General features: G+C 44.5%; 1 protein-coding gene and 1 pseudogene across 7 annotated transcripts; one reads left to right on the top strand and one right to left on the bottom strand.

Annotated features, from left to right (window-relative positions):
• Nucleotides 1-24,405: 24,405 nt before the first annotated feature.
• ZNF496 (zinc finger protein 496) lies at nt 24,406-68,762 on the bottom strand. 7 transcript variants are annotated; one of them, XM_088798875.1, is made up of 10 exons: nt 65,330-68,762; nt 64,895-65,116; nt 63,365-63,515; nt 62,607-62,986; nt 62,043-62,226; nt 59,295-59,371; nt 35,403-35,535; nt 34,904-35,011; nt 34,290-34,403; nt 24,406-30,012 (listed from the first exon to the last, which is right to left on the bottom strand). In XM_088798875.1, the coding sequence occupies exons 2-10, from the start codon at nt 65,060-65,062 to the stop codon at nt 29,267-29,269; spliced, it is 2,061 nt and encodes a 686-aa protein (XP_088655001.1). In that variant the 5' UTR covers nt 65,063-65,116; nt 65,330-68,762; the 3' UTR covers nt 24,406-29,266. The 7 variants fall into 7 exon arrangements, 5 of the variants coding, with proteins under 5 accessions (XP_088655001.1, XP_088654998.1, XP_088654999.1 ...); XR_016021426.1 differs by lacking the exons at nt 64,895-65,116; nt 65,330-68,762 and having other exon boundaries at nt 24,406-25,349; nt 26,352-30,012; nt 62,607-63,033; nt 63,365-63,481; XR_002136450.3 differs by lacking the exons at nt 64,895-65,116; nt 65,330-68,762 and having other exon boundaries at nt 24,406-26,574; nt 29,193-30,012; nt 62,607-63,033; nt 63,365-63,481.
• On the top strand, nt 41,274-41,724 carry LOC141567087 (riboflavin kinase pseudogene; annotated as a pseudogene).
• Nucleotides 68,763-72,089: the final 3,327 nt, after the last annotated feature.

Raw genomic sequence — 72,089 nt, 5'->3', positions numbered from 1 at the left:
ATCTGTGGAGAAAAACGAGATCTGGTAAGAATAGCATCATTTCTGCCATATTAGCAACTATCACCACTGTGTTTAACAACCTCTGTGATCTGGTATCAGTAGTTTCTAGACCTGAAATATAGACTGAATCCAACTAGTTTATTAGTCATCATTCAAGATTCAACTCAATCATGCCATTCTCAGTATGCTGCTTGTCTGTTTTCCACCCCCACCCCTACGGTGCTCTGAATGTGACCTGTTCTAGGCTCCCACAGAAACGGTGCTTCTTTCCATAGTGACATTTACCCTGTGAATGGCAAGTATTTGTTTTTTTTCCCACCTTCCCTATAAGTAACTGAAGGACAGGAAGGAATTTGAACCCTATCATGCAGAAAAGCCTGCTTACGGATAATTGCTAAACAAAATTTAAACAAGTGAAAGCAGTAAAAGATCCAAACAAAAGCATATGCCCCATCAGCCTTCTCTAGATTTCCCTTTCTGGTGTACTTGTAGGGAACAAGAAATCTTAGCCAAGAATGATCTAGACATTTTCACTGAACAGTAATTATTGACGATAAGAGTGACTTCTCACACATAGCTTGACAGTTAGCCTATATGGATTCTGCAGAAAAACAACAAAACCGTAAGATCTGTAAACAACTAAAACTTTCCAATTCAGATTGAGGCATTTATTTTGGTGACTGAAGCCTGGACCCCATGGTGATGGTGAAGGTTGCAAGAGTATGCCCTAGTGAGCATCAAGGTCCCACCTTGACGGGAGCAGGAGCCTGTTTCCATGGCAGACCATTTGCTCAGTGTTGAGTACCAAAGCTAATCCTAAATTGTGTCCAATCATGTGATTCATGCCACAATCCTGAGAAGCTCACTGAAAGGCTGTCAGAATATAAGGAAGTAAAAGTGAATCATATCAACCACATATTAAGTATCAGATTGGTTTGTCATTCTCATTTTGGTCTATATTATCATTATTTTTGTTATTTACTCTATTATCATATGGAAAAGATCTGTTCAACAAAATAATGAGTATAAAGATATAAAGAATATTGGGGAGGTAAGAGTAACACTGTGAGAAGGGGGTTTTGGTGGCTCAGGGAGACAGTGGGTGGTTTGTATATCCCCAAAACAGGAAAACCATAGAGAAAATTAGAAAAAAGCATCTGGAATATGTGAAGAAAGCAAAGGCGTGCAAATTTGTTTGTAAAATATTCAACTGTAAAGCACTACGAAAGAGATCACTAGGGAGCATTGAATAAATGATTGAAAGCTGATGCCCAAAACCACAGCACAGACTGTCACTTGTTCTTTGACAGACGACTGGAATATGAGGTTCTATCCTACTACTAGGATATTTACAATCCCTGCAGGTCTACAGCCTGGTGGAGAAATAAAGAAGCAGAGATAGGAAAACCCAGAGGAGTTCTGCCACAAGGAGAAAATCACTCTAACAGGAAACCCACATTTCAGCCTCCTTTTGTTTTCGTGATCATTACAGAAATTATGAGAGCAAAGTGTGATAACTTTGTCAAACAATTTGCATAGTCTTATGCTCTCATTTTCATTGTGTCAAGGGTGGCATAAAAGGGCATAGAATGCATTAAATTCCTCACAGTTAGGGCCTTGCAAGTGTCAGCTGAAGGAAACAAAATATTTTACATCTATAATTCAGGACCAAACTCAGCCTGTTCTCTCTTCTTCATGAGATCAGCTGGCATCACAGTAGCAGAGGAGAAAGGAATTTGGCACTTTTAATAAGTTTAAAAGCAACTGGAAATTTTCTCATTGTATGGCCATAAGTGAAGGTTTTCTTCTGGCCAAGAAGAAAAAACCCTGCCATCTTGGTTTTATCCTTTTATTCACCACGTTCATGGACCGGCCACAATTCTCTCCTTTGAAAGCAAAAAATTGTAAAAGACATGCAGAGTTTAGTTAGTAGTGGATTACTAACCTGACATTTGTGGTAAATCACATGATTTTATTAAAAAATATTTTGTTAAATAACAGTTCAAGTTTTGAGTAGAAACTGCATTAAAATTTCATTAATAGATAACATATTTTGAACTAGAGGAAGGAAATTTTCCTAATTATTTTGACTTACTTTTTTTCATTAAATATGAAAAGGAACTGGGACTAACATAAAGTACTTTGTTAATCATATCTCATAGCTTCAGGTAATTAAAATAGTAAAATTAAAATATTTCAACAAAATCTATAGTTGAAACTTTATGCTTTTTTCTAAATACATATGAATTACTTTCCTAAGTGTGAAATCAACTAAATCACTGGGAAGAAAATACCTCAAGTTACATGTTATATGAAATAAGAATTTGTTCACTAATTACAATGATTAAAAAGATAAAAATGTTGTCACCTGTTAAAATTATATCATCCTATGCATTTAAAAAAAACAAACAAAACCTAGCACTATTATGTCACAAAAGTAAAATAATTCTATCACTTTACTTACTCCCTCACAACATCCTTAGGACATATCAAATAGAATAGTATGCACAAAATTTTCAAAAAGGAAGTGAGAAGAAATACATAGGCCTTTAGAATTCATGACAAAATAAACATTTTAAAGAAATACAATGGCTTACATTTAGTATAACTATATTTCACAGAAGATACTAGAAATAAGTACTCAAAAAGAATAAAGTCAAATTTTCAGTCTGCTTAACATTCAGTGTCTGAACTGACATAACAAGAATATAGGTTTCACTCAGATAAATAAAAATTTAGAAATTGATGGTTTCTAGAAAATTTTTGCTGAAGTGAGCCTTTCATGTAAAGTCTACCACATTTGTTCTGAGCATTCTTATATGTTATTCTACACATTAAGATAAAGTGCACTTCCCACGTTTGCCTGGGTAGACCCTGGAAGGCAAATAGCTGAAACCAAGAACTTGGATCTAAGTTCCTTTTCCACTACCTTCTCACTATTGCTCAGACTGGAAAATAAAGTGACGTGGGGTGGTCCTTGAGGGTGTGTCTGTATATGAGAGAGTCAAGCTGCAGTTTTATGGAAGGGCGGTCATTACCTGGTCTGCCCAGATGAGTAATTCTCATGTTATCTTTAAAGCATAGTAATGTCTGGTTGTTTGTGAAAGAAGGAGTCTCCAAAGGGAAATAATAGTTATTTTCTTTTCAGAGTATAGCAGGGGAAACAGGGACACTTCAGTTGAAAACATTTTAATGTCTTAATTCACAATGCTCACACCTGGGTGTTCATGCAGTTACATCATGGCATGTAAAACAAAACTCCTACACTGTGATTCTACCTTCCATACAGATATAGCATAGGATCAACTCAAACACATCAACTGGAGATGGTAATAAGAACACATGACTTATATTACCTAGCTTTCCTCACCAAAATGGCTGAAGGTAAGGTGAAAGCAAGAACAGTGAGCATACCTTACAGTCAGGTTTTGATTTCTGAATATCTATGTCCCTGTAAGACTAACAGGATTCCTTGGTCTTGAGTAAGGAATACACAAAATGAACCCTTATCAAAAAACAACAACTTATTTCAACACTAGTGAGACTGTAGCAAAAAGACAGAGAAAACAGCATTTAGGGGCTTCCAAAGGCAAAGCTTAAAGAATTTGGACATCAAAATGAATAATGAATGGCATGGACTGAATGGTATTAAAAATATAAATGTTCCTGGTCCCATTTTCAGTGTTACTCAAAAAGGAGATATTGATATAATGCAAGTGTCATAAAACAAGTAAAAGTTTAGTGACAAACTCACTGTTTATTAATCAATCCTATGATCTCTAAAATAAACAATCCGACCTTGTGTGCTGTATTCATTTTATATTGTATAACAAATTACCATGAACTTCGCAGCTTAACATAACGCAAATTTAATAAGTCGTAGTTTGTGGTCAGGAGCCAAAATGTTTTAGTTGGGTTCTGAAACATCTGAAATCAAAGTATTGGCTAGTTGGATACTCAAGCTGCCACGGGTGTTTAGAAGCACGATTTTATGTTTTTTTGTTAGCTGTAGGACAGCACTGTTCTCAGTTCTAAGGATCCATTCTTGGGTCCTTAACATTTGGCCCCTGCATAACATGGTAGCTTCCTCTCTGGGGGCTGGCAGGACCTCTGAGGTCATCCCTAATTATAACACATAGGACGTGCTCTGTCTCTGTCTCTGTCTCTGTCTCTGTCTCTCTTTTTCTTTATGTAACATCAACAAATTAGATACCTTAATTAGATCTTCAAGGTTCATTTTTATATAACATAATATAATTACCACATCATAGTAACGGGTTCTACCCACACTCAAGATCAGTGGGTTGGTTTTATGAGCCATGTACATTACATGGTGAAATCTGTCTTAGAATTCTATCTTAGAATTCTGCTTAAAAAATGTGCTTTCTGATGTAATATAATCACATGAAGAATACAGCATCATTGCGAAGCCTTTCTTCCAAAGATATTTAACCTCAATTGAATTATATCCTTCAGATTTAAATTTAAATGTTCCTAGGAATCAGTGGTTATAGAGGGGGGAAAAATAACACCCTAAGGAAACAAGAGAAGTCTAGAACATAGAATATGCTAGAAGACACTGATATATGGTTTGTTTATAAATGAATTTTATCAAAATAACCTATGGTGTTATTCTTATAGAGTAAAAGAGAGCTAAATGAAATAACAACAGAAGTCAAAGAGAGGTCATTGAGTTGAGTCTGATCTGAACAACCAAAAAAAAAAAAAAAAAACCTATAAAAGAAAATTTGGGGAGTGACCATGAAAATGGATAAGTAAATTTCTCCAAGGGCACATCCCTATGCATAAACACCAAAAACTGAGCAAAAACAGTGAGAATTAACTGTCAGTATGGAAAAAGAGTCAAATATTTACAGAATTCAAGTGAACACTGTATCTAAAAAGACAAATTTAAAAGTGATAGGGAACTCTAGGTGTCCTGTTTACTCTTGCACACCAGTCTCCTGTTTGGCAGCGGTCCTGAAGATGGCAGCCCACACTCCCTCTGTGGGACCCTGGTCCTTGGATCAAGAGGAAGGAGAGATGTGATTCTGGAAGAATTGTGCTTGTCTGTTTTGAACTATCTTGGGTTTACTTGAAAGACTACTGTAAGGAGCTCACCTTTATTTTTCTCAGGGCTGAAAAACAGCTACATAGAGGACTCTCTTTAAAACATTGTAGACCATTTCAATTTTTATGAAGTTATTTTTCCATCCCTTTACTTTCAGTCTGTCTTTTGATCTGAAGTGGATCGCCACATAAGTTATATAAATGCTAATTACTATATTGTACACCTGAAACTAATATAATATTGTGTGTCAACTGTAATTGAAAAATAAAAAATATATTAAAAATAAAAAATAAAATACAGAAAAAAGTAAAATATGTTACTGATCATTTTATATTGATTTTTAAATATATTTTTATATTAAAGTTATATTTAGGTTATAGATATATAAAATAGATCATTAAAATTAAAAAAGAACATTGTAAAGCAAATGAATAAAACATTGCACTTTAGGGCAAAATTTTATAGTTGAGGCAAACAATAGACACACTAAAATCCTAATAGGAAAGCTGGGGAAAAAGTTGCTTTGAAAAATTAGGACACTGAAAAGAAGAGTACATGTGCCAGGAAATTCGGACAGGAGGGGCATTGACTTAGAGAGGACCTAAGAGGACTCCGATTTTTTGTCTGACTCATCTCCAGGACCAGCACAAGCAAGAAATAAACTCTAAGGCAGACTGGTCAATGGCTGTCGAAGCATGGATGCCATGCTTGAACCTAAGTGCGGAGACCAGCAGAGGGTGCTTTGGTTCTTTTTTTATCTTTTCCTCCAGGTATTTAAGGAAATCTCTGTCAAAACAGTAGCAGACCACAACTAAAACAGAGACTAGCATAATAATCCCAAGATCCCTCCATGTTGTTGCAAATGGCACTATTTCATCTTTTCTTATGGCAGAATAGTATTCCATTGTGTATATATACCACATCTTTATCGAATCATCTATCAAAGGACACTTTGGTTGTAAACAACAAAGGAACAAGGAAAACAAATGAAGAAATACAAACTCATAGACACAGACAATAGTTTAGTGATTTCCCTCTGGTAAGGGGGGTGTGGGGTGGTAGATGAGGGTAAAAGGGATCAAATATATGGTGGTGGAAGGAGAACTGACTCTGGGTGGTGAGCACACAATGGGATTTATAGATGATGTAATACAGAATTGTACACCTGAAATCTATGTAACTTTACTAACAGTTGTCACCCCGATAAACTTTAATTAAAAAAAGAAAAGATGAAATAGGAAAATAGGAGCATTTGTGACAACATGGATGGATCTTGAGAGTATAATGCTAAGCGAAATAAGTCAGACAGAAAAAGCAACGAACCATATGATTTCACTGATGTGTGGTATATAAACCAAAAACAACAAAAGAATAAGACAAACAAATGAGAAACAAAAACTCATAGACACAGACAACAGTTTAGTGGTTACCAGAGGGTAAGGGGGGTGGGGGGGTGGGAGATGAGGGTAAGGGGGATCAACTATATGGTGATAGGAGAACTGACTCTGGGTGGTGAACACACAATGGGATTTATAGATGATGTAATACAGAATTGTACACCTGAAACCTACGTAACTTTATTAACAATTGTCACCCCAATAAACTTTAATTAAAAACCAAAACCAAGGGGCCGGCCCGGTGGCTCAGGCGGTTGGAGCTCCGTGCTCCTAACTCCGAAGGCTGCCGGTTCGATTCCCACATGGGCCAGTGGGCTCTCAACTATAAGGTTGCCAGTTCAATTCCTCGAGTCCCGCAAGGGATGGTGGGCAGCGCCCCCTGCAACTAAAATTGAACACGGCACCTTGAGCTGAGCTGCTGCTGAGCTCCCGGATGGCTCAGTTGGTTGGAGCGTGTCCTCTCACAAGGTTGCCGGTTCGACTTCCAGCAAGGGATGGTGGGCTGTGCCCCCTGCAACTAGCGACGGCAACTGGTCCTGGAGCTGAGCTGCGCCCTCCACAACTAAGACTGAAAGAACAACAACTTGAAGCTGAACAGAACCCTCCACAACTAAGATTGAAAGGACAACAACTTGACTTGGAGAAAAGTCCTGGAAGTGCACACTGTTCCCCAATAAAGTCCTGTTCCCCTTCCCCAATAAAAATAAATAAATAAAGTAAAAACCAAAAAGACAAAATGACCTTTATTTTTTAACAAAAATAGCCAAATTAAGACTAACTTGTTTGCTAAGTAAATCTAATTAAGTGAAGCAAAAATAGTGACTGATCATATAGGCTCTTTTAAATCTGCTTTGCTAGAACTTTTCATAAGGAATCTCAGATTGAACTTTTTTTCAGTTATTTTTTATTGTGGTAAAATATACATAAATAACATTTATCATTTGAACCATACGTGTACAATTCAATGGCATTACAGATTGAACTTTTAAAGGCCTCTTGATACCAAGAAAGTTAAGCCAAGGACTTGCCATCAGACTTTGCCTGTATTACCTATAGACTTGGGTGAATTCCTTTCTTCTCAAGGTTCCCAAAATATCTTGAGGTTCTGGTGTCTGCCAAGAAGTGCCCTTTCTTATTCACCTGGTAAGATTGCTGGAAACTGTAAGCAAGGAACCACACCAGTTTTTCCAGGGCATGAGGTTCCATAAAGTCAACCTTAGTTTCTTAAGGCTTTCTGGTGAGATTTAAGTCTCTCCACCTCAAATATGAAATTCCAGTGAAAGCCTCCTTGGCAACAGAACCAATGTTTCCATTTATTAGAACAGATTTTTTAAATTAAACTTATGCAAATAACTATTGCCATGAAAATAAAAATACTCACTGAGAGTTTCTGAGTCTACATAGGGAGAAAAAGATAAATGTTTCAATATGGCCCACAAAGACATAATTTACCAAATCACTGTAAATCATAGATAGCTAAAAAATATTTCTTTATATTTTTTTTTGGGGGGGAGGAATAGAGCAATATTATAAATAAAAATTGTAAAAATTATAATCATTCTCAATTTATTCAATCCCATGTGATTAATTTTTGTTGACCTTAATCGTTTGTTAGAAGTTTTATGATGCCTTCAGTTTCTCCATTTGGTTCTATAAACTCAGTGGTATGATTTGAAAGTTATCAGAAACTTGTATTCTAGAATACTCACTAGATTCCTTTCCATGAATTTCTCTGGAGATGAAATACTTTTGCAAGAACAATAAGAGCATCAGAGTAAAACAATAACTGTCTGTAAATAATAAAAGACTTAAAATGGCCATTATGAAAAGAGCTGATGTAAGTATAATGGAATTGACAAGGAAATTTGGTTATTTTTGTGACATACAACATTTTAAGTTAATAACTGGGATTATGACACATAAATTTACACTAGGACATATCAGACTTTTTAAAATTTATATAATCTATAGAATATTTGTATTAGTAACATTTACTGATTCAATATAGCTGAAGAAGGTTTATCATCATTCATTTAGCAATGCTTTCCATGTAATTTAACATACCAAGTAAACCTAATTAGTTTAATATCTTCCCAATCTTTTGAGATTGGGAAGGGACCCTATAAAAAAATCTCAGTTATTTTCAAGTCAAAAAGACTTAATTTAGAACTTGATTTTTCAGGAAGGTTGTCAAAAGTATCAAAGGTTTGGACATTTGATTGAACAGGATTACAGACCACTAGTAAACAATATTTAATTATCTGTTTAACCAAAGAAAGATTTCAAAGGCAAATATAGAAGGTTACATACTCTCAAAAGCTTAGTTCTTTTAATATGTAGAAGACTCAGCCTTTTCGAATAATAGAAACTCTGATAACAAAACAAAACAACACAGAATATTTATTCTTAGACAGATTATATTAAAGGCAAAGAAGCTTTATCTTTTTAACAAAGAGAAAAAACAAATTCTAATTGTGCAAGTGTACTTTTGACATTAAAACTCATTCTTAGGGCCAGCCAAGGGGCTCAGGTGATTGGAGCGCCGTGCTCCTAATACCAAGGTCACTGGTTCCATTCCCACAAGGGCCAGTGAGCTGCACCCTCTACAGCTAAGATTGTGAACAATGGCTGTCCCTGGATCTGAGCAGCCAGGGGTTGGTGTGAGCTGCTGTATGCTGCCACAGGTTGCTGTGTGCTGTGAGTGGCCGGTGGCCAGCGTGAGTGGCCGGCAGCCAGCGTGAGCGGCCGGCAGCCAGCGTGAGCGGCCAGCAGCCAGCGTGAGCGGCCAGCTGGCGAGAGCTGCCATGAGCTGCTGTGAGTGGCCAACTGACTGGCGACCTACTGCCTCAGCCAGTGGGAGGGCAAGGCTCATAATACCAGCATGGGCCAGGGAGCTGTGTCTTATACAACTAGACTGAGAAACAAGGGCTTGAACTGGAGTGGGGGGTGGGCGGTGGAGGATGGTCGGTGGGCGGGGTCAGGGGCAACAACACATTCTTAAATAAATCCATCTCAATCTTAGCCAGCTTGACATGCATGAAATTCATTTAAGGATCCCGTTTCTATGAACCTTCTATAACTTTCTTTTTACATTCAGATTTTGTCATTTCCTCTCTCAAAACCAGATTTTTTTTTGGACAAACTTACTCTCCTTTCCCTTGCTAAAAACATCCCCATATCTCATATACATTTTACCCCAAAATACATTCTATTTTTCCTATATGTAGAGTACCTCATTATTTCTAGTTACTTTAACCACATGTTTTTTTAAATCCTCTGTACTCTGCCTATTCATTCTTCCCCTGTCCCCACCCCTTGCAACAAGTGATTCTTTTTTTTTTTTTTTAGATTTTATTGGGGAAGGGGAACAGGACTTTATTGGGGAACAGTGTGTACTTCCAGGACTTTTTCCAAGTCAAGTTGTTATCCTTTCAATCTTAGTTGTGGAGGGCGCAGCTCAGCTCCAGGTCCAGTTGCCATTGTTAGTTGCAGGGGGCACAGACCACCATCCCTTGCAGGAGTTGAGGAATTGAACTGGCAACCTTGTGGTTGAGAGCCCACTGGCCCATGTGGGAATCGAACCGGCAGCCTTCGGTGTTAGGAGCACGGAGCTCCAACAGCCTGAGCCACTGGGCTGGCCCCCACATTTTTAATTAGAATTCTTAACCCTTAGAATCCTTAATTTCTAAGCAATTAAAAATTGTGTTTTATATTAACATTCCATGGATTGACAGACATGTAAATACTTTTTAGAAATGTGCATTCTCATAAAAAATTTATTAGCATCACATTACTAAATTTTCAGATTTTTTTCTGGAATAGGAAGTCAAAAGTAGATAGAGCTATGTTCAGTTTTTTATTTGATAATGACCTAGATACTCAACGAATTTTTATCATTCAATTTAACTGAGCAAAACTCTAATGATTCAAGTTACCAAAAAAGATTTTGGAAGCTATTTTTATGTACATATACCATAAAATATCATTGTTGCACCTAAAAACTCTTATTTCATTTACATCAGAATCATTTGTTCTCAACAATTCTGTTTAGATTACTCATAAAATTTCATTAGACATTAGACAAAGCCAGCTATTATCCCAGGCTATTTTTGCAATAGAGACAACATAAACTTATTTGACTAATAAGCAGGCAGAATAAAAAGTTGTTTATCTGCATAACTCTAGAGACATGTTTTTATTAAACTAGCAACTTAAACTAGCTTTTATTTACCTAAGATTATTTTATATCATGTTAACTTAAAGACAAAACATTTGGATTAGTTATTATGACATTTTTGAGAATTTTATATTAAATTTATATAAGCTTTTGTATGTTTAGTCCATTAAATAGAGCTTTGACAAGTTAATTAGTAATACCACCCAGAGGTAGAAAAACACCATATCTATAATGTACATGCATAAAACATACAAATACAAACAGACATCTTATAGCTCTGTTTTAAAACAATATAAAACTTACTAGTTAATAAATACCAGTTGGAATAAATTTACTTTCTCAGATGGTTAAAGTTTTTATTATTTGTGGAAAAGACTTTTAAGACTTGTGTTTGTCCCTGGAAATAATTTTAAGTAGTCTAGAATTTGGGCAGGAGAGCCCTTTCAGCAGTTTGTATTTTTTTTAAAAGGCCTCTTTTTTTATTTTTTATTTTAATCTGGGAGATGGTGGGCTGTGTTTACATTTCAAGGACATGACAAGATTTAAAACAGCAAGTTTTTTCTTTGGAGTTTTGGGGTATATTTGTTTTGTTATCAGCAATTACTGATTAAACTTTCATTCTTTTCTTAAGTACAGGATAATTTTGTTTTTAATATCCTGATCTTTTGTCATATCTACAAACATTCTTGAGAGGAATAGATGAGGTTTGGGGATTGGTAAAGATAGATAGGCTTTGACTTGCTTGTAGAGTCACATTTCTGGTTTTGCAGAGATTTGTCAGACAAAGACAGTTGCTTCTACTAGCCCTTGAACATTGACTGGCCTCTGGCTGATTATTGGCGGGAGTGTATAGGGATTTGTTGAGAAGATGGGGCGGTTTTTAAGAAGGGGAATTTATGGAAAGGGAAAATTGAAATGGTGTTACAGTAAAAGGTGGGCAAGTTGGCAAAAGCACACGACAAAATTGGCATTTCATTTTAGTGTGATAACAGCAGATTAGTTTAACATTGAACATCCCACCAAAACAGTAATCCACTTCCAAGTGCATAATAATTTATTGTTGCCCTTCACCGTATATTAAATGTCACCCATCATTGTGACAGGAATATAAAAACTACTACACACTAGTCAGGGCTCAAGACAGAGCTGTGAATTATCTTGGCTCCTGATGAGTGTACAATTTAAAATTAAAGTGCTTTTTCTGTCATCTGTAATCAAATGCTTATTGGCATATTCCTTTAAAGAAATTGTGCTTGAGTATATTTTACAAGTTTCTACATCTATTTCCAAATTACTTTTTCACATAAAATATTTTTTACTGTTAGAACTAAATTAAGTATAAATTATAAGAAGCAGAAGTTTGATTTTAAAAAAAAAAAAAAGAAGGGAAATTTACATTGGATTTGTGTTTTAAGTATAATATCTGTTTCTTCACCTTGGCAGGGAGTTCCCAAGGATAGCATCTTTTATATCCATCTTTTAATTTGGTCTTACCGTAAGTACCAATAAGAAACTGTCAAAAAAGAAATTTCAGTTTAGATTTCCAATTTAAAGGATCCACCATCTGGTCATTGATGAGTAAGCTCTTAATAGTGATACAAACCAATATGCCTTTTATGGCTTAACCAAGGACGCAAGAGGTGTCCCATACGAGAGCATAAAACATGTAGCACTCACTAGATCCAGAAAGTTCATTACCAGAATTAGTCTAATATAGCAAAGTCTTTTTTTCGCACAGGGATAAGAATGGTGTAGTGAAGGTGGCACCTCTGGTCTCTCACAGCAACATCAAATGCCACGAAGCTGATCACAAACCCACCAATCTGTGACACTAACAAAGCAACAAAGGCTGAGGTGACAAGGGCCCCTGATGGACTGGGACCACTTATGATAAATTTCAGGGGTAAGTTGACATGGCTGAAGAACGAGTTGCTAGTGGCAGTGTCTCAGAATCCCAATCTATTTGGCTGGTCACCAGATGTACCATGTAAATGCACCTTCTGGCTGGCGGAGACCAGAGAAAATATTTGCACTGGTCATAAAACCAAGCTCTCAGGACATAGAACAAGGCAGAAGGGAAAAAAAACAAAAACCTCGTACAACGTTTTACATAGAGGACACACAGCAAATTTTGTCTACACATATGCTGGTCTGATCAAAGCCGTTCATTCATCAGTCTGTGAGGCTGGCTTGAACAGCAGGTTCATAGGCCTGCAGCCTTATCCTACGGTTTTTCCTCCTAATGACAAAGGACACAACAGAGACACCAGACCATCTGTGGGAGGAAATGGACCTATAAAAATGAAGAGTACTCATTTACCAAATACCAAAGTTCTTAGGCCCAAAGAATTAGTTCCATAAATATTTTCTCCTGGTAAACTAAATTTAGAAAAAGAGAAAAGGACTTTCACAACTTTTACCTCCAGACAGAGATGCAGGAAGCTGATGTGGTAAGGATGCTTACCCTTTGCTGGCTCTTGACACATGTCCCAGGACCTCCCAGCTGTGGCCATCTAGAGGAGGAAGCAGTTTCCAGCCAGTGATTCTCCTGGCTGGCTTGCCAAAACTGTTGGGAGGGAGGAATTCCCCCTTTAACCCTCTTGAGTTCTTGTGGCTGGACTGAAAATGAGAATTGACATGACCGATTAACAGAAAAAAGCAAATTCTTAATGATGTGTGCACAGAGGTTCGGTAGAAATAGGGCCTAAGAAGTGACCAAGGCATGCAGGTTTTTTATACTTTTTAGTCAAAGAAATAAGTGTTAGGCACAGCCAGAGGAATGAGTCGCAGGAGACCAAAATTGGTCTATTAGAATTTATTTGGCGTGTTTGAGCTGTGGGAGGTCAGGCTAGAGCAGAGGGAAAAGATCATAACCTGAGAGTAAAGAAGGGTATGGAGTTTTATAGGAGAGTGTAAACGAGACTGTTCCCCTTTCAATGTTTCAGGGGGTTTTCATGGACAAAGGGCTTCAGGGCATGACCAAGCCCTCCAGCTCCACACCTTGGTCCCAGGTCGCCATCCCACCACCCAGGCCCCCAGATCACAGGCCCCTAGGAGATAAAACAAGGCAGGATCAAGATAAGATGGCTTTTAAGATAAGGTTTCTGCTCCTGGCCTAAATATGGCTTAACAAATTCCCCCTCTGGGTTTGGTAACTATTCTTAGGAAAAGGGATGATGGTCAGTCTCCTGTAACTGCTTCCTGCTGAGCGGGGGCATTGATCAGGGTCCATAATTAGTGTTGGGTGCGGGGGCTATACCGGTGCTCTTATAAGAACATGGCAAGATAAAGTTACTAAGCAGCTGGAGCAAGAAGGGGCCAACAAGTAAGAGGAGCAACAAGGGGATCAAGGGGCCTGTGAGTGGGAGTAACCAGCGCTGCTCGGAGGTCCTGAGGATATAAGATGGAGGGGAGATACCAGGTTGGAAGAGGGGTTTTGGAGCCTATGTAGTAAGGGAGTTAGTCGGAAGCAAAAGGGTGGGTTATGTTCCCAAACAAACCCTCAAGGAAAAAGGGGGTGGGGGGCCTCTCGTCCTGGAGGGAGGAGATCAAAGCTCGGATTAGAGAGCAATTAGTCAGCTAAAATGCGAGAGATGTTAATTAAAAAAATTGTCTTCCCAGTCCCCGTGTCCAGGGAAGGGGAGATAGCAGAGAAGGGTGAGGTAAAGGATAGGGGGCAAATGGAGGTCAAGTCTAGACCCTCTTAATCACCCGGAGGACAAGGGAAAATGGCAGGCATCCCACTGTTGGTTTCCTCAGGTCCGGCAGGGGGGAAGAGTGCAGGCCAGGGCAGGTGTCCCTGCCCATGGCTGACCCAGGGGCCTGGCTCCAGGACGCAGTCAGGCCTAGCACTAGGTCTTGTATCGGATGGCAAATCTGACCAAATCTGAGGGTGAAAGAGGGAGGACTTACCTAAGTAAGGGTAGCAAAATGGACTGAAGAAAGTTGGAGCACGGGGGGTGAGGGGACGGCAGCACAGAGGTGGGAAAGGGCAATAGGGAGGAGGGACATGGATAGTAGGGGTAGTTTTCTGGCAGAGGTAAGACAAGGGCCCTTCCAAATGGCTCTAGGACTGGTAACAGGCTCTGGAGAGCCAAGGACGGCAGCCAGGTGTGCCTCCCTAACAGCCTTGTTGTTACCAATGGCAACAAGGCCAGAGCCCCTTTCGTGGCCCCTGCAGTGTATAACGCAAGGAGAAGAAGCGGGGTGGAGAATTTAAAAGGGTCTTCCTCTAGGGAACATAAAAGGAGTGGGGTAACCATGGGGTGAGAAAGTATCCCATCAACCTCCACAATTGAGACTGGAGAAGGAGAGAGCTTGCTGGATAATTCAGAGAGTGCTGAGTAAGTGGCCCCCATGTCTAGAAGGAAAGAAGTGGCCTTACCGGCAACTAGGAGAGTTACCCGTGGTTCCTCATGCTTATAGTGGAGGTGGAGGCCTGTGACGAGACCCGGCCCCTTCATTCTTCATCGGTGCCGAGGATCAGAGGATCCCCAGGAGGGAAAGTTTAGCTCCATCTGCTGGTGCTGTGGCAGGTGTGGTGTTTGGCCGGGGACAGGAAGTGGATGTTCCTGAGCCTTGAGGGGCCTGAGGGCCATCCGACCTAACCGCCACTTCCCTAAGAGGCATGTGGGTGGCTGGGGGTGCATAAGGCTGCCCAGATCAGGTATGAGGAGGGGAAGAAAGGTCAGGAACAGACGGGCAGCAGTGGAGGAAGTATCGGGTGGTGACATGGGAGCAGCGGGTTGATATGATGGGGGGAGTTGAACTAACAGAGGTCGGGGAGGAGAGGAAAAATCAGGGGGGTCAAAAGGATCCAGATCAGGATTGGGGGGTGAGGGCTCCGGAGCAGAGGGAGAAGAAGAGGCTGAAGCTAAACCTAAGAGGCGTGATTCGCCCATAGGTGGGAAATGGAACAAGTCCCATCGCAGCTCAAAGAAAGCCAGGAGGTAGGGGCCTCGCTCCATCTACCCTGCCTGCAGGGACAAGTGTCTAAATCTCGGAGAATATCAAGGTCAAGAGTTCTGGTAGGCGGCCAGGATTCGCCATTATCAAGCTTATGTTGTGGCCAGGCCACAGTTGAAAAGGAAATGAGGTGTTTGGCCTCTAAAATGGGGTAAAGTCCTCTCTTAATGTGGTCCAAAAGAATCTCCAAAGTGGAGTCCCTGGGATAAGAGGAGGAGCCGGAGCCCATAGTAATGAAGGAAGGGAATAGGGGGCAAAAGGAGGTAAAGTCTAGACCCTCGTAATCACCGGAAGGACGAGGGAAAACGGCAGGGCATCCTGCTATCTGTTTCCTCACATTCCGCGGAGGGCAAATCTGACAGAGTCGGAGGGTAAAGCAGGGAAGACCTACCTAAGTCGTCCTCTGAAGGGTAGACGAAGACGGCACCCGGTACAAGCCACCAAATTGTTAGGTACGGCTAGAGGAATGAGTTGTGGGAAACCCATATTGGTCTATTAGAATTTATTTGGCATGTTTGAGCTGCGGGAGGTCAGGCTAGAGCAGAGGGAAAAGATCATAACCTCTCCTAGCAAAGAGGGGTATGGAGTTTTATAAGAGGCGGTAATACTACAGTGGGTTTTCGTTGACAAAGGGTTTCAGGACATGACAAGCCCTCCAGCTCCACACCCTGGCCCCAGGTCGTTGTCCTGACTGCCCAAGCCCCTGATCACAGGTCCCTAGGAGATAAAGCAAGACAGGATCAAGATAAGATGGCTTTTAAGATAAGGTTTCTGGTCCTGGCCTGAATATGGCTTTACAATAAGTTTGTGAGAATTTGACAGAACAAAGAAACTTTAAGGAAGGCAAGCAGAATTCAGTTTAGGGTGATAAATTAGTGAAGGAGTGCAAGGCCTGTTTATACAAGCTTCCCAACCCTGGGTTCCTGGCTCTGCTGGTAAGGATGCTTCTCTCCTCCTGCTGCAGGCCCAACACCTCTCACCTGGGACATTTATGCCCTGCTTTCAGGGGGACAGAGGAGGAGCTGCATGCACTTTTTGCACTGGCTGCTTTCCAATAACTGTAATTTAAAATAATCAAATATACTATTGTGGCGTATCTTGGGGCAGCCTGCTCTGAGCCCCAACAACAGGGAAGATTTTATTCCAGAGGCCATTGCAACAGGTATACTGGGGGGCTGCTGCAGTGGGGCTCTGCTGTAGGGGTGAGAGATTGACTCAACTCTGAAAACAATAAGAAGAAATTTACAGCCACGGAGCAGGCTGGGGTTAATGGATGGAAAATGACTAAGTGGAAACATCAGGGTTAAGAGGGGTTCTGGCTAAACCAACCCAACAGGATTCTTGCTGAAGTCAGGCCAGGGTGATCAGACACCACCTGGGGAATGGTGGGACATGACGAACCCAAATCGATAGCAGATGTGATCAGATATCTTGAGGGTGGGGATTCTGGTCAAACTGACCTATCAGGATCCTTGCTAAAATTGGACAATGCAGAGATAAATGTGAAAGTCCAAAAAAAGTGCTCAGAAGAGTGTAAGTGGAGTTTGATTGAGGAGAGAATCTGTGTCACAATACAAGATCGCTTAGATCAGTTCATTAGACGTATTTATTAAATGCCTGCTCTACCCAGGTGCCTCAGGCCCTGGTGATGCAAAAGAGTGCAACAGAAACTTGAAGCTATTAAAGAATAAAATTTAACTGAAAAAATTTAAAAGATTTTATGGGCTTTATTTAGGAATTCATGAATCGAGCAGCCTCCAGTCCAGCAGATAGAAAGGAGCTCTGAGGAGCTGTACAAAATAAAAGCGTTTTCTAGACAGAGGGAGCAGAAACAGAAAGTCAAAGTCATACCAGGCAAAGCAGGTGGGTATTGCAAGGTTGCTTTCCTTCACGGGATAGAAGGAGTTTCTCATGCAGATACCTCACTAGTGCTGGGCAGGCCATCCTGACGGGCTGGTCTAAGATTCCATTCCTGAGAGAGCTGAAACTGAAATCAAGTTGTCTCAGTTTGGTGACCTGAGACTTGGCATAAGTGGCTCCATTTGGGGCCTGTTATCCTGTCTTTCATGGAATTCAGTCATTACAGCATGGAGGCAAGCAGAAAAGCTTCAAAACGAATGTGGGACATTCTGTCCTCAAACTGCAGCTGGTTTTGTTTCACGAGCACAGCACTTCTGATTCTTCACTTGTTCACAGGACACTTTTATAACACTGCCATTTTCTAACACCCTGCGTAACAAATAACACAAATCCGGACTTCGTTAGAAGAGGCTTTATTCAAAAGGATTGTGGGAAGAGGTGGGGGGTGGATTACTGCAATAGGAAGAATGCTCCCACCAGCATCTCACTACAGGGAGCCGTGAATAAAGGCTGGAAATAACCGGGTGTGGGGAAGTGCGGTGAAAGGGCAGCCCCAGCGGACCGCAGATCAGACAATGGTTTACCCTGAGGTTAGACCATTCTCAGGACGGGCCTCTACTGGTTCAGCCTGACGGGGGGTTGGGGGGGTCCAAATTCCAGGGAAGGAAGAATTTTAACCAAACCTTGATTTACAAGTATTTTGTTCTGATTGATCAGTGAGGGCAAGCATTTCAGCTAATCATATATGGGACAAAGCATGGCGATTTGGAATATCCACATCTGGCCTTATCCTAGGTAATGTTAACCTAAAAATGAAAGGCCAGAGTAAGAGGAATGAAAATTTACTTGAGATCCAAAAGAATAGCTATTCGGGAAGCACTGATTCAGGCAGAAACCCAGTGTTTAAATTGGGAGGCCAAGGCCATGGGTATTTATGAGAAAGGGAAGGGGGACAGTTATATCAACAGAAGAAACAAATTTCTATAGGTGTAGATAAGCTAACATAGGGACACAGATTCTAAAGAGTGTCTTCAATTCTCAGTCCAGTTCTCATAATATCTGTTTCTTGTTATCCTTGCAAATGTTCTCTGGGACAAGTGTTGAATCAGGCCCAGTCCAAAGGTTATTATACCCAGTTTGAACATTCCCAAGGTTTGAGGAGTAAGAGCTGCAAGGCATCTCCTCTGGGATGGCAGTTCTGACTCTATTTTAAAAGTAGCTCAGTTTATATTTTTATAGTAAATGAAGGGGTAGCCATATGTCTTCACAAATCATATGAAGAAGGGGGTTCTTTGCTAGAAGCTGTTTCTAGAACACAAAGTGTGGCAGGATTCCTTTAACTCACAGTCACAGGACTGTGGAAAGATTCAACATGCTCAACTAGTATACTTAATATTTTTCTTTCTAAAAATTTTAATCAAGGGGTGGCCGGATAGCTCAGTTGGTTAGAGCGCGAGCTCTTAACAACAAGGTTGCTGGTTCAATTCCCTCAGGGGATGGTTGGCTTCACCCCCTGAAACTAAGATTGAAAAAGGTGACTGGACTTGGAGCTTAGCTGTGCCTCCACAACTAGATTGAAGGACAACTACTTGGAGCTGATGGGCCCTAGAGAAGCACGCTGTTCCCCAATATTCCCCAATAAAAAAGTAAAAAAAAAGTTTAAGCAAGTTATTTAAAGAAAGCTTCATATGACTAGTGCAAAAAGACAACTAGTATCATTTGCCATAAAAAAAGTGCCTTAAAGAAAACAAAACAATGTTATTACATTTCAGATGATGTCTGCCTAGAACTAACTATGAGTGTATTTTTTCTAAATAATGAGAGATCACAAAGTATCAAAAGAGTGATGAAGATATCTTGTAATTACAGGGAGGTTTTCTCTGTGATATGATAAGGATTAATTTTTTTAAAAAAAGAATAATTTTCCAGTGTGTGATTTGAAGTTTTTAATGCTATGGCCTTTTGCCAGATGAAGGTGTCTCAACTACTCATAGATGTAGTTGTTTCTTGTTCTGGGAATCCCAGATGATATGGTGCTGGTGAAAATTTTTCACATCAATTTTTAAATAAAATTTATTATTTCAGAAGTTCTTAAAATTAATATATTTTAAATTAAAGTTTACATACAATAACACATTAGTTTCAGATGTAAAATATAGGGATTAGACATTTATATAACTTACAAGGTGACCCACCCATAAGTCTAGTACCCACCTGGTACCATACATAGGTACTACAACATTATTGGCTATATTCCCTATGCTGCACTTTACATCCCCGTGACTATTTTGTAACTGCCAATTTGTACTTCTTAATCCCTTCACCTTTCCCATCCAGCCCCCCAACCTCCCTCCCATCTGCCAACCATCAGTTTGTTCTCTGTATCTATGAGTCTGTTTTTTGTGGGGTTTTTTCCCATTTATTTTGTTTTTCAGATTCCATATGTAAGTGAAATCACTGGTTATTTGTCTCTCTCTGTCTAACTAATTTTATGTATCATAATTCCCTCTAGGTCCATCCATGTTCTTGCAAATAGTAAGATTTCATTCTTTTTTATGGCCAATTAATATTCCACTGTATATATGCACCACTTTTTCTTTATCCAATTGTCTATTGATGGGCACTTTGGTTTCTTCCATATCTTGGCTATTGTAAATAATGCTGCAGAGAATATAGGGGTGCGTATGTCTTTTTGAATTATTGTTTTGGATTTCTTTGGATAAATATCCAGAAGTGGGATTACTGGGTCATAAGGTAATTCTACTTTTAATTTTTTGAGAGACATCCATACTGTTTTCCATACTGGCTGCACCAATCTGCATTCCCACCAGCAGTGCACAAGGGTTCCCTTTTCTCCACATCCTCACCAACACTTATTGTTTGTTGATTTATTGATGATAATTTTTCTGACAAGTGTGAGGTGATATCACATTGTGGTTTTAATTTGCATTTCCCTGATGATTAATAACATTGAGCATCTTTTTATATATCTGTTGGCCATTTGTATGTCCTCTTTGGAGAAATGTCTATTCAAGTCTTCTACCTGTTTTTTAATCGGGTTGTTTTGGGTTTTGTTTTTGTTTTTATTTATTTATTTTTTTGGTGTTAAATTGTATGAGCTCCTTATATTTTTGGGGTATCAATTCCTTACTGGATGTATCATTGGTAAATATCTTTGCCCATTGAAGAGGTTGTCTTTTCATTTTGTTGATGATTTGCTGTACAAAAACTTTTTAGTTTGATGCAGTCCCATTTGTTTTTTTCTTTTGTTTCCCTTGCCTGAGAAGACATATCCAAAAAAATATTGCTGAAAGCAATTCAGAGACTTTACTGCCTATGTTTTCTCCTAGGAGTTTCATGGTTTTGGATCTTACATTTAAGTCTTTCAATCCATTATGAGTTTATTTTTGCATATGGTATAAGAAAGTGATCTAGTTTCTTTTTTTTTTTGCATGTATCTGTCCATTTTTCCCAACACCATTTATTGAATAGACTGTTTTTACCCCATTGTATTATATATTCTTGTCATCTTTGTCATAGATTAATTGATCATATAGGTGTGGGTTTATTTCTGGGCTCTCTACTCTGTTCCATTGATTGATGTGTCTGTTTTTATGCCAATACCATGCTGTTTTGATTACTGTTGCCTAGTAGTATAGATTGATATCAGGTAGCACGATACCTCCAACATTGTTTTTCTTCCAACATTGCTGTGGCTATTCCGGGTCTTTTGTGGTTCCATATAAATTTCGGGATTATTTTTTCTAGTTCTGTGAAAAATGCCATTCGTATTTTGATAGGGATTGCACTGAATCTGTAGATTGCTTTGGGTAGTATGGACATTTTAACAATGTTAATTCTTCCTATCCATGAGCATGGTATATGCTTCCATTTATTTGTGTCTTCTTCAATTTCTTTCTTCAGCGTCTTCTAGTTTTCCAAGTACAGGTCTTTGACCTCCTTGGCTAAATTTATTTCTAGGGTTTTTTTTTTGTTGTTGTTTGTTTGTTTTTTAATGCAATTGTAAATGAGAGTGTTTTCTTAATTACTCTTTAATGAACAACAGTTCATTATTGGTATATAAAAATGCAACAAATTTCTGAATATTAATTTTGTATCTGTCTACTTTATTGAATTCACTTATTAGTTCTAATAGATTTTTAGTGGAATCTTTAGGGTTTTCTCTCTATAGTATCATGTCATCTGCAAATAATGACAGTTTTATTTCCTCCTTTCCTATTTGCATGCCTTTTATTTCCTTTTCTTGTCTAATTGCTGTGGCTAGGACTTCCAATACTACATTGAATAAAAGTGGTACAAGGGGGCCGGCCCGGTGGCTCAGGTGGTTAGAGCTCCATGCTCCTAACTCCGAAGGCTGCTGGTTTGATTCCCACATGGGCCAGTGGGCTCTCAACCACAAGATTGCCAGTTCAATTCCTTGAGTCCCACAAGGGATGGTGGGCTCTGCCCCCTGCAAATAAGATTGAACACGGCACCTTGAGCTGAGCTGCCGCTGAGCTCCCGGATGGCTCAGTTGGTTGGAGCGTGGGCTCTTAACCACAAGATTGCCGGTTCAACTCCCACAAGGGATGGTGGGCTGTGCCCCCTGCAACTAGCAATGGCAACTGGACCTAGAGCTGAGCTGCGCCCTCCACAACTAAGACTAAAAGGACAACAACTTGAAGCTGAACAGCACCCTCCACAACTAAAATTGAAAGGACAACAACTTGACTTGGAAAAAAGTCCTGGAACTACACACTGTTCCCCAATAAAGTCCTGTTCCCCTTCCCCAATAAAATCTTTAAAAAAAAAAAAGTGGTACAAGTGGACATCCTTTTGTGTTCTTCCTGATCATTAAAGAAAATGCTTTCAGCTTTTCATTATTGAGTATGATGTTAGCTGTGGGTGTGTCATATGCCTTTATTAAGTTGCGATATGTTCACTCTATTCTCACTTTGCTGAGAGTTTTTATCATAAATGGATGCTGTATCTTCTCAAGTGCTTTTCCTGCATCTGTTGATATAATCATGATTCTTATGTTTTATTTTGTTTACGTGGTGTATCATGTAAATTGATTTGTAAATATTGAACCAACCTAGCATCCCAGGAATGAATCCCACTTGATCATGGTGTATGATCTTTTTTAATGTATTGTTGAATCCAGTTTGCTAATATTTTGTTGAGGATTTTTTTATCTATGTTCATCAGGGATATTGCCCATAATTTGTGTGTGTGTGTGTGTGTGTGTGTGTGTGTGTGTGATGTCTTTGTCTGGTTTTGGTATCAGGGTAATGTGACCTCGTAAAATAAGTTTGGAAGCCTTCTCTTCTCTTCAATTTGTGGGAATAGTTTGAGTAGGATAGGTATTCATTCTTCTTTGACTATTTAGTAGAATTCACCCAGAACAATTTTAGATATACCAAAAATAAAAAATAAATTGATAACATAGTATAGAGATTTCCCATAAAACCCGTGTCCATTTTCTCCTATTATTAACATCTTATTTAAGTGTGACACATTTGTTAAAATTAATGAACTGATATGGATACATTCTTATTAACTAAAGTCCTCACTTTATTTAGATTTGCTTAGTTTTCCCCTAATGTCCTCTTTCTGTCCCACCCAGGATCCTACATGACATTTAGTCATCAGTATGGACTCTCTCTGTCTTTTAGATATAGATGTATCTAAGACTCTCCATGAAGTTGTGGACCCTCTGAGAGAATTTATCTGCTGAGATGGCCTCCCCATGGTCAACCGAGAATCCAAGTTTTATGAATAATGAAAGCCCAGTGGCTATTTGCTGACAGGCTCCTCACATACTCTGTTCACAGAAAAAATCTCAGACTGAACTCTGGGCTTCCCTCACGTTTGCTGCCCCACTAGTTCACACTGTCTGAGTCAACCACTGCAGCAAAGCCTGGTTTCCTCTTTCCAATCAGCCCCGTCCAATCAGAACTGCATAATTTGGATACCTCATTTACATAAAACAGACTTAATTGGGAACCTGGGCAGGAGCTTTCCCTATAAAAGGTGGCCTCTCCTTTGTCTCAGTGGAACACACTAGGTTGCTACCTGAACCTGTGTCTCCCAGACTGCAGCTCCTTTTGCTCAAATAAATGCTTCTTTTTCTTTATTACAGTCTAAAATTAATTTTGGCTTACACTGGGTCTCTTGTCTTTCTCCCATGGCCATCTCATCTACCTCACTAATTACAGTGACAAGTGTTTCCCCTGCCGCCTGAAGCCCTCTCTGTTCTCCAGATAAACACATCCAGCTGCTCGTCCTCGTGACTCTCCTGAAACTCAGCAATCCCACACTGAACTCACCCTGAATTATCCGTTCCTCCCCTGGGATTTCACCCTTCTGTTCAAGTCAGAACCTGAAAGTTTTCTCCAGCTTCCCTTCCACATTTCTCAAATTTCTCTGCCACTCTGCACCTTTACTGCTGCCATGCAGCTCCCAGCTGGTGTCTCAGCTGTCCTAGGTCAACAGCCTTGAAGCTCACCTCCCCCAAATTTCCAGCACTGCCCCTGACCCATGAGCCCACTGCCCCTCCCCTGAGCCCCACTACCCTCCTCTGTATCCCACTGCTCCTCCTCTGTACCCCACTGCTCTCCCCTGAACCTCACTGCAGCAGTCATCTTTGAAAACACAAACCTGGTCACGCCAATGGACTCTCAAGGTAAATTGCAAGGTCTGGTGCCACTCTGGGCTTGCTCTCTTCTGTCCTCCCAGCTGTGGAAAGCCCTGCCCCCTCTGTTTATTCTGTTGCCCTTGTTTACCTACCCATCTCACTTTCAGAGTTACTTCTTATGGAAACCCCTCCTGGCCTCACAGACCAAGGGATGCCTCCCTGTTGTGGGGAGGAAGAAACTCCTCTTCCCCAAGGTTCTGTCAGCCAGACTAATAATCACATAGACATGAGACAGATCAGCAAGATAAAATAACCAAATTTAATGTACACATATGTATGGGGACCCCACATAATGAGAGTCAGAGACCCAACGTGCAGGAGAAGGTCAGAGACAGAAAGGGGGATTGAGGTACATAAGACACCTTGAGCTAGGGATGATGTAAGGTGGCTGGGGGGCTTCAGAGGGTCATCGAAGAATAAAAAGAGCAGATGCTCAATAACTAGAAGTTTGTCCTGCCCTACAGACAGGTCAAAAGAGGTCATCTCCGACACTCTGTTATTATGGGCAAGGCCAGTAATTCAGGATCTTCTAGGTAGTTAAGTGGGGCAGAAGGTTCCCTTGAGCCCATGGGATTGGTGGCCTCTAGCTCAAAATAATCCGCATAGCACAAAGGCACATCTTGGGGTGACTGACTGGTTCTGAATCCCCACACTGTTAGATTCTCTCTGCATTCCTAATCTGTAGCACTTATCACAATAGTATTTAAAAATCATTAGTGAGCAGCAGCCGCTCAGCACACTATGAAATGCCCACACTGCCCAGACAAGCTGCCTCAGTTGGAATCTTGGGTCTGCTGTGTGTTCCCAAGCAAATTCCTTAGCCACTCTGTGCCTGCTCTGTAAAATGAGGGTAATAATTGTGCCTACATTGCAAAATGATCGTGAAGATTAGGTGAGCTGATATGCCAAAGCCCTTCCAAGTTCTTTCAATTGACATGCAGCAGTTGCCCTGAGATGTAAACATCCAAGTTTCCTCCAGGCCATAGGAAGATTTCTGAGCCTCTTTTCTTGCTTCTGGGTTCATCTAACAAACGCAGGGGGGCATGATAAGGTTCACATAAACTCTGGCAGGATGCACATGTCTATCCTTGCTAGTGGCCTCTGATCCAGGGTTGAGCTCACTTCTGAGGCTCAGAGCGGTTCTGTGATTCCGGGAAAGTGCTCAGGGACCTGCAGACAGTGCTGAAACCAGAATCATCAGTTATCTCCGCTGTGCTGCTTCCCTTCTGGAAAACAGACGGACAGACAGACAGAGGCTGGGGAGGGGCAGGCGATTAGAGAGCTGGATACCCACGCTATCTGCAGTCAGTGCTTCCAGGACAAAAGTTGCATTAGGATACACGATACCCTGAAACGGAGCCACCATCACCACCGAGCTGCTGTTGCAGCCCTGTTGGCATAAACCATCCCAAAAGCAATGCTTTGGGCCCCAAAAAGAGCTGTCCATCTGAGAACAGGCCTTAATGTCCACCTATCGGCACATGGCAGCCAAGACAAGGCGTCCTGTCCTTGGTAAGTCCCTGACCAGAGTGCCACCACGGTGGCCAAGGAGGGATGAGCAGTAAGAGCAGCTCCTATGTGTTTCCAGGTAAAGCAAGTCCTCTTCCCAGTCTCCAGCGTCTTACTAAAAATGATGCTGTCTTTCCCAGTTTTATTCTGACCTCACCCTTGCTATCTAGAGCCTGAAGCTCAGCCAGGGCTGCAGTAGTCTTCAGCCACACCCTGCTGTCCTTGCTGGTGCACCCAGTTCTGCTTCTACAAACCTGGTAAGTGTACATCTGAGCAGAAGTTTGGCTTCTTGAGCACAGGTGATTAAAGGAAGTTGCTGGTGAAGGCTTCAGACAATGTCCACAGACTATCACCCTGACACCAGGCAAGCCATTTTAGAAAAATGGCCAAGAGGGAGACCAGGATAAATTTGGTGCAGCACCCCCTGTCCCTGTACAATTGCTGATGATGCAAAGTGCCGGCATGATTTCCACATGAGGTGATACTCTTTCCCACTCCAGATCTTCTTCTGGGAAAACATTTAAAACTATCCAGGAATCTCACTCTGAAATCACCATCAGTGTACTGGGGGCAGGCCCCAGCCCTTCTGAGAGCGCGCACGCACGCATGCACGCACACACACACACACACACACACACACACAGTTCCGAAGGGGTTCAGCTTGATTCAGCTTACCTGCAATGTCTTCAGGAAAGGTGTCCCAGCCTCTTCACATTTTGAGAAGATGTAGCAATGTAAGTATCCCCAAGTCCCCTACATTACACTGCAAGCATCTCCTGGGAGAGGAATGCCAGGGCCAGTCTCCAAGTCAGGTGTGCACTCGCGCCTTCTCTTCCATGTGTGCCACACAGTGACAGCAATGGCAAGGGACCTTCCCACCACTGGACACATCACCCAGCTGGGGAGAGAGGTCAGGAGACAGAGGATACATGAGAATGGCCGAGGTTGTGTTCACTAGCCGTGGTGTGACCAGGAGTGCCAGCTACCCCTGGTGTTGGGAAGCCGTGACATCCTCTCCTCAGGACAGGCATCAGACTGAATGACCAGAACGATCTACCTGAGGCCTAAAGTGTCACAAGGTGATGTCTGATGCCCAGAAGGCTATTTTCAGCATCCACACACCTCACACTCTCCTTGTCAGGCTCCCTGACCTTCTCTTCAGCTGTGCTACACACATTAACTAAAACAGCAAGTCTAATATGGATATTAATTCAGTGAGTTTCTATGTACCTGAGTTAGTGGGAACAATACCAAGGAACCTGAGGAACACAGGGCAGATGCTTCTCAGATGTGGGGTCTCTACTTTCATGGCTCGGGGAGGGAGCAAGTGGTCAGCTCCCGTGTCCTAAAACTTTCCCCAGTGCAGGTAACCCTACTGGCTTCTCCTGTAGGACAGAATTTGAGCTACAGCACCCAGGAGAGCTTCTGAATCCAGGGACGAAGTGACCTTTCGGTTAGGTAGGCGCTTTGGTGCGCTGAGTGAGTGGGGGTCTCTCCACAGCATTTGGGGGCGGGGGGCTCAAGACACATAGCCTCCTTGTGGGGTTCAGTTCCATTACACTGCCTTTGTGTCTTATTTAGGATCTGATTTCACAGGTAAGACAGTGGTAAGTAGAGCAATATTCCTCCTTTAGACCACATCTGAAGCAGGTGAGGGAACCTTCCCACTGCCGGGACCTCGGGCAAGAGCGCAAAGTGCAGGAGGATGGGGTAAATGTGCAGCCTGGTTTCTACTTAGAATTTTCCCCTCCTTGGCCTTACAGATTCGTATTTTCCCCTCTTCCTGACAGGTCAATATAAGAGGCAAACTATTTACAAACGAAGAGCCCCAATATTTATTTCTTGTGCAGGGTATGACCAAATGGTTTTATTGCATTTACTGCTCCTGAGTGTATAGGTGTCTACACTGGCACAGTAATCGGAATTATAAAACCTTGTGGCTCTTCCACTGGGTTTGTGGCAGTGACGTATTAATGTGGCAATGACATCTTAAGGTGACAAGGAGCCTTGCTGCCTGCCAGTGGACATAATATACAAATAACACCAAATGCCTACCTGGTGGCTTTGATCCAGCCACCACCACTCCACAGCCCGCACTTTCTTGTGGTTGAGCCTGGCTGACATTGCCAGTCTTCCAGGAACAAAAAGACCATAGTTTTCATTGCTTGAGGTTTCACTGCCAACCATCGCTCTCAGCCCAGAAATCCAGGCCACAAACTTCCAAGCTATTGTCCGGAGGACACCTGCCCTGGAAGCAGAGGCTTGGGTCTAAATGCTGCTTCCAGTGGAATGGACAGCAAGCCAACTTGAGTTTGCTGACTCATCTGTAAACCGGGGATGAGGGCAGTGTAGCCAGGCTATCTGGGGCTATGGGTTGAATTGTCTATCCCCCCCCCCCCCCCAAATTCATGCTTACATCCTAACCCCAGTGCACTAGGATGTGACCTTCCTTGGAAATACGGTCACCGCAGATGTACTAGTTACGATGGGGGCATACTGGAGTGGGGAGGGGGGGTGATCCAATGACTGTTATCCTCTGAAAAGGGGAAATTTGGAGGTAGACATGACCACCAGGGCACCCACCACATGAAGATGAAGGCAGAGATGGGGTGATTCTTCTACAAGGAACACCACTGACTGCCAGAACCACCAGAAGCTGGAGGTCAGGCGTGGCGCACACCTTCCCTCACAGGGACCCAGCCTGCCCTTGAACTTAGACTTCCCACCTTAGTCCCGGCAATAAGACTGTTGCCCTAAGCCACCCATTTTTAGTACTTTGTTAAGGCAGCTCTAGCAAACAAATACAACCAGCACGCTAAGTGAACGGACACTCACAGCTCGACCTCACAGGTTATCTGCGCTGCCCAGACACAACAGAATGGGAAGGGGGACTTAAGTGCCTTTCAAATGATGACAACTCTACTTCCACCCCACAACCATTTACCGGGACCTTCATGATACAAAGAAACATTTGGGCAGGGTGTGCAACATACAGTTTAAAATGTGGGCATTGCCCTTGGCGAGCTCACAATTCCTAAGCAGCAGCCACTGTCACAAATAAAAGGGTGACACAAGTCCCCTTGGCAAGGAGCTGCAACCCTGAAAGGGCTGCCTGATAATTGTGGGTGTTCCTTGGGCCAGATAGTGACGGGGACTGAGATTTCTGACGACATAGCAGACATGGTGTGCCTGGCTCTGCTGCCCACGTGCCCATCATCCCACCGCAGCTTCTTGATGTACGATGGGAAGTGTCATTACACTAGAACCCAGGATGGGGTGTGGGGATTCAGACAGGGCAGGATGGAGTGTAGTGAGTCAGTGGCAAGGGGCAGACCCCAAAGGGGCCCCTCCGTGGGGGCGGCCCAGTCCCTCTGCCTGCTTGGGAAGCACTGGATGGGGTTCTCTCGGACTGGAAAAACAGGGCAAGGCAAAGCTGGTGGTAACACGCCTCCCTCCCTGCTTTTTGGCACAGCAGAGACAGAAGAGATGCTTAGTTGGCTAGCATCTCATTTCTACCTGAGAGCAAAGGGCAGAAGGATGTGGTCTTTCCTGGGACAGATGTGTCCTGGGGTGGGGATGTCCGAAGCCACTCAGTAGGAGTTCAGCGCCTGCTTGGAGCGGCGCTTCATGTGGAGGCGCTGGTGGCGCAGGAGGTCGGAGTTGTGCAAGAAGCTTTTGACACAGTACCGGCACCGGAAGGGCCGCGCCTCGTCCTTCAGGTGCACGCTGCTGCGGTGCCGGGCCAGGTGTTCCGGCCGCTGGAACACCTTCCCGCAGTCACAGCACTGGACACTGAGCCGGGTCCGGCCCTCGGCCAGCAGCGCGTCAGGGTCAGGGACCCCACCTGCCGGCCCCGCCTCCTCCTGCTCACCACCTCCCAGCGGCAGGTGGACACGCCTATGGCAGAGCAGGTGAGAGTTGAGGCGGAAGCTCTTCCCGCACGAGCCGCACCGGAAAGGTTTCTGGGCCTCGTGGGCCTCCAGGTGCCCGTCCAGGTCCTCGCTGTCACTGAACAGCTCCCCACACACTGAGCACTCGTGCAGCTTCTCCTGCTCCCTGCGGCTGCGCAGGTGCCGGATGAAGTTGACCCTCCAGCGGAAGACCTTCCCGCAGTTCGGACACACATAGGTCTTCCCGGAGGTCTGTACTTCACTGCCCACGGGCGCGCCGCTCTCCTGGGCAGCCGGGAGGCTGTGCTGCTTCTCCACCGGACTCTGCCGCTCCTCTGTGCAGTAGGGGCCCAGCTGGGAGTCTTCGTCCCCAGAGCTGGACAAGACAATCTCAATGGTAACCTCCTCATCCAGGCCGTTCTGGGGGGTGGGTGCGTCACCTCCGGCTGGAGGAAAGCGATATGCAGGTCAGTGGTGCCGCCCAGGCCATACCCCACCCCTAAAACCCCTGCCCCTCCTGGGAGATGCTCTTGGTCCAGAAAGCCACATCTTGCAAGGCTGTAGCCTAGGAGCAAACACTGTACACTGCCAACCCCCCTGGGTAGGGCTATCCTGCCCCGACCCACTCTGCCCTGCCCTTTTCCTCAAAAGCTCCAGCCCCAATCCTTTTCTTTTCTGGACACTGAGACCCCTCCAAGCTCTAGGAATTTGTATTTATCTGTGTAGAGTCTCGACCATGTGCACATCAGTTGTTCCCAGATATAACCGATGATATATTATTTGCCATGTTATACACCTTGCAAACTTGGTGACACACACAAAGGCTGAGGGTTGAAGTGGCAGTTGAGTCTTGCTGGGCTGTCTGATGCCAAGGCTGTTCAACGGTGCTAGACCACCCAGGGTCATCTCTCCTCAGTGTCACATCTGAGGCCTGCCAGTGGCCACCAATGGCAATAGGAAGAAGAGACGTCCTGGACTTGACAACCAGGGCTAACTCGATGGACCCCTCGTCTGTGGTGTTCAGAGAAGGTACCATGGGGAGCAGGTGGGTGTTCAGCCGGGAGCCTGTGAGGTCCTGCCCTGCAGCCTAGAGCCCATCACAGGCTCCCCTAGAGCCTCTGTTCCTTACTTTTTGAAATGTGGGGCTCAGGTCTACACCAGGGGGCAGTGGTGCTACACCCTTCAAGACATCAGTAGGAACAAGGTTATTTTGGACTTAATTTCTACAGGGAGGAGGGTTCTGACAGGTTCAGGAACCTGAGGGCAGGTGGAGCTGGACAGAGGCAGAGATATCGGGCAGTGCCAGGGCCGAGGGGGTGTGTCCATCAGAAGACAGGGCAAGGGGGTTGGGAAGAATGCGAGTAGGGAGTGGGAGGGAGACCTGAAGACATGGGGAATCCTCAGTCTATCCATACTGCACAAAGTGGGAGAGCCCCAAGGGTCTGGCTGGACAACCACGGCTCTAATCAACTATGTGAGGAGAAGCCAGGAATGGAGGTGAGGTAATCAGGAGAGCTCTGTAGAGGACCATCTTGTCTGATGGTCTGGACCAGAGGCTGGAGTGTTAAGGGCTGAACTGCATCCCGTAAAAATTCCTATTATGTTTAAGTCCTAATCCCAAATACCTCAGGATGTGACTACATTTGGAGTTAGGCTCTTTCAAGAGGTAATTAAGTTAAAAAGAGATCATTAAGATGGGCCCTAATCCAACTGTCATCCTTACAAGAGATTAAGACACAGACACGCAGAGATGGCCTGTGAGAGTGCAGGGAGGAGACTGCCGTCTACACGCCAAGAACAGAGGTTGCAGGAGAAGCCCGCCCTGCTGACAGCCTGATCTCAGAATTCCCACCCCCAGGACTGTGAACTATCACTTCCTGCTGTTTGAGCCGCCCATTCTGTGGTACTAAGTTATGGCAGTCCTAGGAGAGTAACATAGTGCCTACAGGATGACATCCCCTCAAATCAGCTGAAGTGACCAAAAATAGATGCAGAGCTTCTAAAAGGGGAATGAACAACCAATAGTGCTGCTGTGGGCCAGCCACACAGCAGTATGAAGCATTCCTAGTAGATGAGCTGAGACCGACGTGTGACCAAAATGCCAGAGAGTCAAGCCAGAGAGTGCTCAGCTCAGCAGTGAGGAATACATAACGGGCTGTGTGGGGTGTGGGAGGACTTTTAGGATAACAGTAGGGAAATGGGCAAGAGTTGTGGGTCTGTGTGCTTTTACGTATATTAAATCATGCAGTCCTCCACAATAAGCCCACAAGACAGCTGATTCCTGTCTCTGTTACAGGGGAAAAAATTAAAGCAGAGTGAAAGTTGCCAAAGGTTTCTGGGGAATTGAGCCCAATCAGTGGAGTGGGGGCACTGCCCAGGCTGGCAAGTAACTCCCTAAGAGTATCTGTGGACTGGAGGGGCCGAGGGGGAAGCAGGGAGGACAGGAAGCCAGATGGGAAAAAGCAGAATGACAAATGCCGTATCAACATACATTCTTATAGTGTTAGGATGGGGAGGCTTTCTTGCAAGACAAAAACAAAAAGGAGACGAATAAACGTATCTACATTTCAAACATGTGAAAAGGAATTTATGTGCTGAAAGACTCATAAGGTTTAGAAAAAGGGGGGGGAAGGGATTATGTGCAAATAAGAGGTGATGGATTTGGACCCATAATTCTGATGTCATAGAAAAGGCAGGTGATGGCTTAGGGATGTGCCATGAAGAGCCTGGCCTGGGCCTGACCGCCCAGGGTCACTTCTGCAGTCTGACCCCACAGCCTGAGTGTGGGCCCTGTGCGAGCGACTTTAGATCACGTGCCTCAGCTGTAGGAATAAGATGTCACAGTGCCCAGTAGGGGCTGAGAGCCTGTGTCCCCCAAAATGCATATATTCAAGGCCTAATCCCCAGTGCGGTGATGTTAGGAGGGGGGGCCTTTGGGAGGTCATTAGGACTAGATGTGCCTTGAAGGTGGCCCTTGTTGGGAAGAGTGACCTCATAAGAGGAGACACCAGAGCTCCCCATCACGCACTGGGGAAAGGCCGTGAGCGCACAGCGGGCACATGGCCAGACAGCAGCCTCTACAAGCAGGAAGAGCCTGCACCATTCACAGGCTTCGCGGGCGCCTTAACCTCAGACCCGCCCACGTCCGTAACGGTGAGAAATAAATTCGTTGTTTCAGCCTCCCAGATCCGCCTGTTGCTGTATGAGTTGTGCCCACTGGCAGCACCTATCTCAGAAGGTCTGTCCAGACACAGTGCACAAGGTCGCGTGGGGACCTTACCCTGAGGCCTGGGACATACTGCCAGCTTGTCCAGCATGATGGGGGAAGGGCAAAAACAGAAACAAGGCCTAAACAACAGCAACTACCCGGTCCACAGGGGAAAACAAAAAAACACAAGCGAGTCCATCTCAGGGCAGTGTTAGAATGTGCTGCTCACACTGGTGCTGATGGGATGGGTGGGGGCATCCTGCACGAGTCCCCGCAGCAATGGGAACAGGGACCCCTCACCTGCTGTCAGAGAATGTGGACAGGAGCTATCCAGATAACAATGGTGCCTGCTCTCTGAAATCCGTCACCTGTCCTGTGCCGTGGGCACCTTGCCATATCAGAGCCCAGGAAAGGGAGAGTGAGGCTGGAAGCTCCCTGTGGCGTAGCCACGCACCCTCCAAAGCATGAGACAGGCGATGGGTGGGCAGAGGGCCGAAGGGCACGTGCAGCACAAGCACTGTCAAGCCCGGCTGAGACGGGCACCTATGCATGGCCACCCTCAGCCTGGGAGGAGTCATCCTCCTGGATCTGCTGTGGGTTTACATAAATGTGACACCCCTTTTGTCTACACACAATCGGGCGAACACAAGTGGTAGTGAGTCCTGCACGAAGCTAGGTGTAATTACCGGGTCTTATTTTTTGCTCCAAAAGACACATTAGGGCTTATGTTGAGGGGATGTCATCCTGAAAACTCATGCTAGGGCTTATTTTCTAGTTAGGTCTTATTTTGGGGGAAACATGGTACCACAATACCAGGCCAATCTTGCCTCTGAAACACATCTCAGGTAAAAGAGACGGTGCACGAGTCAGTCCCAACAGCTGTGGAAAATCTGTGTCACAGTGGGTTCAAATAAGAACCAGAGCCATAATATTGTATGCCAACTGGAATTGAAAAAAACATATTTTAACAGAGGAGAAAAAAGAACCAGAGAGCAGGGTTTAGTGCTTGGAAGAACACCTGAACCCTGAGGATATTGAAGATGGCCTTATGTTAGCCTCGGCCACTGGAAGCGGTGACTTTTGGCAAAATGAGTGCACATACTGGCTCCCCGTGAGGGCATGTGGGGCACACACTCTCCAGGATCCCTTTCGCTGTTCCATTCTGCAATGTTGCTCTTTAGTTCCAAGACTTTGCCCAGGACTCTAGCCTTCCGTGCTCAGGGAAAAAGCACACTCCTACATGGCTAGCCATGCTGCATCACACCTGCTTCACCTGCAACGGGACTAGGAGGGGACTGGGACTCAGCTGGAAGGCCCTAGCAAAAGGGAACCAGCACAAGCAGCTGACAAACCCCAGGAGCATCCGCAGGGACCTCAGGGAGTTCAATTCCGGACCTCTCACCAGCACACGGGCATGCACACACACCACACACATGCAGCACACCAGACACACACCTGTCGATGGCACCACATGCACACATAGGCGCACTCCCCACACCTCCAGGCCGTCCTTACTTGGGCAGGTGCTCTGAGTGAGCGCCATCTGCTCACAGGCCTGGAACTCTGGCACCTGCAGGTCATCCCTTTTTCTTCTTTCTTCGACCTGGAGTGGCTGGAGACTTGGAAAGTCTTTCCAGAGAAGAAAATGGAAAAGTTAGTTTGTCCTGCAGCTACAGCACCACCTGGGGAGGCATCTTAATAGACGTCTGGCTGGGATCTGAGGCAGCCCTGAGCTCCCTCTCGGGCGTCCACTCAGTGTTTGTAGAGCAAGTAAGTCAGCAGGCAACACGGGTTCTGAAGCTAGTTGGAACCCACGTGGGTCCTGGTTCCGCCCTATCACCTGACTGTGGACCAGCCACTGCCATCCCTGTGGTCATTTCCACTTGTGTGGTGGGACTCCCAGAGGCCCCCATGCCCCTCACAGATGCCACATAAATGAATGCAGCCTGCAGAGCCATCGTGTCCTAGAGCCTGGTTGAGAGAGTGTGACTCCACACCCTTTCTGCAAGGAGTTGGGGAGGAGGCAAGACATGTTCTACTAAGACAGAATCCAGGTGACATAGGGCTGCACAGAGGTGGCAGGCAGCAGCCCGCCTGCAGCTTCCTCCCATTTTGGAGTCGTGACTCACCCAAGCAGACGGGCTGGGTGGCCTCCTTCCCCTGGATGTCCTGGAGCTCTGGAACTCGTGGCTCGTTCTCTTCGCCCTGGGAGAAATCCAGCTGGGCAGCTGGGTCATCTGCACACAGAAAAGGGGAGGACACACATTCCTCAGTGATCTGAAGAGACATCTGACAGGCCATGGCAGTGACAGGGCCATGCAGAGAGGCCAGGAGGGAGCAGTGGGTGTGGGGCAGCTGTCAGACCACGAAGTTAGAGGGCCAGAAGTGAAGAGGCCACGGGAGAGGACAGAGAGAAGCAGATGCACGGGGGGGTGTTACATTTGGCTTTTTCCACAAAGCCACCTGGTAAGCCTGAATTACATGTGATAGTGGCCGGTGACAGCCCATCTGTTAAGTGCTGTTGGGGCCACTGTATGCAGGTGACCACCCATCAGGGTTGGGGGGTGGACTGCAAGATCAGATGTGGGCCCCCAGGTTCCTGGTCTCCGGGGTTGGAGGGAGCCTTACTGGGTGGCAGTGAGACCCCGCAGTCCTCTCCAATGATGAACTCCCCATAGAAGCCAGTCTGGGCGGGATCTAGAAGGGACCAGTCCTCTTCCGAGAAGCAGAAGATCATGTCTTTGAAGGGAGAAACTCGATTCTGAAACCACAGAACAGGGAAGCCTCAGTCTGGGGACCAGCTGGGGACAGAAACTACCAACAAGGGGAGTGAGCTGGGGCTGAGGGCAGAGCCCCCACAACACGTGCAGCCCGAAGTCAGCAGAGGGCTGCTCCCCAGCTCGTCTGACATCCACCTGGTTCCTATCCTGTCAGCTTTGGTCTAATCCAAACAGCGATGCCGAAGGGGTTGGCAGCGCGCATGCGCAGCCCAGCGATGAGGCGCACCCGCAGTGCCACCGTGCGCTCAGCCCTCAGGCATCCTGCACGCGTGCAGCGTGAGCGCCATATGGGCCGCTTCACGGCAGCACTGATGACCATATATAATATTATCAATAGAGATGATCACAGACAATAGTTAAAGACTGAAGACGAGCTCTGTGCCCATCAACAGAGCGCTGATTAATTCCAGGACATTCTGCCGGGCACGAGCTCACCTCCATTAGAGGGAACAAGGGCCTCCGTACTGAGGAGGAAGCCCTCGAGGTGTGTCACATGAAAAACACCTGTGTACAAGGTGGTCTAGGCCCCACATGTAGGGTGTCTAAACGTCTGTAATGGCAGCGACTTCGCGGGACCTGGGGTTATGCGTGGCAGGGACTTTCCTTACGAGTCACAGATCATGGGACTGTATCAAATTAATTTTGATTTTAAAAAATGATGGCATATCCATATAATACCAGAAGACCATAAAAATAAAGAAGTCTTTTACAAAATGGAAATATAGGTCTTTAACAGTTGGAAGCATGAAGCTAGGGTCTCAAACTTCCTGTAAATACATGTATTAATGTGACAAAAGGTTAATGGTAACAATAAATGACATCGAAAACTTATTCACTTCATAGTGAGCTGGAACTTTGATTACTTGATAGAATATTTGGGAGAAGATGTGAAAGATGGAAAACTACTGGTCTGGTTGACATTTCTGTTTGTACCTTTTAATCCCAGAAGAACAGAAACACACATCATATCTCTACCTAACATGTCAATTCTCTGAACATTGGCTTTAACAAGGCACATATTTTCTGCAGAGTGTTTCAATCAGAGCATTTAAAATAAAATTCTACTTTTGGTTTTTTTACAAAACATAATTCCTTTATATAGTCAACTGGAAAGGACTTCAAAATAAAATTTGGGGGGGAAAGTGCAACCCATATAATATTGTACAACAGTATCTGTTTAAAGAACGAATAAGTTCCTATTTTAAACGCATGCCCTCACATCTGTCTAGCTGTCTGGAAGATCACAGGTTACTTGTCTGGTTGCCCTGTGGGACGGGGACAGATGTTGGGGTACAGGGCTGGGAAAGGAGTTTTCAGTGTATGTCCTCTGCTGCCTTGTACTCCTCCTCCCCTACATATACACTTTGATTTTTCACATTAAACCTAGAGATAAGAGAGTAAAACAGTGAGCATGAAGGGTACAGAGCCCCTGGACTAGATGCGCCACATTAACATTTTGCCCATTTGTCATATTTCCCCCCTCACATGTGAGTGGGTGGGCATGTTTCCTTATCATCTGAATCGCTGCAGAACTGCAGGCACCATGATCCATTTAACACAACATGCATCTGCGTGAATCTTCTAAGAAAAAAGTTATTCACTCACATAAGCACAACTTCCTATGGCACCGTGGTTCTCATCCAAGGGGGACTAATTCTGCACCCAGAAGACATGTGGCAATGCCTGAGACATTTGTTTGTCACCACTGTGGGTGGACACTACAACATCAAGAGGCTGGAGGACAGAGATGCCGCTCAAGATCCCACAGCGCCCAGGACAGCCCCATGTGACAAAGACCTATCCAGCCAAAATGTCAAGAGCCATGGTCTAGAAACTGCTCTGCAATACCTGAAAATATTAACACCAGTTCAATGATATCATTGAGTGTCTTTTGAACTACCGTGTTTCCCAAAAAATAAGACCTAGTCAGACCATCAGCTCTAATGCATCTTTTGAAGCAAAAATTAATATAAGACCCGCTCTTATTTTTAATATAAGACTGGATATGATATAATAGAATAGAATATAAAATACCGGGTCTTATATAATGTAAGACCAGGTCTTATATAATTTTTACTCCAAAAGATGCGTTAGAGCTGATAGTCCGGCTAGGTCTTATTTTCGGGGAAACACAGTATGAAATAGTAATACCTTTTCAAGAAAAAAAATTATGACAGTTCCACAGGTGACTGTGAGAAGAAGACTGGGAATTGCCGGGTTAAAGCTTTCTAATGGGTCCTAGAAATCTTGCTAAACATAAATTGTGTCTTTAAATGTCAATCATCAGGTATACAAGTGAAATTCAACAGAACTATGTTTTCATGACAAAAGTCATATGCTTATAAATACTTGTTTGTTTGGCCTACGCCCATCTGATTAGAAAAGATGAGATTAAGTGTAATGCTCCCCTGGATCTTTGGGGATGTAGAAAGATAGGCCTGGGGAAATGCACATTTCTGGACAGTTCTGGGAGAATGTAACAGAAGCACACCCTGTAACCCAGTAATTCCATTTCCAGGACATTTTCAGAGGTACATGCACAGGTGTGTGTAAAAAAACGTAGAACACACCATTTGGTAGAATCTCGTGGGAGGTTTCTTTTCTTCTTTAAGCTTTTCTCTAGTGTCTGAAGACTTACCCTGAGCCTGGATAATTTATGTTTTATTAAAAATTGAAACAAAAAAACGTCCACACACCCATATAAAAATATAAAAACTATTCACAGGTTATAGTGTTTGCCTCAGGTTTTCTGTGAAAGGGTATGCGGGGTGGGTCACAGGTGGAATGTGGTCTCAGCTTCTTGCCCCCAGTCCCACCCCCAGACCTTCCCAGAGGGAGGTTGCAGTCGGGGTTTGGTGCTTACAGTTAGTGCAGGCCCTTTAAACTCCAACTGCATCTGAATATAGCTTGACATTATGTCCCAATACTGTATTGTAAGTTTTTAAATGTTGAACTTGCCTCACACTCCCGTTCTGTTTAAGGTTTATTCATACACATATATGTAGTTCTAGTTTATTGAGGTTACACCCCCTCTTCTATCAACAGTGTTGTAGGTTTTCCCAGTACAGATGCTAGATGCTCCTCGACCTAGATAGGGTTACATCCCGATAAGACCATCCAAAGTTGAAAATATCCTAAGTCGACAATGCGTTTGACAGCACGCTGCATGTTGCTGACCTAGGGACCACAGGCTGGTGGGGAGCTGCGCATGCCTAGCATGAGAGAGCACCTACTACGCATGCGCAAGGCAAGTCAGGAAAGGGTCCAAATTAAAAATCTAAGTACGGTTTCTAACCGCAACTCTGGGATCGTCTTTACTTTGCTATTACAAGCAACAAACAGTTCGATGAACCCTCTCATCTGTTTCCCCATCGGTACGCAAGTGTGAGTGCGAGATAGATTTGTAGGAGAGTTACTGGGCCACTGGGAACACATCTTCGCTGACACGAAATACTGACCATCGTTCAGGTGGAGCACCTGAACTACGCTCCCCACACGGCCACCAACACTGGGTACTGCCAGCCGGCCTCGGTTCCAGCTCTGCGGCGGGAGCCCAGCGATCACAACCATGGAAGAGCCCCCAGTGAGCACCCTGAATGTGTTTACTGGCTCGTAGGGTTTTTTTCTTCTTGGAGATCCTTGTTTATTTTCTTTGCCCATTTTTCTATTTTCTAATGGATTGCTTTTCCTATGTTTTAATCAGTTTGTTTTAAATTGTAGATATACTTCACTATTATAAAAGAAAACATTTCAATTTTAAAATTTAAAAAGATTCTAAATGTGTTGCAATGACTTTATGGTGGTATAAATAATCAGTAATATTCGTGGCATGGGATGAACTGCAAGAAAATGTTTAACAAATTAGTATGGTTATAATTTTGATAAAAGAGCTTCAAAATCAGAAATGTGGTTTTGGAACAAAAATATACCAACACAGAAGAGAAGAAAAAGTCCAGAAACAAAATTTGGTACACATAAAAATTTAATCTACAAGAAAAAAATAGAACCCTAATTAATGGAGAAAGAGAAAGATGATTTTTATCCAATGTACCTGATGTAGTTGGTTGACTATTTAGAAATGAAACTAGATTCTGATCCTTGATCATAACTAATATAAAAATAAAAACCTTGAAAGTACTAAAAGAAAAAATAGCTTTCAGAGACTAAAAACAGAAGACTGGGACAACGTTCACATAAAAATTATAAATACCTCCAGTAATTAAAACAACATGAATCAAATTAAAAGACCAGTGACAGAACAAATGTACACCATTTATGAGAGGCAAAGAAGACTTAAAATATACAGAGCCCTTATAACACAATTGAAGAGCCTTTCATCCCAATTTTAAAAAGGGAGAACAAAGAAAGTAAATATTTTAAAACATATGAAAAAAGTTACATTCACTAGTACATTAAAATACTATTATCAATCATTGCTTTTATGAAGATTCAAAACGAAAGGTAATAAAACTTCAACAATCATCTTGTCATTATACATAAAACTGTGAGTTAGAAACACTTTGAACACCTTGGCCTAGAGGCCAAAAATCCCACAACCCAATCGGAAAATCCTCTGGAATCTTCAGAAAAACTACCATACTAATAAAAATTAACAAGGTTACTGGATAGAAGGTCAATGTACCAAAATCAATTGTATTTCTATATTCTATATATGAACAATCAGAAGGTGAAATATATATATATATATACATACATATATACATATATATATACATATATACATGTATATACACATATACATATATATATATAAAGACCATTTACATGGCATCAAAAACCATGGGATTCTTAAGGAAAATGTTTATATGTGCCCCACCTGAACACTGAAGAACCAAAGAAATGAAGATTTAACATGTTAGGATATCAATTTGTCCCACAACACCCTGTAGATTCAGTGCAATCCCAAACAAAAACTCCAGGAAGATTCCAAAATTTATACAGACGTGTAAAGCATTTAGAAGCAGCCAAAACAATTTTGAAAATTGGAGGACTCACATTACCCCACTGCAAAACCTACTATAAAGTTACAGTGGTATTGGCACAAAGGTTCAAAACATAGCTCACTGAGGGTGAGCCCACATGCTCAGGAGTATGTGGATAACTGATCTTTGACAAGGTTGCCAAGGAATTCAACAGGGGACAAAATCGGTAAGTTGCACCTCCTCAAAATTAAAGCTGTCCAATCTTCAAAAGACATCATTAAAACAATGAAAAGGCAAGCCGCAGACTGATAGGAAATATTCCCAATGTACACATCTGACAAAGGACTTCTATTCAGAATATTTCCAAAAGTTCTTAAAACACAGTACAAGTGACCCAATAAATAGGGAAAATATCTGTATACTTCACAAACAATGTGCAAATGATCCACAGCAGGTGAAAAGATGCTCAACTTCATTAGTCAACAGGGAAATGCAAATTGAACCACAATGAGATACCCATTTTAATGGCTAAAATACTTTTTTTTTTTAAATGACAACACCAAAGCCGCCTGCGTCACTGGGCAGCTTCTGTTGGGTGAGCAGTGCCACAGGCCTTGCCTCAGCATGTCCCCGGGGCTTCCTGGCCCGCTGTGAGTCTGCCCCGCCAGCCAGCAGAGCTCCCTCCCGTCCCCTGGCTGGTTCATGGGGTCTGGGTATCACCTGGACAGGTAGACCTGCTGACTGGGCCGCAGCCCATGCGTGGAGGAGATGGTGTCATGAGGCACCTGCCTTACTTCTGCCGCGGTCAAGTGGTGTGAGGCTTTGGCCACAGCTCCAAGCAGCTGGGCACCCCCACAGCTAATTCTCCTGTGCAAGTAGTAGATAATATTCCAGCTGATGGATCCACTGGCATTTATGATGGTTGGGCCAATGCTGGAAGTGGAGCTGTCCACATGTTGGTGGCGAGCATAGGATGGAATACAAAGATGCCCATGGAGAAATCACATGCATCCCTTCGAAGAGGTCATCTATAGGAAAATCCTCAGTGTGGCCACTGTTGGCTACCTCAGACCAGAAAAGAACTTTGATTCCTTAGAGTCACTTATTTCAGCAATTCAAGGTGATACTGAGGAAGCTAAGAAACTACTAGATTTACCAGAACATTTCAAACTCAAAGAAGACAATTTCTTCCAGGTTCCTAAGAGCAAAATAATGAATGGCCACTGATGGAAAAAAACCATCTTATTTACTTATTTGCTGTTTTCTAGTATTTTACTGCTCATAAGTATGCAGTCTCATCTTGGTTATATTTTTTAAATCAAACACTTTCCTACAGCTGTGAATTAGTTTAAACAGTACAAAGTAGTTACATTATATTTCAACTGTTCAATTAAACCCATCATGCTGCAGTGCTACAAAGATTCATTTAAAAAAAATCAAGATTCTTTTTATGTAATGTGTTCATTAAAACTTACTACTAGAAAGGTCTTAAGTGTCTTGTAATGGAAATGAAATGCTTATAGCTATGGGTAAAAAGGCAAGTCACTAGTTTGAGATGAAAACTGTAATTCTCACAATAAAATATTAGTACTGTGTTTCCCCGAAAATAAGACATAGCCGGACCATCAGCTCTAATGTCTCTTTTAGAGCCAAGATTAATATAATACCCGGGCTTATATTATATTATAGTTTTGCTCCAAAGGACGCATTAGAGCTGATGGTCTGGCTAGGTCTTATTTTTGGGGAAACACGGTATGTATGCACTTATATAGCATAAGCTGCTAAAAAGGAAGGCTTATGAAAGCAAATGCATTAAATAGAGGTTTGATAGTTTATTATAAACTGAAGGGCGAAATTCATACTTTGTATTTTTGATATTTTGTGCACTAATATATTATCACAAACATGAAGACTTGTGAAATTTTCCTTTATAAGATCAAATCAGTGTATTGGCTTCATTTTTGTTACAGCTGCCTTAGTTCGAATTGGTCTAGACTCCCTCTGCCCATCATTTTTTTATGTCTGTTTTTAAAACATTAAAATAAGTGATTTTTGATTTCTAGGTCTCATTTTTGTGTTGTATAACAATTCTCTCTTTTCAAGAGTAGATATGCAACATTCTTCTTGACTGTAGTTCTTTTTTCCTTTAAACAATTGCTAGTGTCAGGTTTTTCATTTAGAACATCCTATGACTTACAAAGGATTGTATCTATTTCTACATTTCACTATATGAACAGTGATTAAGGGCCTATCTATATTGAAGTTTAGAAAAACCTGAAAGCTTCATCTTTAGGTTTCCTCAAAGTTTAAATGAACACATAGCATTACATTTACATATACCAGTTAAAGAACACAGAATACTTGTTCTCCCCACTAGGGAAACTATTTAAGAGCCAATTAAACTACGAAATAGAAAATTATTTATTTTTAATGTAATTATATGTTCCTGAGCAAACAACTGTGGTTGTGTATGCACAATGTAATTTAATAAGAGTGCTTGTAGCTTGGGGGAAAGGCGTAAATAATAAAGTTTTAGTTAAACAACAAAAAAATGGTAATACCAGGAGAGAGTGAAGACATGGAACAACTGGCAATTCTGCACTGCAGGCAGGAGTGCAAGTGGTAAATCACCACAGACAACCTCAACCCTAGGTAGTTACCTCAGAGAAATGAAAACATTCATCCACAAAAAGACTTGCATATGAATGTTCATAGAAGCTTCAGTCAAACAGCCAAAAATGGAAGTGACCCAAACATTAATCGACAAAGTCAATGGATAAACCAACTGTGACACAGCCGTGCAATGGAATACTGAGCAATGAAAAGAAACAAGTAACTGATACAATGTGAATATGCTTAAATCAATGGGCTGAGTAAGAAAAGCCTGACACAGAAAACAATATACTCTAGGATTCCGTTGATATAAAATTCTGGAACAAGGAAAGGTGAATCTATTGAAACAAAAAGGAAGTCAGTGTTGGCCTGGGCATGAGAGCATGGCTTTATTGCAAAGGGGCACAAGGGGAATTTTGGGGTGTTGTTCCGTATCTTGATTGGGGTGATGGTTACATGAGTGAAGACACCTGTGAAAACTATGTATATACATTACACTTAAAATAGGTGTATTGTATGCAAATTATAACTCAAAAATATATTTTAAAAAGTAAAAATGTAGACACCATTTCGGTGATCATTTTTGTGAAGATCAAAAACATCATTAATATAAAAAAATCTACAGAAACAATTATACCTAAATTCTATGTATGTCCTATTAAAAATAACCTAAGGCCCTTACCCTGTGTGCAGTGCTGTCACGACCCCTACGGGGCACACCCTGGGAAGGATGCCACCCTGGGAAAGATACAACTCAGCTGGTACGACTACCAAAATGTGTGACATGAACCTGAACATGGGTTAAAGCTGAGGAGGGCTGGTCTTCCCTCTTCAGTATGACCACCTGGAGCCAAGACAATGAAATGAGAAGACGCCATGCGTATTATTTAAATGTTAAATTTCCAGAATGGGATAAATGCACAGTTAAGTCCCCACTTAATGTCAATGATGCATTCCTGGAAACTGTGACTTTAAGTAAAACAACACACAAGGAAACCAATGTGACCAGAGGCTAATTGATATAAATGAAACGGGATTGAAGTTCCTACAGTACATTTCTAGTCACAAAAACATCACCAAACTTCTAAATGAAGACTCCAAACACTTCTCATATTAAACACTGGAAGAAATACCACCTATATAGACATTTAAGAAAGATTAATAAGAACAAGCAGATCCTTATTTTCCAGCTCAGGGTCGCAGTGGCCAGAGCCTCTCCCAACAGTCCAGGGCAAAGGTGGGACCCACCCTGGAGAGGATATCCGTCCATCGCAGGGCCACCCACACCTGCACTCAGAATGGGACGAGGGAGGAAACCGGAGTCCCTGAAGAAAACCCATGCAGAAGGAAACCCATGCAGAAGGAAACCCGTGCAGAAGGAAACCCGTGCAGAAGGAAACCCAGGCAGATGTGGGGAGAACATGCCAACTCCACACAGACAACGGCCTCTCTGGGAATTTGTTTTCCCTCATCTACATTATAATGAAAGGACATTGAACAATACAAAGTTATTTGAGGACCTGCTGTTTTGTGCTTAAACAACTGTCCTAGCTTTTAGAAAATATGCTCCTCGGTATGAATAAGGAGATAAAGGGGACTGAAAATCGGCATCTCTTTCTCTCAAGATTCAGGGGGATAAAGAAATATGTGTAGGGGGCGGGAGGTGAGACAGACAGAGAGAACGTAGGAAAATGAAAGTGAAAGGTATCTGGAAATCTCTGTCCTATTCTTGTAATCTTCCAAGTTTGAAATTAATTCCAAAGAAAAAGTTAAAAAGAAATTGTTTAAACAGAGTATTTCGCAAATGTCTACAGTGGAGTTTGAAACAGGGTTTCTCAGACTCGATGTAAAGACGTACATTCTGCCTCATTGGTCTGGGGTACAGCCTGAGAGGCTATGTTTGAAAGGGTCCCCAAGTGGCTCTGCTGTTAGGAAGAGGCTAGCGTGGGGGATCCTGTCCCTGCAAGACAAGTTCCACAGAATGGAAGCCAGGCTTCAGACAGTCATGGGCTTGCAGGACAGAACTTGATGTTGGTCTCGAAGGGGACCAAATATGTCACCCCAAAATATGCCAGTTTGGCATAGACTGTTTTGAGCTGAAGGCAACTGAGAAACAGACAACCTCAGAAGTTCTCCACCCTCCCCCACCTGCCTACAGGCCGGGCACGAACTTCCCTGTAAGAAGGACCAGGAAGGGCAGAAGGACTCGTATCACAGTCTCTAAACTCTTAGCCCGTCAGCACAAGTTACTAAATAACGTCTCTTCCATTAGTGTCCACATACATTTACTGCCCACAACTCACTGCCCCTTGAAGCTCAAAATCCTTTTCCTTTGCCTGGTTTCTCCATGGATGTGGTACGTGCTTCCTCCGCCAACTTTACCCATGAGGCACACATGTGAATCTGCCTTTTTCTCCTGTGAATCTGTCTCTTGTCAGCTCAGTTTGCAGAGTCCCAGCTGCTGAACCTCACAGAGTAAAGAGGTTTTCCCCTCCCCAACAGTCTCTTAATGAGGAAAGATGCTAACTGCTGCTACTGACAAAGCATGAAAGAAATCAGGGCTCTGGTACAGCATTGGGAGGGTTGCTTCTGCCGATTGTGAAGAAAATCGGCAGTGTGCATTATCCAAAGAGATACGGACCTGTCTTCCCTTTGACCCTTGGAGGTGTCTGAGAATCCACCCAAAACTGCACATAGGAACAAAAGTAGCGGGCAAAGTTGCTCACAGGGCCATGCAGGTGAATGACCAGGAGTGCCCCCAGGCACTGACGACGCTGACACACTCAGCTCTTAGGTCATATGGGGAAATGCTTACACTTGGGGAGAAGCATAAAAATAGGGCACAATGATCAATAACGTGACCCCAGCAAGACACAGACACAATAGAGAAAATACAGAAGAAAGTTTACCAAAACATTCAGAGATCTTCTGAAGTAACTGGGGATGCATAACATACTTCACTTTCTAAATGTTGCCAATTTTTTCGAGAATGGATGGGGAAAATAAATATGTCTATTTAAAATTCAATTTTCGGAGGACACTTCTGTTGCCTTGTCGGAGATTGAGCAGGTGTACTTTTCCCTGATTCCTCCCACTAAGAACGGCTCAAATCCTGACTGCTAGGGACCCGGGCCCCAAGCAATGGTACGGCGGTGGGGACCCTGGTTTTTCTTTCTGCCTCACATACCAAACGAAAGCTGAAGGAGCTGGCAACCCAGGAACACCAGCAGGCACAGATAAAAATAAAACCCAACAAAAACTGTTTTCTCAGCCCCAGGGCCAGGAATGGGGTAGCCGAGCTAGACAGCAAACCGCTATAGTCCATCCAAGGACCACAGGACCAGCTGGAAGCCTAGACCTCCGCCCTCAGCAGGCTGCAGGGAGGCCCCCCCACCCCATACCCCCACCGGGTGGTCTCAGGATGCCCAAGTGGGAAGCTAGGACTTCTGCCCGTGTTGGCCAATGACAGTCCCCTCTCTGCCCCACCTTCCCCACCATGGTATCAGTGGAGACCCCTTCTGGGATAATGGTGACCATGGAGAATCTCAAACTGGGTGAAAAAAAGGCCAACAGATGTGAGATGTGAGAACGATCTGACAAAGGAAGAAGCCTTGATAAAAATACTTCAATGAGCAATTACAAGCCACTATAAACTAACAAAAACACAGCCTCTGTGAAGAAGTAGTCTCAGCAAAGAAAACAAAAAATGATGAGAATAACTAAATGGAAGTGTTAGAACTAAAAGACACAATACAGGCATACCTCGTTTGCTTGTTCTATGCAGACATTGTGTTTCTCACATGATGAAGGTGTGTGGCAACTCTGCCTCGAGCAGGCCTATGGGTGCCATTTTCCAACAGCATTTGCTCACTTTGTTTGAGTCACATTTTGGTAATTCTCGCAATATTTTAAATATTTTTATTATCATTATATGTGTGATGGTGATCTGTGATCTACTGTAACTGTTTGTCGGTGCCACAAACTGCGCCTATATAAGATGGCGAACTTAACTGATAAATGTCGTGTGTGTTCTGACTTTTCCACCGACCCACCATTTCCGTCCCTCTCCCTCTCCTCAGGCCTCCTGATTTCCTGAGACACAACAACATTGAAATCAGGCCAATTAATAAACCTACAATGGCCTCTAAGTGTTCAAGTGAAAGGAAGAGTCACTCGTCTCTCACTTTAAAGCTAGACATGATTAAGCCGAGTGAAGGAGTATTGAAAGCTGAGGTAGGCCAAAAGCTAGGCCTCTTGCACCAGTTAGCCAAGTAGTGAATGCAAAAGTTCTTAAAGGAAATGAAAAGTGCTACTCCAGTAAACACACAAATGATAAAAAAGCAAAATAGCCTATTGCAGATACGGAGAAAGTTTCAGTGGTCGGGTAGAAGATCAAACCAGCCAAAACGTTCCCTTAAGCCAAAGCCTAATTCAGAGCAAGGCCCTAACTCTCTTCAGTTCTGAGATGGCCGAGAGGTGAGGAAGCTGCAGAAGAAAAGTTTGAAGGTGGCAGAGGTTAGGGTTAAGGAAAAAAGCCGTGTCCATAACATCAAAGTGCAAGGTGAAGAAACAAGTGCAAATGGAGAAGCTGTAGCAAGTTACCCAGAAGGTCCAGCTAAAATAATGAATGAAGGTGGCTGCACTGAACAACAGATTTTCAATGTAGACGAAACAGCCTTATATTGGAAAATATGTAGTCTTTCACATCCAGAGAGAAGTCAGTGCTTGGGTTCAAAGCTTCAAAGGACAGGCTGACTCTCTTGTTAGGGGCTAATGCAGCTGGTGACTTTAAGTTGAAGCCAATGCTTATCATTCTGAAAATCCACGGGATCTTAAGAATTATGCTAAATCTGCTCTGCCTTGTTCTAAAATTGGAACCACAAAGATGGGATGACAGGACATCTGTTTACAATATGGTTTAATGAATATTGTAAGACTACTGTTGAGACCTACGGCTCAGAAAAAAGATTATTTTCAAAATATTACTGTTCAGTGACAATGCATTTGGTCACCCAAAGGACAATGAAATTAATGTTGTTTTCATGCCTGTGAACACAACATCCATTCTGCAGCCCATGGATCAAGGAGTCATTTTGACTTTTAAGTCTTATTATTTAAGAAATACATTTCATAAGGCTACAGCTGCTGTAAATACGATTCCTCTGATGGATCTGGTCAAAGTAAATTGAGGACTTCCTGGAAAGGAGTCACCATTCTAGATGCCATTAAGAACATTGATTCATGGGAAGAGGTCAAAATGTCAACACTGGGGCGGCCAGATGGCTCAGCTGGTTAGAGTGTAAGCTCTTAACAACAGGGTTGCCGGTTCAATTCCCACACAGGCCAGTGAGCTGCGCCCTCCACAACTAGACTGAAGACAATGAGCTGCCGCTGAACTGCCAGAGGGGCGGCTGGATGGCTCATCTGGTTAGAGTGCAAGCTCTTAACAAGATTGTTGGTTCCATTCCCGCATGGGATGGTAGGCTGCACCCCCTGCAACTAAGATTACAAACTGCGACTGGACTTGGAGCTGAGCTGTGCCCTCCACAACTAGATTGAAGGACAACGACTTGGAGGTGATGGTCCCTGGAGAAACACACTGTTCCCTAATAAAAATAAAAATAAAAAAATCAACATCAACAGATTTGGAAGAAGTTGATTCCAGTTCTCATGGGTGACTTTGAGGGATTGAGACTTTAGTGGAGGAAATAACTGCAGATATGGTGGAAATAGCAAAAGAACTGGAACTAGAAGTGGAGCCTGAAGATGTGACTGAATTGCTACCATCTCATCATAAAACTTTAACAGATGAATAGTTGCCTCTTATGGATGAGCAAAGAAAGTGATTTCTTGAGATGGAATCTACTCCTGGTGAAGGTGCTGTAATGACTGTTGAAATGACAATCAGATAGTTACAATATTATAGTTGTATTATAGCAGCTGCAGGATTTGAGAGGATTGACTCCAATTTTGAAGTAAGTTCCGTGCTTCCCCGAAAATAAGACCTAGCCGGACCATCAGCTCTAATGCGTCTTTTGGAGCAAAAATAAGAACCCACTCTTATTTTGCTATAAGACCAGGTCTTATACAATATAAAATAAACCATTCATGAAAGGAAGAGTCAATGGATATAGCATACTCCATTGTTGTCTTATTTTAAGAAATTGCAACACCACCTCAAACTGAAAAGGTTTTTCATAGCAGATGAAACATCAACAAAACAAAAAGACAACCTACTGAATGGGAGAAGACATTTGCCAATGATACATCCAATAAGGGGTTAATTCCAAAATATATAAAAAGCCCATGTAACTTAATACCAAAACGAAAGAAACAATTCTATTAACAAATGGGCAGAGGACCTGAATAGACTTTTTTCCAAGGAGAACATACAGATGGCCAATAGACATGTGAAAAGATGCTCAACATCACTAATCATCAGGGTAATGTAAATAACACAATGAGACATCACCTCACCCTGTCAGAATGGCCATCATCAATAAATCAACAAATAACAAATGTTGGTGAGGATGTGGAGAAAGGGAACCTCATGTACTATTGATAAGATTGAAAACGGGTGCAGCCACTATGGAAAACAGTTAAGAGGCTCCTCAAAAAGTTAAAAAGACTATCTTATGACCCAGCAATCCCACTTTTGGGTATTTATCTGAAGAAATCCAAAACACTAATTCAGAAAGATATATGCAGCCTATGTTCATTTCAGCATTATTTACAATAGCCAAAATATGGAAGTGAACTAAGTGCCCATCAATAGATAACTGGATAAAGAAGAGGTGGCACATTTATACAATGGAAAATTACTCAGCCATAACAAAGAACGAAATCTTGCCATCTGCAATAACATGGATGGACCTAGAGGGTATTACGCTAAGTGATGGAAGTCAGACAGAGAAAGACAAATACCATATGATCTCACTTATATGTCGAATCTCAAAACAAAATAAATGAACAAACAAGATACAAAGAATACAGAGAATATTTTGATGGTTGCCAGATGGGAGGGGATTTAGGAAGATGGGTGAAAAAAAGGAAAAGGCATTAAGAAGTACAAACTGGCGGTTATAAAATAGTCACAAAGATGTAAAATACAGCACAGGGAACATAGTCAATAATGTTGTAATAACTATGTATAGTGTCAGACAGGTACTAGACTTACCAGGAGGATCACTTTGTAAATTATATAAATGTCTTATCACTATAATATTGAATGTCAATTGTAATTAAAAAATAAAAAAGCCGGCCTGGTGGCTCAGGCGGTTGGAGCTCCATGCTCCTAACTGCAAAGGCTGCCGGTTCGATTCCCACATGGGCCATTGGGCTCTCAACCACAAGGTTGCCAGTTCAATTCCTCGAGTCCCGCAAGGGATGGTGGGCAGCGCATCCTGCAACTAAGATTGAACATGGCACCTTGAGCTGAGCTGCCTCCCAAATGGCTCAGTTGGTTGGAGCGCATCCTCTCAACCACAAGGTTGCCAGTTCGACTCCCGCAAGGGATGGTGGGCTGTGCCCCCTGCAACTAGCAACGGCAACTGGACCTGGAGCTGAGCTGCGCCCTCCACAACTAAGACTAAAAGGACAACAACTTGAAGCTGAACGGCACCCTCCACAACTAAGATTGAAAGAACAACAACTTGGGCCGGCCCGGTGGCTCAGGCGGTTAGAGCTCCAAGCTCCTAACTCCGAAGGCTGCCGGTTCGATTCCCACATGGGCCAGTGGGCTCTCAACCATAAGGTTGCCAGTTCAATTCCTCGACTCCCGCAAGGGATGGTGGGCTGTGCCCCCTGCAACTAGCAACGGCAACTGGACCTGGAGCTGAGCTGCGCCCTCCACAACTAAGACTGAAAGAACAACAACTTGAAGCTGAACAGCACCCTCCACAACTGAGATTGAAAGGACAACAACTTGACTTGGAAAAAAGGCCTGGAAGTACACACTGTTCCCTAATAAAGTCCTGTTCCCCTTCCCCAACAAAAATCTTTAAAAAAAAAAAAAAATTAAAAAAAAAAAAAAGAAAGAACAACAACTTGACTTGGAAAAAAGTCCTGGAAGTACACACTGTTTTCCAATAAAGTCCCGTTCCCCTTCCCCAATAAAATCTTTTTTAAAAAAAAAAAATAAATAAAAAATAAAAATAAAAATTTAGAAAAAAGAACTTGCCACAGCCACCCAATCTTCAGCAACGACCACCCTGATCAGTCAGCAGCCATCAACATCACGGCAAGACCTCCCCACCAGCAGAAAGATTATGACTTGACGGCTCAGACAATGATTTTTTTTTTTTAGCCACAAGTTTATTTTTAAATTAAGGTATGTATACTGATTTTTCTGGACAATGCTGCTTACTGCACACTTAACAGACCTCGATATAGTATAAACATAATGTTTATATACACTGTGAAACCTAAAACTCTGTGTGACTCACTGCACTGTGCTGGTCTGGAACCGAACCTCAGTGTATCTGAGGTATGCTTGTACTGAAATAAAAAGCCCAGGGGATGTGCTCAGCAGCAGAATGGACAGGACAGAGAAAAGGGTCAGTCAACCTGGAGACAGGAAGAGAAATTGTGAATCTGAACAACAGAGGAAACAAACAAAAACATGAACAGAGTCTCAGGCACGTGGGGAACTGCAGCAAAAGAGTAAAATCTGTGTCACTAGGGCCTGGAAGGAAAGAGGGGGTAGGGCTGAAAAAGCACCTGAAATAAAAATGGCTCAAGACTTCCCTGATTTGGAAAGAGACATAAAGTCACAGGCTCAAGAAGTGGAGTAAACATCAAACAGGTAATTCAAAGAAACCCATGCCAAGAGCCATCATAATAAACTTCTAAAAATTAAAGACAAACAAAGAAAAAAATCTTCAAAATCGCCGGAGGAACACTCTGTCTTCCCTACAGGAGAAAAGGAAATTCAAAGACAGCCGGTCTCTGATCAGAAGCTATGGAGGCAGAAGGCAGAGCTTGTATTCCCAAGTGCTGAGAGGGGATGCTCAACTGAGATCCCACCTTTTCTGGTGAAAAAACCCTTCAGGAATGAAGGGGATGGATCAAGACATTCTCAGATGAATCGAAAATAGTGCATTTACCATCAGCAGACTTATCCTAAAACACTGGCTGAAGGAAATGCGCTGAACGAACAGAAACAAGGAAACACCTGAAGGGGTTCAGAACAGGCCGCCTCAGACCTGTCTGTGAGTACTCTGAAATGAAGGCAACCAACCAAGGCCCTGTAGGGTCATGAGAAACTTACTTCTCCCTTGAAGAATTTAAAATGGGGCCTTCTCCATAACAAAAATTATCACCAGAAATAACTTTTTATGACCTGTCTATAGGCAGGCAAACTTCTAATGACTGGACACCTGCTCTTATCGTCCTGTATTGACCCTCCTCCCCGAGGCCCCACGCGCCTGACCTCAGCCTTAGAGCGGAGTGACACACATATCCACCTCATTTTACCTTTCTGAGTGGGAACCACCCATGCATATGGGGTCCCTATATGTATATATATGTATGTACGTATGTACTAAATTTGGTTATTTTCTCTTATCAGTCTCTCTCCTGTAGATTTAATTAGACCAGCCAAAAGAACGTAGAACAGGAGAGGAACATTTCTCCCTCTCCCTCACAAAAGAAGGAACCGTGGAACATAAGAAAGGAAGAAAATAGTCAGCCAAAATAGGTAAATACAACAGGCTTTCCTTCTCCTTTGAAGTTTTGTAAATAATGTTTGATAGCTAAAGCAAAAGTTGTAACACTGTGATGTGGTCTAAATGTATGCTGAGAAATTATTTAAATCAGTTGCATTAGGAAAGGGGGAGGGTGAAGGAATGTAAGGGTTGCAATAAGTTATGTATGAGTATATACAGTGTAATACTAACCTCTTAAAAAGCTTTGTTGACAAAAATTCTTGACCAAACTTTAGTCAGGCTCCTGAACCTACTCCTGGGCCCAACTATGCACTTCCTTGTAGAAATCCTGCTTTACCAAGAAACGTGCTAAGTCAGTTTAACCAGAGTCCCCACCCCTACGCCTGATATCTGATCACCATGATATGTGATCAGGTTCCTCATCCTGCACAGCCCCAGGTGACCTCTGATAACCCTCGCCTGTCTTCAACAAGAATCCTGTTAGGTCAGTTTAGCCAGAGCCTGCTGTGATACAGTGATTTATAATATATATTTGGTCTTCTTCCTTGTTTCTGGCACAGAGCTTCTAAAACCGTTGGAATTTCCTAAGTGGTGAGAGCAACAAAGGTGTCTTTTGTTATGCTAATGAGGTGACTTTGAACCCTACTAGAGGAAGAGGGCTGGTTGTCAGAACCAACCATGTGATTAGAGGGCTGGAGCTTACAGTCCCAACCCCTCCCCAACCTTCAGGGAGGGAAGAGGGGCTGGAGGTTGAACCAATCACCAATGGCCAATGATTTAATAAATCACAACGCCATAATAAAGCCTTCATAAAACCCAAAAGGATGGGGTTCAGAGATGCAGGGAGAGTGGTGGGCTGAGAGAGGGCATGGAAGCTCCACACCCATTCCCACACTGGCCTGTGCATCTCTTCCATCTGGCTCTTCCTGAGTCATATCCTTTATAATGAGCTGGCAATCTAGTAAGTAAATGTTTCTGACTTCTATGAGCCACTCTAGCAAGTTAATCAAAACGCAAGGAGGAGGTTGTAGGAATCTCGGATCTGAAGTAGGGGAGGTGGGTATGCAGTCTTGCAGGACTGATCCCTCAGCCTGTGTGGTCCATGCTCTCTCCAGGTAGATATGTCAGAATTGAGTTGAATTCTCAGACACCCTGCTGGTGTTTGAGAATTTTTTTGTGGGCATGGAGGAGCCCTCCCATATTGGAAATACACTGAAATGAATGAACATAAAAATGCATCATATTACAATTTGTGGGAAGTAACTAAAGCAATGCTGAGGGAAATTTATAGTGCTAAAATGCTTGCATTAGAAATGCTTACAACAAGAAGGAAAGTCCTGAATCAATAATCTAAGATCCCACTTCAAGAACCTAGAAAAAGAATAGTAAAATAAACCCAAAGCATGCAAAACGAAGCTATAGATAAGAAAACTCAATGAAATTGAAAACAAAATAGAGAAAAATCAATGAAACAATGAGCAAATTCTTTGAGAAGATCAATAAAATTGAAACCGCTAGTAAGACTGACAAAAAATGAAAGAGAGGACACATTTCCAATATCAGGGATGAAGCAGATATCACAGAACCTGCTGATAACAGGATGATGAAGGAATACCACAAATAACTCCACATTTGATGACTTAAATTGGAAAGAACCAATCCCCTGAAAAACAAACCACAGCTCATCCACTGTGAGGTAGATGGTATGAACAGCCCCACAACCATTAAAGAAGTTGAGCCTATAATTAAAATACCATTTCCATTTCATCACCCCCTCCCCCTCAAATCTCCCAGGTCACATGGTTTCACTAGACAATTCTACCAAATGTTCAAAGAATTAACACCAATTCTACACAATCTCTTTTAAAAATTAAGAGGAGGGGACACTTCCCAACTTATCTTATGAAGCTAGTATTACCCTTTGACCAAAGCTAGACAAAGCTACTGTGTTTCCCCAAAAATGAGACCTAGCCGGACCATCAGTTCTAATGCGTTTTTTGGAGCAAAAATTAATAAAGGACCCGGTCTTATTTTAATACAATATAAGACCACGTCTTATATAAGGTCTTACATAATATAACATAATAATATATACAATAATTTATATAGTATGATACCGAGTCTTTTTTAATTTTTATTTTATTGAAGTATATTGGGGTGACAATTGTTAGTAAAATGACACAAATTTCAGGTATACAATTCTGTATCACATCCTCTATAAGTCACATTGTGTGTTCACCACCCAAGACCGGGTCTTCTATTAATTTTTGTTCCAAAAGACGCATTAGAGCTGATGGTCTGGCTAGGTCTTATTTTCGGGGAAACACGGTAGAACCACAAACCAAAATATCCCTCTTGAATAGATACAAAATCCTGAACAAAATAATAGCAAACAAAATTCAGCAACATATATAAAGATTTTTATACCATGACAACAAGGGGTTTACTCCACGGATGAAAGAAAGGCTGATTCAATATTAAAAAATCAATTGACATAATCCACCATACTAACAGCCTAAAGAAAACTCAGGGCCAGCCCGGTGGCTCAGGCGGTTAGAGCTCCATGCTCCTAACTCCGAAAGCTGCTGGTTCGATTCCCACATGGGCCAGTGGGCTCTCAACCACAAGGTTGCCAGTTCAATTCCTCGAGTCCTGCAAGGGATGGTGGGCAGCGCCCCCTGCAACTAGCAACGGCAACTAGACCTGGAGCTGAGCTGCGCCCTCCACAACTAAGACTGAAAGGACAACTTGAAGCTGAACAGCACCCTCCACAGCTAAGAGTGAAAGGACAACAACTTGACTTGGAAAAAAGTCCTGGAACTACACACTGTTCCCCAATAAAGTCCTGTTCCCCTTCCCCAATATAAATCTTTTAAAAAAAAAGAAAAAAAGAAAAAAAGAAAAAAGAACACTCACATGATTTATTAACTGAAGCAGAAAAGGTTTTGACAATGTTGAACACCCACATACAATAAAAACACGCAGAAAAATATGAATCAAGAACTTCTTCAACTTGATAAAGAGAATTTACAAAATCTTATAGCTAATGTCATATTGGTGAAAGATGAACACTTTCCCCCTCAGATCGGGAACAAGGCAAAGATGTCCCCTCTCACCACTGCTACTCAACATTGCGCTGGAGGTTCTAGCCAACAGAATGAGGCAAGAAAAGGAAATAAAAGCATACAAGCTGGAAATACATAGAACTGTCCTGATTTGCAGATGACATGATTGTCTACATGGAAAATCCGGAGGACTTTTATTTAAAAACAAACACATGCACAAAATATCCTCCTTAAAATGATATATGAATACAGCAAAGTCACAGAACACAAAATAAACATACAAAAAAATCACTTGTGTTCCTTATACTAGAAATGAGTACGTGGTCAACAAAATTAAATCACACCATTTTCAATTGCTCAAAAAATGAAGTATTTAGGCACAAATCGTATCGAACACGTACAGAACTTGTACGCTATGAACCACGAAACCGTGATGAAAGAAATCCAAGAAGTCAATGGAGAGGGCCATCGCATTCACAGATCAAGACTCAGGGAGTGAACATGTCAACGCTCCCCAACTGACACACAGGCTTCATAAAATTCCTGCCAAAATCTCAGTGGAACTTTGTGCAGATACCAGCAGGATGCTCCAAAATGCACATAGAAAGGCAAAGGGACTAACATAGCTAAAATTAATTTGAAAAAGAAAATGGGAGACAGCTGGTTGGCTCAGTTGGTTAGAGCGCAGTGTTCATAACACCAAGGTCGACGGTTCGATTCCCACATGGGCCAGTGAGCTGAGCCCTCCATAACTAGATTGAAAACGACTTGACTTGGAGCTGATGGGTCCTGGAAAAACACACTAATTCCCCAATAAAAATTAGAAAAAGAAAAAAAGAAAAAAAAATGGCCCCAAACTGGAAACCCAGATCTCCCTCAAGAGGTGAACAGTTCCACAAACTGTGGTACATCCATACCTTCGGGTCCTCCCAGCAATAAAGACGGACAACTGATACATGCAAAACCCTGGTCAAAGCTCCAGATTTACACTGATTGACAACAGTCCACCCCACATGTGGTACATGTGACACCATGTATGATGTTCCTGAAATGACAGCCCTATGGATATGAATGATAGATTAGTGGTTGTCAGAAACCAGGGAGAGGGTAGTGTGGCTACAAAAGACGACTCCAAGGGTCCTTCTGTATCCTGTGTGGATCAGTGTCAGTAGGCTGGTTATAACACTGTGCTATGTTTCTACAAGATATGACCACATAGTGTAAAGAGCACAAGGGGTCTCCGTTATTTCTTACAACTGCACATGAATCTCCAATTACCTAAAAAAAAAAAAAAAGATTAAAAAACAACTTTATGTTCACCCATGTTCATAGCAGCATTACTCACAGTAGCCAGAAAGTGGAAGCAACCCAAGTGTCCATCAAGAATGAAGGATAAGGGCCGGCCCGGTGGCTCAGGCGGTTAGAGCTCCATGCTCCTAACCCCAAAGGCTGCCGGTTCGATTCCCACATGGGCCAGTGGGCTCTCAACCACAGGGTTGCCAGTGGGCTCTCAACCACAGGGTTGCTGGTTCGACTCCCACAAGGGATGGTGGGCTGTGCCCCCTGCAACTAGAAAACAGCAACTGGACCTGGAGCTGAGCTGCGCCCTCCACATTGAAAGGACAACAACTTGACTTGGAAAAAAGGCCTGGAAGTACACACTGTTCCCCAATAAAATTAAAAAAAAAAAAACACCAAAGAATGAAGGATAAGCACAATAGGTTATAAACGTACCATAGGACATCATTCAGACTTAACGAGGAAGGAAATTTTACACAGATAACATCATAGATGAACCCTAAGGATATTATGCTGAGGGAAGTAAGCCAGCCACGAAAGGACAAATGCTGTATGATTCTACTTATAGCAGTCAAACTCATGGAAAGCGTAGAATGGTGGTGCCGGGGCCAGGGGTGTGGGGGAGGGGAGAGTCATTACTGTACAGGTGAGGAGTTTCAGTTTGAGAAGTTGAAAAAACTCTGGAGACTGGCTGCACAACAATGTGAATATAGTTAAGATTACTGAACACTTAAAAACACTACTGTACATTAAAAATGATTACAATTTGGGGCGGCCAGTTGGCTCAGTTGGTTAGAGCGCAGTGCTCATACACCAAGGTTGCAGGTTCAATTCCCACATGGGCCAGTGAGCTGAGCCTTCCACAACTAGATTGAAAACAATGACTTGACTTGGAGCTGATGGGCCCTGGAAAAACATACTGTTCCCCAATATTCCCCAATAAAAATTAAGAGAAAAAAATGGTTACAAGCATGAATTTTACAATTAAAAGTAAAAAGAAAAAAACCCTAAAAAAAAAGTCCTGCGTGATGGTGACTTTTCGTGCACTGGGCAGAAACAGTCTTCAGTGAAGTGACAAAACAGCACTGACTTATCAAAATCTGTATCTTCTGCTCCTGAGGCATCTACAGAAACCTGGGAAATTCAGAGATGAACATCAAAGCTCGAGATACTAAATTCACAGCTTCCCTTTGCAGTTTTACTGGCCAAAGGTATCAGTTTTTATTAAAAAAAGTTTTACCTCCTTTGGGTAATTTTATTCAGCAGCTATCCCAGCACACAACAGATGTTGGAGCACACGTGTGGAGTGTCCCACGGGCGCAGCTCCAGGCACCAGACATGCCCACCACCAGGCCCAGGCCCTCCCAAGTTTAAAGTCACGCTAAGAGCACTGTGCTGAGAGCAAACTGCATCTAGTGTCCTTCCGTCTCCTGCCCACCAAGAACCAGTCACAAACAAGGTCCACACCTTCGTGGTACCCACATTCTTATGGGAGGAGACAACGCTGTAAAGACTCAATTTCATGCAATCAGGGAAAAGCATTCAGAAGAAAATTGAAGGGGGCAGGATCAGAAACCATGGCCCAAGACAGAAACTGAGCTGGAGAGAGGGGAGTGAGGACGCTGCCACACCAACCCCTGCTCCCAGCCTGTGAGGGCGCCTGAATAAGTAAGTGGGAACACGGGAGGCACATACCAGGAACTTCCCCCAACAAGCCTGCACGCTGTGTGACGACACTGAAGTGTCCTGTGTCTTTCCCTCCATTTCCTAACATTTATGAAATAGAATTGCAGCGATTATTATTAAATAAAAATATCCCGTGAAGTCAAAGAGTGAAAAGGTCTCCCTTTTTTCCACAGGAGGAGACACTGAGTGCCAAGAGGAGGACAGATGGGGACACCAGGGCATTTGTTTCCTGCCGTCTTTGTCTGCACAAGGCTCCAGAAGGTGATGTCACAGCCAGCCCAGCGAGCAGCTGGACCGTACAGCGGGCTGCGTGGTGGGAGGAGTATAGGCGTCCACCCTCTTAGATTTTCTGGCTGGGGCCGAAATGCCTGTGTGGCAGACAGCAAGCCAGCCAGGGTCCTGGTAAAGCTGCCCTGTCACTTACAGAGGCAAAGTGGGGTTTTCAAGGGCTCTTGCAGAAGTCACTCACCAGGGGCAGCTGGAGGGCGGTCACCTGCTGTGCATCCCTCAAGCTGGCTTCCTGAAGCAGGGAAGCCTCTTCTGGAACTGAAAGAGATGAGAAAGGGTACCTCGTAAGCCCGGTCTCTTTTCTCACCTGCAGGAGGAGGACCACCAGACAGTGCACATGAAAGCTGCTGGCAAACCCCAAGGACTTGTTATTTTGCTTTCAGACATGACAATGGGGACTTTAACAGGAAATGCCTGGGTTCGCCGTGCCCTGCCTGAGTCCCCATGCAACTTCCCACAGATCCAGGGGCCTCAGCCTCACAATCCACAGTACGGGAAATGATGGTTAGGGCTCTAGGGATCGAGGTGTCAGTAGGAGCTGCTGATGACCTCAGGGTCACATCCATGTGCCACATGGTCAGGTGTGACACTCCAGGACACGCAGGACACTTCCCTAACTGCCACCACTGGGAAATGCAGAGTGTACACTGGGCCACGTCACTGTCCCTTACCTGGGCGACCGGGACCTGGGGCTGGGGGGGCACTATTCCAACAGGACTTCTCTTCAACTGCACCTTGCTCGGGCTTCTGTAAGTAGCGAGCCACATACCTAGGCAGGTGCAGCCATGTGAAAATGAGCTGTTTCAAAAGGTGCTCCATTCACAGAATAAGACTTGGAAAGCTGCACTACTGCCACTTGGTCTCCTGAAGGTTGACCCCCGGTCACATGTTAAATCAGCATCAAAGCTAACAGGAGAAGCCAGTTCCCTCACCTTTCAGACCCAGGATGCAAAGCTTTCAGCAAACAGCAGGGATGTGAGTAGCTATTTAGAAACACGGGTGGGGCCACGAGGCAGCTCAGCCAGCAGTGACAAGTGGGGGATCCCAGTGGGAGGCAGCACCCTTACTCTGCTGCCGGAAGCTCAGGCTGGGAGTGGGGAGGGTGCGTGGATGTGAGGGGGAGACTTAATTTTGCTCTGTCATACCTGCCACCTTTCCCATGGTACAAGAATACATGAACACTTGCAAAGCACTTGGGAAAGCTTTCAGCCTCTACACAAGACCTAGTCTTTTGGGAAGATTTTTAAGATTAGGCGTTCTACGGCTTTTACTGGAGGCTCCTTCCAATGATAAATCACCCACGTGTTTCTGGTCTTCCTTGTACCTAACACATCCTGCCTCCTTTTCCATTTTTGATAACTCAGGGAAAACAGAAGAGCTAATTCTGGGACCCAAAGCCCCTGGAGGTAACTGGTTTATGCCCGACCTTCACCAGCGTTGGCTGCTGCAGCTCCTCCCAAGGATGTTCCTGCCACCCACCTACACACCCCGGGCTGCCTGCACATGCTATGTTCATCTAAACTAATGGTTGTTTCCCTTACGCCTGTCTTCATGAGCTGAATTGTTTCTCCACCAAATTCCTATGTTGAAATCCCAACCCCCAGGACCTCAGAATGTGACTGTATTTGGAGATGGGGTCTTTCAAGAGGTAATTAAGTTAACATGAGATCTTTAGGGTAAGCCCTAATCCATTTTGACTGGTGTCCTTAGAAGAGGACATTAAGACATAGACACACACAGAACAATGGCCACGCCAGGACAACTGGGAGACAATAGCTGTCCACAGGCCAAGGAAAGAGGCCTCCTCAAGGGAACAAGCCCTGCCCACCTGGATCTCAGACTTCCAGCCCCTAGGACCTGGAGACAATAAATGTCTGTTGTGTAAGCCACCCTCTCTATGGGATTTCATTCTGGCATTTCTAGAAAACTTACACACCTTTCTTGACTTTTAATCAAGGAGAGGCTGAAGAATTTGATTTGTACAGAAATCAACATATTTTCACACATAAAGAAATGTAATATGCTTTTTTTTTTTTAACTGAAACACTTATTACAATGCCAAGGACAACTTTTGTGAACCTTAAGAACACACTCCTGGCCTCCCCATCCTCTCCTTTTCTATCTGTATTTACAGCACGATGTGGTAAGTCCACCCAAGGTCACCCTCACTCCTTAGAGGTCACTTACTCAACCTGAGGGTACCACATTTCCCATAAGGGTCACTTCAACTAAAATCATGGGTGGCTCAGGCTTCCTGCTCAGCATGTTATGGGTATAATCCCTTAATCCTCAGAAAATCCACTAAGAACCAGGAAACTGAGGCCTGCAGAGTTTAGAAGCACGGCCCGGGTTATAGCTCAAGGTTTCCAAGCCAAGTGTACCTGATGCCCAAACCACCTGCCTATAGCCACTAGCACGCTTTGAACAGTCAGACATGTTTAGGTGACTGAAGCCCCAACCCTGAGATACCACCCTGCTCCCTCTGACAGTATTTCTGTATTTCCTCACAGCATCATAATAAGACTGACAGCAGGAGTTTTTTAGCCAGGGAAAGAGATTTGGGGAGAGACAAGAGGATGTTGTCACACTTGGCTCCTGACACAGGCCCTGCTGGGACAGCAACAGTGCCCAGCTGTCCCCCAAAATGAAAAAGCCCAGAGATGCACCCCCCACCCCCCGAAAGGAGATGGTGCAGCCTCAAAAGCACCACCCGATAGAAGTGGTCCCTCTGAGCAGACTGGCACCATGAAAAGGACAAACACTCTCAGGAGATTCTGATTCAATTGCTTTAAATAGGAACCCAGACCTTGAAAATGGTTCGTGGCTCCTCAGGGGACAAGAGAGAACACTGAGGTCTGAGGTCCACAGCCAGCAGCTAGGCACAAGGTGGGGTTGCAGGCCCCTGCCCCCATTCCCCCAGGCTCCCTACCTGGGTCTCCGCTGAGCTGATCTGGAGGTCTGCTTGGGAGCCCTTGGCCCTGACATAGGGCCAAGGGCTGGGCATCTTGGCTCTTTGCAAGGTGGCTCTGGGGCTCTGCTGACAGCCGCTCTTGCTCCTGGTCCCGAGGGCTGTCACCATCGTCAATCACCACAGGGTCTTCACAGTGCTTGAGCTGCAATCCAGACAGGTTTTCTCAGGGCATGGTGGAGAGGTCCCTAGCCAGGGTCCGTGGCTGTACCGGGACTGGGCAAACCCCCTCTCTGGGCCTGCTGACCACTGGAGGCTCTGTCCAGGTCTTGGACAGGGCTGGAAAGAGGTATGACTTCACTGTCACTCTATTTAGAGCCCTTAGGGAATGTAACCTGGTTTACTGGGACACCAACTCCCCTGTGGGCCTGACCAAAGCACCACTTCTAGACAGAATGCCTCAGCCCTGGACAAAGGACGTTTAACCCCACCAAAGCACAGGGTGGCGCCCCACTCCATACCCACTGCCCAGGCTGCTCTTTCCCTGCCCTCCCACCCTCCTGCCACCCCAGCCCCTCTGCTTACCCACTGCCAGGGTCTCCCTGGCTCCCGTTCCAGCGCCTCCACAGCAGCTACAGCCTGCTCACCGCTTTCGGGCTCCTGGGCCCGCACCCAGCCCTGGATCTCGCGGGGCAGGATGGCCAGGAACTGCTCCAGCACCAGCAGCTCCAGGATCTGCTCCTTGCTGTGCCGCTCGGGCCTCAGCCAGCCCCGGCATAGGTCCCAGAGGCGCTGCAGGGCCTCACGGGGGCCCGCCGCCTCCTGGTAGCGGAAGCGGCGGAAGAGGCGGCGAGAGGACTCGGGGCTGGGAAGCTCCCCCTGAGGGCCAGGGCTCTCTCCCGGCGGGCTCCTCATTTTCCTGGGCTCCTCACTTTCCTTCGGAGCCAAGACTCGGGGGCACAGGGCTGTGGGCATGATGGGATTTGATGGGGGTCAGCAGCAGAAGACGACCCTATTTCCAAACAGAAATCACTGGCTTCAATGCTCTGGTCTCCTGCAGTGGGTTCTGGGGATGCCAATGGGGAAAGTGACAAGGCCCAAAGACCAGCCCTTGGAAGAAACCCTGGGACATGTGATGAGTCAGTGCAGTGGGTCCTTACACAAATGAAGAGAGAGAAGGACCACCCCCCTAAAAGCATCATTACGTGCTCCCCTAACTGGGCAAGCAGACAAACAAGGCAGGGGAGTCCAGGAGAAAAGCGGTGGCTTTTCAACATGACACTGGTGTTCGGAGCATCTGGGGCTACATGCAGGAAAGAGAAGGAATTTAGACTATGTGGTACCTTCGGTGGTCAGGTCCTCCTGGAAAGGACCTGAGAGGGACGAGCCAAGCAGGCTGCTATCTTGGGGCTTCTGAGCCAAAGTCACTGTCCTCGCCCCTGAGACCTTTACAATATGAGCTGGAAAGACAAAGACAGATGTGCAGGGAAGAGCCTTGAAAGCACATCTGGGACGAGAAACCCACCATGCCAGAGGCCAGGGCCAACTCTTGGTGCTGGGCCTGCTGGATCGTCAGAGCCAGAGTCTGCACTGGGGGACAGGAGTGAAACACACGGCTGAGAAGATACCCACACAAAAGATGGGACGATTAAAAGTGACAGCCACACCTAGACTCTCCTGGAGAAAAATAATGGCTATGCATTTAAAAACACCAGCATTTAAAAAACACCAGCACTTTCAGCTTAGTCTCACCTGACTCAGTAGAGTCTGCATAGTTAACGTTAGTGTATATTTAAAGATGCCTTGACCCTTAACCTTGCTCCACCTGCCTTCCCTACACTTGTCATCTTCAAACCATGCTAAAGGCACCCCCACACACTTCCCCAGGCAGGACAGAGGTGGGGCACAGCCCCCACATCAGTGAGGCTCAGGGCCCCTCCACATCCCCAGTGAACACACACAGGGCCCTATTAGAGTCATGGTCACTACTCACAGACTATGGGACCCAGAGAAAGTGAGGACAAATGGTGATGCACACAGTTCCCTGCCCCACCCTAAGGCCTCTAAGACCCTGGACACAGTCACTGGCCCTCCACACCCCAATTGTATGAGGCCTAACCCTAACCTCCAACCACTCAGTGGCCTGCAAGGGTCCCATGTGGAATGCAGGCCTCACTCCTATTTCCCAGAAAGAGAAATAGGGCCAGAAGATCCACAAAGCCACAGAATGGCAGTCAGAAAAACCCAAGTGTCTGGACCACTTTGCTTTCCAACATAAAACAAATACAGACTGGCAGAAAAGGATTCAAGGAGTCTGGCTGGGCACCTTACAGCTTGCCCCACAGTGGATTTCCTTCAGTGTCTGCTCCTGCATCTGGAACACAGTCTCAGCCCGTCTCAGCCCCACCTGCCCTCACTGTCTCCGAATTCAGTCAATACACATCTAAAGGGCCTCTGGATTCCTCAGGTTCCCCGGCCCCCCCAACCCAGGGGACCCGGGCCCCACCCTCAGCACTGTGTCTACTGAGGAACAGCCCTAATTAGATAGTGGCGTTCCTCTTTGTCATCCAGGCACCTGGCGCGTAGGAGGCTCAGGAGTGATGCCTGATGAATGAAAGAACGTAGGTACGGGAGGATTCCCGCGGGGCGGGGCGTGCTTAAAGCAGCTCGTGGAGGAGGCACCGAGCGAGATCCGCAGAGAGGATAGGGGAAGGCATTCTAGGCCAGGAAAAGGGCGAGCTTTTCCTTGCTCCCCCTCTCTCCCGCTTCCCTCCCTACACACACACACAAACACACACACACACACACACACACGCATGCACGCACGCGCGCGCGCGCCTCCAGTGTAACGAGCTCTCAGCTCCTCACCTCACAGCCTGGAACTCTTTCCCAGCGTCTAACTCAAACCCCTCCTGCGGCGGCGTTAGTCTCCGCAGCTGCTCCACATCCTTGCAGGCCCGCCTCCCGGTGTCCTTCCAGAAGCGGGATCTCTGCAGGGCCCGATTCCGTCCCTGGCCAGCCGAGCCCCGTCTCCTGCTCATCCAGAAAACCACGGCTCCGCTTGGGAGGGAACCAGTGGGAGCAAATGGAGGCACCTGAAAAACATTCACGTTGCCTTATCCCCCGCCCGCAGACCCACCGACGCTCGGCTCCGGGATGGGGACGCACGGGGCCGGGGACGCGCGGAGCCGAGGGTCCGGGGAGTGCCCCGGGCCGAGAGTCCGAGAGGCGCGCGGGCCCGAGGCGCCCGGAGCCGGGGGAAGCGCGGGAGGACGCCGCGCGGGCCGCTGGAGCCCCGCCGTACTCACCCCCGCGGCGCGTCCCCGTGGGCAAGCCGTGCAGGCCAGGCAGCCGCCGGAGACCGCCGGACGCGGAGGAAAGGAAAGACCGGACCCTCCGGCTCCCTCCCCTGGGACACTTCCTGCTCCGCTCTAGGACCGCGGAGGTCTCCGCGTCTCACTGGTTCGCTCCCCGCCCCCCCGGCCGAGGTGTGCTCGGGGGTGACATCCGACACCCCCGGCCCGCGCGCCGCCCCGCCCTGCTCCGCGCGCGTCCCGGCTCGGGCGCCGGCCGAGGTGTGGGCCCCGCCGCCAGGCCCGGCCTCCCCGCGGGCTCGCGCGGTGGACGCGCGCCCGGGGGGCGGTAGGTGGGGCCGGGGACGGCGTCCGCGGGCGGAGGCAGAGGACACGGTCCGCACGAGGGTGCGCGACGCGAGAAGGTGCCTGGGGGCTCCTCCCCACTGTCTTCCAGTCCGCCCCCCGGGCTTGTGGACGTCCGGAAGGGCAGATCCAGGAGCCGGGGCCAAAGGCTGGAATCGGAAAAGAAAGCCGCTTCATTTCGGAATCCCCTGATGACCGCCCCCGGCAGGCACCACCCGCAGGCGTCCCAAACCCCTCCTCTCCATTCGCGCGCGACCGCTGAGGAAAGTAGGACGGGAGAAACGAAAACCCTCCACTCCCCGCCTCGTCTATCAGCTCGCACTCTCTTGGGATGAAGCCGATTTGCGGAGTTTCAGTTTAGTAAAGTCAGCCCGCTATACGGCCCTTCTGAGCATCCGATCAAGGCTGGGGAGTGCGCAGGGGGCCCCGGTGAGCCCCACCCCAGCGGCTGGTCGGGGAGCTGTGCTGGCTGTTGGTACTGAGGCGGAGGCGCAGGAAGAGGTCAGGGGACTTTGGAAGTCAAGTGGCAGTGAGGGGCAAGCAGGAATTAGAGCCTCCAAACCCCTCAGACACGGTGATTTGCCACTATCCTATGCTGAACATGACCCCAAAATCAGGAGTCTTCCCGGGTCCCCCTTAATCTTTCAGATTGGGAGAAAGCGCATTCCGGGTTCCTGAGCAGTCGGATTCCCTTCAACCCTCTCTTCCATGCGTCCCTGCACTGAAGTTGGACTCTCCCAAGGAACAGAAGGTTGTCTCCATCTACCAGAGAGTCACCAACTGCAGACACCTCTGTTTCCAGCAGACCCTATTTCAAGGGCAAGCAGAACAAACCAGTTAACCCAAAGAAAATGGTATGGTGAAGAGGCTGGGGTGGAGTTGGGTGGACCCAGGTACCGGACCCTTGCCCTGTGGTTCTCATTCCATGGCCTGGTGCCTCCTGTTTTCCTAAATTACAAAGTATCACTCCTGACCAGTGGAGTTACTGGGAGCCACCATATGTCAAATGTCTGAACTCTGACTAAAGCAGATGGACGAAAGCAAAGGAGTGAAGCTCTTTTTAGTGAACAGTGATTGTTCCCTCAAATGCCCGATGCTGGCAGGGTCACCCAGAGCTTACCTGGAGCCTGTGGATACCAATGGGAGCCAGCCTCTCCCGACTTCACTGACCTCAGTTACTCCCCTGTTGACCCCAGCCCAGGAGCACAAGCAGGCAGCATGGCTGCCTCGGCCTAGGAGGAGAGGTGGCCCCTGAGGAACCAAGGATCAACAAGGCAGGCTGAGCCTGTGCTTTAGCAAGCAGCCCAGCCTGTGGCACCGCTCTGCAGGTACAGACCCTCTGCCAGAGCTCCCAGCTCTGTGACTCGCTGGGCACCAGCTGCTGACTGTTGAGAACCTGTGCTCATGGCTCTGCCCAGTGCAGCCCTAAAGCAGGTAAAACGCAGAGCCCAGAGATTGCTGGCACACAGCATCAGGTCAGTCCCCACTGCCCTCCCTGCAAACTTACCCCCTCAGCTACAGAGTTACCCTTACTCTGCATTTTTCTGTAGTTCCAGAAGCACAGGGGGTTGAATCAGAGCACGTTGGTTAAATCCTGCCTGGATTCCTCACCAGGTGCTCTCAGGCCTACTTAAACTTTCTGTGCGTCAGTTTCCTCATCCAGAAAACAGATGATGTTGTCTACCTCCCTGGGTGGACTTGGGGGATCATTTGTCATTCAACATATACTGAGCACCTACTAGGCTGTCTCATAGTGCTAGGTGACTTTCCAGGTGCTCAGAGTAGTTTTCAGATGATAGTAACATTTAAATTAGTCGACTTTGAGTAAAGCAGATTGCCCTCCATATACACAACTGCCTAGTGGAAGGAGGAGGAGTGGGGCAAGCAGTTAGCAGAATCAACAGCATGATCTGCTGTCTGATCCTGTGGCAGAGGAAAAGGAAAGTGGAGCAGGGTCAGGTAACGGGGTGCTGGGTCACAGTATTAAAATAGTCAGGGCAGGCTCCATTGCAACAGACAGTGACATCTGAGATGTGGGAGCTGCTGAAGCTCAAGCCTGAGTGAGAACAGAGTCCCAGGTAGAGGCCACTGTGACAGCAAAGGCCCTAAAGAGGGGGAAGGGGCTTCACAGGGAGGTGGCCAGTGAGCAAGGAGCTCGGGTTGTCAGAGCTTGGAGGACCACTGGAGGCCATGGGAAGGTGCTTCTCCCCTGCACCAAGTGAGGTTGTCAGATGCCACAGGTGAAGCACCAGAAAGGGATCCCTGCTGTAAATCCTGCTGAAGGGATCCCTTCAGCTATCTCACAGTCAAGCTGCGTGTTTATTTGGTTTATATTACTGCTGCTGATTGTGTATGCATTTATAAAATGCTTGCTATGTGCCATCAGTTGCTATAGTGCCATCCTTGGGGAGACCATGGTGGACAGAAGATCCTGGCTTCTGGAAGCTAGAAGGAGAAACAGATACTAAATAAATGACTCTGCAATATGATGCCGTTGGTGAGAGATGCCATGAAAAAGAAAATAAAACAGGGTGAGAAGGAGAAACTAGACCACTTTCTTACACTATATGCAAAAATACACTCAAAATAGATTACTGAATTAAATGTAAGACCAGAATCCATAAAATTCCTAGAAGAAAACATAGGCAGTAAACTCTTTGACATTGGTATTAGCAATATGTTTTTAGAGAAGTCTCCTAGTGCAAAGACAACAAAAGCAAAAATATGAGACTACATCAAACTAAACAGCTTTTGCGTCCCAAAGGAAGTCATCAACAAGACAAAAAGGCAATCTACTGAATGGGAGAAGATATTTGCTAATGATAGATCCAGTGAAGCTTTATTTACAGTAGCCAAGATATGTAAGCAACCTAAATGTCCATCGATAGATGATTGAAGAAGATGTGGCACATATATACAATGAAATATTATTCAGCTGTAAAAAAAAAAAAATGAAGTTTTACCATTTGTGACAACATGGATGGACCTAGACGGTATTATGCTAAATGAAATAGACAAAGGCAAATACCATGTGAATTCACTTAAATGTGGAATCTAAAAAAAGAAAATAAAGAAAACAAAACAGAAACAGACTCATAGCTACAGAGAACAAATTGGTGGTTGCCAGATGGAAGGGGGTTAGGAGGTTTGGCGAAAAACATGAAAGCCAAAAAAAAACAAGAAATGGATTAAGAAGTACAAATTGCCAGTTATAAAATTAGTCATGCGATATAAAGTACAGTATAGGGAATATAGTCAATAATATTGTAACAACTATGTACAAGGTGTGATCAAACAATAGGGTGAATGTTTTAAAAAAATGTATTACAGTAAAAGACACATTGCCATTAATCCCCCTCAAAATACTCCCCCTTGCTTCTAACATACTTATCCCATCATTCTTGCCACTTTCTGAAGCAGCTCTGGAATTCCTCTTTTGTGAGTGTCTTTAGTTGGCGCTGTCATAGCTGCCTCAACGTCTTGAATCGATTCAAAATGTTTACTTTTCATGGTCATTTTGACTTTGGGGAAGAGCCAGAAGTCACACAGTGCCAGATCCGGTGAATAAGGTGGATGAGGACACACCGTATTTGACAGAAATTGCCGCATACTAGAAGCGATGTGTGACACAGAGCCTTTCCGTTGTGATCATGGTGACTGCTGCTGCTGAGTGCCATCCAATGGAAAGACAGGGATCTTCAACACAGGAAGCGGCACATCGAACCTCAGTAACAGTGTGACAGGTTTCAACTTGTTCGGTGCAGTCAGTTAGGTGTGAGCTACGATTGTGAGAAGGTGTGTTTTAAAGTGTGCCGTTAGTCATCGTCCATCATGACAACGTTCTGTGTCACACATCGCTTCTGGTCTATGGCAAACTCAACGTGTGGATGTTATCCACACGTTAAGAGTTCAGTCCTATGAGACTGACCCTATACACAGACACCCACACACACACTTCAGGCACTAGTCACAGCCCAGACTCTTACCTGTGCTTCTGACCAACTAGCTATAGGTCAGAGGTTCCAAGGATTCCTACCAACTCAGAATGCCAATCTCAAGTCCAGGTTGTTACCTGGACTTCTGACCAACTGGCTATAAATCAGATATTCCCCAAGCATCTCTTTCTGTTCTATTAATTTGCTAGAGCAGGTCACAGAACTCAGAGAAACCTCTTACTAGATCACTGGTTCATTATAAAAGGATCTAACTCAAAAAGAGCCAGATGGAAAAGATGCACAGGACAGTGTGGGAAGGAGCAAGGGGTTTCCATGCTGTCTCTGAGCCCACCATTAACCCAGCATCTCCACATGTTCGTCAACCCAAAACCTCTCTGAAGCCCATCTCTTGGGTTTTTATGGAGGCTTCATTACACAAGCACAATTGACTAAATCATTGACCACTGGTGATTGAACTTTATCTCTAGCCCCTCTTCCCTCCTCCGAAGTCAGGGGGTGGGACTGAAAAGTTCCAACCCTCTAATCACATGGTTGGTTCCCCTGGCAATCAGCACCCACCTTCAGGTGCTTTCCAAAATCACTTCATTAACATAACAAAAGACATCTTTACCACTCAACACTTAGGAAATTCCAAGAGTTCTGAAAAATATGAGCCAGGAATTGTGGATGAAGAGTAGATATACAGTATATATCACATACATACACACACATACATATATACAGAGGATGTCAAAAAATGTATACACATTTTAAGAAATGAAAACTATTAAAATTGCAATATTCAATTTACGAATATACCGATAACAAAAGATGAATACAAGTTACGTTTAACTTCTGCAATTACAAGAGGTGCTCAAAGTGGTTACTATCAGCATCCAGACACTTCTGATTACGGCAAACTACTGCTTGAGCAACGTTGACCAAAATGTCCACTTGTATACATTTTTTTGGCACCTTCAGTATGTATGTGTATGCACACACACACACACACACACACACACACACACACACACACCCCGTTCCCCAAAAATAAGACCTAGCCGGACAATCAGCTCTAACGCGTCTTTTGGAGCAAAAATTAATAAGACCTAGTCTTATATTATTATTATATTATATAAGACCCAATCTTATAGTAAAATAACACTGGGTCTTATATTAATTATAAGACCCAACAAATAAATATATATATTTGTTGTTGTTGTATGAATAACCAAATATATTTTTTTATAAATTACAGTATTGCACCTCCATTCCCTTAAGCTCAATTTACTTCATGTGCAAATAAGGGTAGAAGTGAGGGTCTGATAATGGGTAAAAATGTGTCCTCCAGCATGTGTAATTCCCAGTCTCTTATTCCTGTAAATGTGACCTTATTTGGAAATAGGGTCTTTGCAGATGTAAATAAGTTAAGACCAGGTCTTACTGAGCTAGAGTGAGCTGGACATTCAGTGATGGGTTTCTCTACGTTACCAGAGAATGGGCCTTCCTCAGTGCGGTGTCCAGGTTCTTGGTGTCTCGAACAAAAATTGAAGGAGACACAGAAATCAAGTGGTGAAAGAGTCATTTATTAGAAAAGCAAAGCCAAGGCTCAAGAGGCTCAAAGGCCCAAGGTGGCATTATTAAAAAGTACACTCCAAAGTGTTTGGAGTGGGCTCCAAGCAAAGGCAAGGCTCAAGAGGCCCTGACTGGCGAGGACTTGGAGTTTTTATCACTTTTTTTCTCGAGAACAGGCTGTTCCTTTCTGGAGTGGGACCACTTGATTGACACCTGTGATTGACAAGAGGCTATTACCTCATCTTTTTAGACTGCCCATGTTCCTTCCCAGAATTCAGTCTGTTATAATAATATTAATGAACTTCCAAGCATATGTATGATATTATAATGATGGTATAATGAGGCCCAGGTGAAATGAAGGTTGTTGTTGCCTTTACTACGCAGGTGTGAGTGACCGGTTTAATCTAGTTGGGTATTTTGTACCCATTTGTTTCCTCATAGGGGTAGATAATTACAGTGAGAAGGGGAAGTTTTGGGCGGAGAGGGGCGGTCTTTTGGGCAGTCGCATTCTGTGGGTTGTGTTGGACATGCAGGAATGCAGAGACCCGATGCCTGTCTCTAACTGCCTGCCTTGTTTTCCCCTTGAGAGATGTGATACCCATAAAATCTCTATGGGAGGTTGAGGGACAGGAGGTCTTTTCTTCTGTGTCTGCTTCCTGCTGGGCAGGGGCATGGAGCTGTCCCTACCTAGTGGGGGATTCACGGAACTCTCACCCTGTCTGATCTTAGATGATATAAAGGGGTCTTGAGATCCGCCTGGAAGACCATGTAGGCTTTTTTGGTTGGAATTGGTAATTTTACTGGGGTATCTTCTGTATCCCCAAGGCCTCTAGATGAGGAGAGATCAATTTTGGTTAGACAGAGTTCAAAGTGTTGGCTCATGATGCAGGACCCAAAGC

Source organism: Rhinolophus sinicus, chromosome 5, assembly GCF_057876585.1.
Source record: "Rhinolophus sinicus isolate RSI-liver-muscle chromosome 5, RSI-T2T, whole genome shotgun sequence".
NCBI classification, from domain to species: domain Eukaryota; kingdom Metazoa; phylum Chordata; class Mammalia; order Chiroptera; family Rhinolophidae; genus Rhinolophus; species Rhinolophus sinicus.
This window is presented reverse-complemented; position numbering and strand designations above follow the sequence as displayed.

Coding starts and splice junctions, on each gene's coding strand:
- ZNF496 (XM_088798875.1), bottom strand. CDS start 65,062: ATGAGCAGGAGACGGGGCTCGGCTGGCCAGGGACGGAATCGGGCCCTG. Junction 63,516..64,894: donor CTGGGAAAGAGTTCCAGGCT/GTGAGGTGAGGA, acceptor TGTGCTTTCAAG/GCTCTTCCCTGCACATCTGT. Junction 34,404..34,903: donor CACCCAGCCCGTCTGCTTGG/GTGAGTCACGAC, acceptor TTCTCTGGAAAG/ACTTTCCAAGTCTCCAGCCA.